The sequence below is a fragment of the Amblyomma americanum genome, chromosome 3 (genome assembly GCF_052857255.1).
Source record: "Amblyomma americanum isolate KBUSLIRL-KWMA chromosome 3, ASM5285725v1, whole genome shotgun sequence".
NCBI classification, from domain to species: Eukaryota; Metazoa; Arthropoda; class Arachnida; order Ixodida; family Ixodidae; genus Amblyomma; species Amblyomma americanum.
Window position 1 is genome coordinate 160088182 of NC_135499.1, and position 72089 is coordinate 160160270.

General features: G+C 45.0%; 1 protein-coding gene across 1 annotated transcript; it reads right to left on the reverse strand.

Moving 5' to 3' along the window:
* Positions 1 to 17974: 17974 nt before the first annotated feature.
* LOC144124196 (uncharacterized) lies at positions 17975 to 35157 on the reverse strand. The gene is made up of 8 exons (XM_077656847.1): positions 34997 to 35157; positions 28097 to 28222; positions 25888 to 26164; positions 24079 to 24274; positions 23505 to 23667; positions 20575 to 20851; positions 19227 to 19422; positions 17975 to 18237 (listed from the first exon to the last, which is right to left on the reverse strand). Exons 1-8 carry the CDS (start codon positions 35155 to 35157, stop codon positions 18143 to 18145), a joined length of 1491 nt encoding a protein of 496 aa, XP_077512973.1. The 3' UTR covers positions 17975 to 18142.
* Between the last annotated feature and the right edge of the window lie 36932 nt (positions 35158 to 72089).

Below are 72089 nucleotides of genomic sequence, written 5' to 3' on the forward strand. Positions count from 1 at the left end.
CGATTACGGGCGAATGCATCTATGCCAAATACAGATCCCACTATCGTGTTTGGCTCAGAATTCTCACCGCGCCTTTCTAACGAAGTGTACAGCTTGTAGTGGTTATTGTGATGGACCATAAATTTAATTCCCCGAATAGTATCAGATCAGAGCGTCATTACGATTTTTGCCGCTTCGTACAGAGACACAAACTATTAAAACCTGCATTGAACTGAAAAGCCGTTTACCTGGCAAAAATCACTTTTTTTACTGCTGAACCTGATTGCGCATGGTATTCAAGAGAGCTATGACTTTTTGTCGCTCATGGTCAAAGAGGTGCTATGAATGCGTTGGCCTCGGCGGCGTGATATTGCATGCATGTAGCTTCCCGCTCAAATAATGTCATAATTAGAGGACTGTCAACGCTATAGCATATGAAGCTGAATGGAAAACTGAATCCTGCACTGCAGCGGCCTTTAATCACAATTTTGATTCACTTATCAGAGGCTCTCCGTGAAGGTGGTACTTGAACGCACTTTGCTTTTAGTGTATGCGCAGCTGTTTCAGGGCACGTATCAGAAACCCAGCTACTGCAGCTTAGCTCGAAAATGTCTCAGTTCCTCAGTTTGCAGCCTTTTATATTACTCTCACAAAGAGCGTTGTTTCAAGTAACATTGCAAGGACAGTAGGTATACTAACACACACACAGAACAAGTGCAACAGACTGCGATGCAGTGAAGGAGCTTATATACAAATATATATGCTTCCTAACGTAATCATTTATACAGAAAACAAAACCGCTCTGGCTCAACTCGACTGAGCCAGGTTATACGGAGCGAAATCTCGATTAAGCATGCTTAAACACTGTTTAGCTTATCGTTAGAAGCAGCCCGGGCCTCCAATGCTAGGTCGAAAAACTCGTCTCGGTGACCAGTTCTGGCTCAATGTCTCTGCGGTGTCTAAGCGGCGAGTGCTGGCCTTTATTCAGCAAGAACGAATCACGTGGTTAGTCATGGGACCCACATTGGCCAGAGCGAGCGGTCGAAGCGTGGCCGGCGCAGCGTCGGAACGAGCGGTAGCAGCTGCGACAAATCACGCCGGATGGCGTCACAGCCACACCTGCGGCGAGGTTCCAGTTAGAGGTCAAATTCAAGCGTCGTATGACCTTTAGCCTTGCATGCGAGAAGTGGAGCTTTAGCTCTAAAAAAGCAATTCTAAAGACGAAAGACCAGAACAAAGGAAGTATTATGTCGAAAAGAGATTATAGGCATGTGCATACTCACTACCTGCGGCGGGGCCGTTAATGAAGGTGAAGCGAGTACCGTGTGACAACAAATCTGACAAAGATCAGCTGTTCATCGGCTGAAGCCTGGACGAAAGTCATGGTCTACACTGAAAACAGGCGGCGCACATGGACGCCTATGCCTGACATGAGAAGCAATATATGTATAGCAGGAACGGAAGCTGTTTTGCTAGCGCACAAGAGTAAGATTGTAGCTGTTCTCCCCTGCTTTTTCTTTCCCTCCATTGTGTGATGCACCTTGGTACTGACAATTTTTCTTCGTGCCTCTGAACATCTTCTAATGACTGCTTTCAGCGACCACGCTGTATTCTCCTGTGGTACGAAACGAGAGGGGAGCATAATGTATCTCACAGATTGTATTCTAATCCTCTGTCTACCGCCGATGACTCGCTTTCAGCGCGCTCTCTCTAAGTATCGAGTTCACGTTTCACGAAGTACGTCTAGCCCACGCCATACTCTATTTCCTATAAAGTGGCATCCTATTTCCATACTTCAGTTTTTATACGTCTTCTTTTATCTCCATCCAGCTGCTCGGTCTCGCCCTACGTGTCGAGGTTCTCAGCCTCGTGTCAACTATTTTGTTGCTTCATAATTCGTGTTTTTTTTCCTTACTTTTACTTTCCTTCGTCGTGCAGCGGCAGTCAGCAACTTTCATTTTTTTCGCTGACTGCGCGCAGCGTAAAAAAGAGCAGCCAATTTCAAAGGCGTGGATAAACTTCCATTGTACACTTGAAGTATCACTTTATTCATGCAGGGCGAGCTCACGCAGAGTCAGCAGCCGTAAGGAAGCAAACTAAGTACAGTGCGGAGCCTTTTACTCTGACAGGCATTTTTATTACTCGTTTCCTGGCGACACAGGGCGTTTAATGGCAGTAACAAAGTTTTCCCAAAATGGAATAGGTTTGCTTTCGAAGCGTTGCTCAGCAGGAGTTTGGGCTTTTCGCCCTCGAACAACGGCTTTGTTGCGCTTTACAAATGGTTTTTTATACGTCTAATGTGAAGAATGATAACTTTCATTTCTCACTTTCTCTGGCCGCATGTGGTCCTCCGCTAAGTTGGTGCCATACATTCCAACGAACTGCAGCCGACCCTTGCAAGAACTGTACGTGAATTAACGGCACCAAAACGTTAGCGATAGGCTCACTCTTTCATTGAAACTTTAGTCAGTCAACACCAAGTAAAGGGCTCTTCCGAGTAAAGAACATTGGGTTTTCGCTGTTAAACAAATCGCAGTTTTAACGATGTAAAAGTCGCGTAGACTTTTCTCATGACTTGTAGACGACTGCCTTCTGGTGAATCGATGCACTTGGATAGATTTTAAAGATCACTGTTCTAGAGCACGTCAAATCAGCGAAACTTGTTATCGCCACTTTTATATTAATTTATTGATGAGTGCGGTGCAAGAAAAGATTGGACTCGCTTTTCTCAGTGTAAACTAAATCCTGTCCTCTCGACTGTCAAACTGCACTTGACTATATTTGATGCACTGCCCGTATCAATGAGTGCTGTAACAAGGACCGCTTTTTCGAAAAAAAATAGTAGTGTCCACCTTAGCGTGTACTAATTTAATGCCATCATTTGGACTCGTGAGCGTTCTTAAATTCTTACAAACCTGTTTTTTTTTAACGAGATGAAAATTGTATAGTAGAAACAATGCAGGTCCATTAACAGACTCCTGGGGTACTCTTTATTGAATAGTTTTCTTCACCGATTCTTCTTTATTATTGTGAATTGTGATCTTGAAGTTAAATAGCACTTTATTAGAGCAAGTGCTGCACTTCGGATACTGTAATTGGGGAGTTTACGCAAAAGAAGTTCATGTTGTACGCAGTCAAATGCCTTTCGGTGGTCCAAAATTACACCTAGTGCCAGCAGTTTCTTTTTTATGTTATCAAGAGTTTCTTTAAATCCAAGAAGGGCTTTTTCCACCGACCTGTTTTTACAGAATCCGTACTGCTCCTTGGTTGTTAGGTTGCCTGTATGTAGAAAACTGGTTATCTTATTGCTAATGATGTGTTCTGTTAGACTGGAGATTACAGAGAGGATTGATATCGGCCTGTAGTAAGTTAAATCAACAAGAGATCCTCCTTGATGAATGGCAATAACTCTTCCTAACTTCATTTTGTTTGGAAACTCGCCTGTTGTCATGATAAGGTTAGAGATGTGTGCTAGTGGAACTGCTACAACACCACTCACTGCTTTTAATGGCTTTCGCTTTATATCGTAGTAGCCTGAAGCTGAACTATCCTTCATAGACATAATTACTCCATGCACTTCATTTTGGTCTGTAGGGCCAGAGAAAACAGTCGACGAACAGTTATTAGAAATATTATGTTCAAGAGAGACGTCAGAAGAGGAACCTACTATGAGAAAGTGTTTTTTGAAAAAGTTTGAGACCTCTATTTTAGAGGCACCACGTTTATGAAAGTTAATGTTTTTTGAGTTTGATTTTTGTTTACTAATTCTCTAAAGGACTCCCACATAAGTCTCGAATTGCCGGCAGTACTAAGAAATATATTTATATAGTATTCAGATTTTACTGTTTTTGTGTCTAATTCAGTTTATTGCATGTTTTTTTTTATAATCACGAGGATCACTTGTGTTTAAAAATCTTTGGAAGAGGTTGCCACGAAATTTTATCCTCTCGAATAGTTCCATGGTTAGCCACGGTTTCCGCAATTTCCTGCCCTTTGTTCTAGCTTGAGTAGGAAACACTGCTCGTAAAGGGACATAAACGATGATATGAAGACATTGTAGTATTTATTAGATTCAGTTTGTTCTAATACGTCATTCCCATAAAAAATTGACACAAGCTCAACAAAATTCTCCACGTTCCGCTCAGAGTTTATTCTTTGCAAGGTTTCTTCATTTGATCGAGTTGGTGGGTTGCCAGGCAGAAAACCAAATATAGGGGAATGGTTACTTATGTCTGATTTGAAAGCGCCCGCTTTGACATCCTTAAAATCAAAACTCGTCACACAGAAGTGTCGTTTCCGTGGTCAGTGTTACTATTTTTGGTACACCGATTACATTGGCGCACATATATGCGCTTAGTCTTCTTGAAATCTTCGTACATTGGTTTGTCAGAGGTTAATTTATGCTGAGATCACCTACCATAACAGTTTGAAGAGTCAGTTTAGAACCTTTTTCTAGCAAGCTTTCTATAGAGGATAAGAAATCTTTGGAACAAGCACACGGCGGTCTGTGTACAACAGAAAACAATACATCTGAGCACTCTATGGGTATACATTCATGACTCTCATCTATTGCCTTAAATTCTGGAATTATTTTATCCTGCAAATCAGAGCGGCCATAGATGCACACCTCCGCCCCGTTTTCCTGAACGAAATGTCAAGACATAGTCGAATCCATCAAGTGGCAGATATTCCTCCTCGGATCAGAACCAGGTTTCGGTAAAACAAATCAAATAAAAAGATTGGTTCATGGTAGACTGAAGTATCTGTACTTCATCAAACTTCTTACGTGAACTTGTCGCATTTTGGTGAAACACTGCCAGTTTATAGTTCTTATTTAACTGCGGAACAACATGAGAAAAATTTGAAATTGAAAGCAACATTTCAAATTGGAATAGCCAAGGATTGTTTGCACTGCATCCCGCTATTGCATCATGTGAGGCGGTAAAGGTCTTCCTTCTCGCGGACAACATACGCGCTTTCACAGCTTGCGCGCCTCACTAGGATTTTGCTATTGACACGCCATACAACCTTGTAGCCTGATACGGCTGCCCATTCTTTTGCTGTGGTAAGGAGGTTGCAGGAGTGCCTAGTCATATTCCCGCAGATATATATGTTATCAGTTTCGTCATTCACCTCCTTCCTGACTCACAGCCAGTTATCGCGCATTTCTTGGGACTTAAACCGCACAATTACGCCGGGCGTCTTGCCTGCTTTCGCACGTAGTTTGTGTACATTTGTGATGTTTCGGGCCACCTGCGGCAATTTAAGATTCAGTGCTATTTCGTTCACTTTCTTCAAAAGATGTTCGCTTTCGCTAGCGAGGATTCCATGTATTACAAGAATCAGGCGCCCGGTGCGGAATTCGAGATTATCTATCTCTTGTTTGATGTGAGTCAAGTCTTTACTAGGGCACTGTTTTTCGAGTTCATTCACTCTTTTCGTCAGATATCTTTTGTCAGTATTTTGTTCAGTAAGCAGCCTTGTCTGGAATTCGTCAAACTTATCTGACAGCATCTGCACTCAACTTTCCGAACCTTCCACTTTGCTAAGCAATGCTAGGAGTGCATCCATTTTGCGTTCCAGTGAGATTAGGTGTTCCGCTACAGTTTTTTTTTTCAATTTTTACCCTTCAGCACCTAACTCTGAAATTTCACTTTTAGCTTTAGCACCTTCGCAAGTGCAACATTTTTATTTTCATGGCTTTTAAATTTTTTTCGGGTTGTATATTTCTTCAGTTACACCGGTGCATTCATCTAAGAGAAAGAGAAATTTGCACTCACAGCAGCCGAGTTGAGTTCATCCTCGTCAAATTCTCGTCGGCACACACAACAATGCAACAGGGACATGGCTATCCACAACAGCAGCCGTTTAACATATGGACAACTTGTGGCAGCAGCGGCAGTGAGCAAGGCACAGGGGTGAGCAGGCCTGTCCAGAGCGCGCCGACGGTGCTCTTTGGAGCAAGTCAGCGCCATCTAACGTTAGGCTCTGGGTTTGAGCTATGCGCCCCGTGCGCACGCGTGGAAAAAACAGAGGAATGCCTTTTCATCGTTTCTTTGTCCAGCCCCCACTTTTCGAGTTCGTTTCGTGCCGTTAGGGCCGCGCTGCCTGCATTTGTGCTGCTGTGACGATGACCAGGGCGTCGCCATGCCACCGTGTTCCACGAGTGTAACGAGACGGCCAGGCAAGCAAGCGCGAGTGATAACGGATGATCGCGCGTTTCTGCATACAAGTTGCTACATCTGTACGGATACCAAATGCGGTGTCCCTTGAAGCTGAAAACACACCGCAAAGACACGCTATCAAAATATGCGCCTGCAAAGCATGGTGCGTGGTGGAAGCGCGCTAACCCTATGGGGAACCTGCGCTGCCAAGGTGGCACTGCAATTGTTCCATTCGGTGACTCAAAACTGCTTTTGTCAGCCGCTTGGGCCACTTAAAACGCGAGAACACATTCTGCGCGATTAGACACCCGCGTTTGGCGGACCGCATTCATTGCCTAGCTTCTCTCGGCTTAGCCCAGATAGCTGACGCACGGCACGTGCGCCTTCGACAGAGCGCGGAGGCTCATGCCAATAAGCGCCTGAAGGTGACGCGGAAAAGTGCTAATAGTACTACCCAAAACTGCTTCCTCTTCTTGCTAGGCAGTGTGTTATGGCGCTGCAATCGGCACCGCGAACTTCAGCGCAAGTTCCCCATACAGACAAGACGAAAACAGACACCAAACAACCGCCTCGGCCCAGTTCTCGCACCCTTAACCTAGTGCGTATTTGAAGTGCGGCGTCACCCGCTGTCACTTGCACTTGCTTGCTTAGCCGCCTTGTGATTCGCGTGAAAGGCGTTGGTTTTCCTGTCGCTGTTACCTGTTACATATCATAAAGCGCGGCCCTGACGGCGTGAAGCGCGAGCACTGAGCGGACTTGGGACCGAGAACCCACGGGCAAGAACCATTCAATTTTGGCCGCGCATGCGCACGGGACGCATAACTCAAACCCAGAGCCTAACGTTAGATGGCACTGCCTTACTCCGCAGAGCACCGTCGGCGCGCTCTAGACAGGGCTGCTCACCACTGTGCTTAAAAGCAAAGAAAGCCACAAACCTGCAAAATTGACAACAAAGCTTAGTTGTGTCCGTAGCGCGCTGCCGCTGCTGCCTAATGACGGGCTACGCCCCTCGTTGATTATCAGTTGCCAGTGGCGTCGCTTGTAAAAAGGTGAGTCGCTCCGAATTTGGATGTGGCCTTCTCTTGTGACTGGTTGTAAAAGGAGCGGAATGGCGGTCCAGATTTTACTCCAGTTAAGCGGGAATGGTTTCTTGTACGGTCCTTGTGATTTCTTGAGGGAGGCTGCAAAATTGTGAGCACAGCTCAGTTGCTTCCGTAGTGCACTGCCACTTCTGCCAATGTGTGCCAATGTAAGCAGTACTTAGGACGATCGCATTCATTCATGTAATTGCATATATGCCAGGGTAAATAAAAAAAAAATATGCACTTGTCATTCCACAGTTTTTTTACAAAAAGGTGGCTACCCGACATGTGCTTTATTTTTATACATTATCAGCTCCCTTTTCAGTGCACTTCGTCTATCGGGGCGCAAGCTTGTGTATTCCTTCAAAGAAGAAGGTTTTCGGTTGATCGTGAAGCCACTACACAAACAACAGGTGCTCTAGGTCTCGTAACGGATATACAGAGAAACACCAAGTTGGGAATAGAAAAAAAGGGTTACAATATGCCCACCTGTGGTTCTAAGCAAACAGGTGGTTAGATACTGAAAAATCGCTCCATGTTGACATGGGATCGCTGCCAGCGACGCGTACTTCATTTGGAGTGTTGAATATTCAGGAAGCAGGCAAGGAAACCTAGGCCACGCAGACATAGCTGATGCGAAACACACTGTAAAATTCTACTCCTGAGATGAATTTTAAATTCAAATAAGCCAACGGTTTAACAGAAAGCAGCCGTTCTGCAATTAAAGGTGAAAAAGAAATATTCAGTATGAAGTGTATCTTTCCGCATCGTGTAACCTCACATTTTACTTATCTTCACTAGCTGCTAACAGGGCTAATAGCAAGTATTAGCATCGACAACAAAAGCAGTGCAGGCTATCAACTGTATAAGCACAGAAGAAAAAAAAAACAAGCATATTCTGAACAGAAAGAGAAGACGCCTATATGCCGTCGTAGAGCGCTCATGGCTTGGCCATTATTCAGCGCAGCGTGTGAATAATTGAAGAAGCGGAGCGCTTCTTCAGCCCGATGCCACACCGCTGGTTCCACGCCGATGGTAACTTGAATTCAATTACCACAGGTGATAACGGATAGACCTGGCAATGATTGCTGAACTGGGTTAAACGTTGGCCCCGCATTAGTAAACAATGATCCTGAGTGAATGAGATTTTGAATGCGATTTTCGGCCCCAGGTGCAAGCGTTGCGAGGGTATAGCAGACATTATTCATATGATATGAATGTGTCCTAGCTTTGGAGAACCTGACAGAACATATGAGTCCTGGGAGACACTGCTTCTCGAACAGGAAGAAGAGAGACAACGTGAAGTCATCCGTCTCGTCCTGGCTGCTACGGAGATCCAGGAGATCCCGGTCGATGGCTGAAGGGGAGGACATGGCTGGGACCGAGCTTGCCTCGTATCCGCGTCAACCTTTTGAAGGGTGCTAATAAATGTTATTTCTCTCTCTCTCTCTGTCTCAGGGCCAATGCTTTGCGAGTGAGCTATTGTGTGTTCTCACAATAAGAAAGCAGGGCACATCATGTCTTTCTTTGTACTGATGGTTTGACGTTTATAGAAATGAAAATTTCGTACTGAAACTTACGCTTACAGGCAATACATGTAAGATTGCTGAAACATTCGTTTTCCTTTTGTAGAGTGATCTCAAGCTTTACTTCGTAACCAAAAAAAAAGAGCCTCTGCATTGTCGTTGCCACATGCGCTCGTATATATTTTTGAAATTTGGATCAGGAAATCTTTCTTCATTATCAATAACCTGCCCTATGTTGCGGAGCATCCGCTGCTCATTCCACCATGCAAGCTTTTTCTCGCATCTTCACAACTAAAGGTGCACTTCGTACCTCTGCCCTAAACAAGAAGAAAAACAGGAGGTGCAAGAAAGAAGTTCAAAAAGGTGCATTGCTTTTTCTTTCAGCACCTTGAGAGCAGCTGTGGCGTGATCTAGGATAATTCTCTTATCCTCGACAAATGCCCTGCTTCATCAAATTGTCAAGAGGATTTCACGGGGAACTGAAATAAAAAAATAAATCTAGACACCCTGTGCCGAAGAGGCGAGGCGGTAGCTGAGCTTTTTCGGAAGAAAAATCTGGAGGCAAAGAAACGAAGAAGACATAGGCAGAGCGGGTCAACAAAAAGGCAAAAAAGAGCGTCGCACCTTTCCTTGCCGTTCCCACGAGGTATGTAGGTATAGGGGACAAAATTGATCTAGAGGAGGTTACAGGAAGAAAAATATGGAAAGCTGAAGTTAATCGGATAGCAAGGGCGCTGCAAGCCAAAAAGGGGGAATGAAGAGACTTCGATGGGGCAAATAAATCGCGAGGCGTAGAATCCTCTCCTTTTCTTCCTCACATTTCCACTCCCCTTCGCATGATCCGGTTATTCTCTCTCTGTCTGTCAGCGGTCGATACAAGCTGGGCATTTTATTTTTACTTGAGTTCGGGAGCCCACTATATTCTATGTCTTCCTGCAGCGCCGCAGTTAAGTCCAGACGCTTATCACAAGGGCAGCGCAGCGTTGACTCCGACATGCCGAGAGAGCACACGGGCATTGCCGACGAATGACACAGGCGTGGGCGCCGGCACCCTAAAACGAGCGCTGACTGTCATAATTTTCACGTCCCTACCCTCTGCTTTTGTATCTTTATGGCAGAAAGTTGGGAAAAACAACGGGTATGTCTGCCCGGGTGACGTTCGTTAGACGTTTACGCAGAGCTAAAGGCTGCTGCGTAGCATGAGAATTTGAGTCGGATTTGATCATGACAATAAAAGATGTGAACATCAGTTTTCCACTCATTGACGGAGAGGAATGCGGGCTGCTCAAAATGTAAGTAAAGACTGATGCTACTTCAGTTCTATTGGTAAGAAGAGTATAGCCGCCTCAAAGGCACAGATGCTGTGGCATTCCGGTGCTGAGCTGGAGGCTAGGGTTTTGACAAGTTTCAATCTCTGAGCGTGCAGAGTGGACATAAAAAAAAAGACTCGCATGTGCATATTTTGAAGAATTTCAAAGAAGTTCAAGTGACCTCTTTAATAAAAATTCTCTTTTTGGCCCACTTTACTTCTTTTTTGTCTTCGGTAAACGCCGCTTTTGAACCAATAGTCGTGGATATAGCGGTATGCTCGACGGTTGTCGAAACACGAAAGCTCCTGACATTAAGGGGTACACTGTGCGGGACGCGCAGGGACCTGCAGGGCCCAGCCTTCAATTCGGAACTACATGCTCAGACTGCGAAAGAAAACCACCTTTTTTGTGGCTTCCCATTCTGAAATTTTTGAGATTGTACATTGCTTGCTAGACTTTAGCCTTGTCACCACAGGTGTTGCCAAGCTTACTTAATAAACTAGCCAAACTAGCTTGCTTAATTCGCGTAACCCTTCCCACTTCACGCCCTCCTCCCTCTCACCGTGTGTTCCTCCTCGGAGTGAAAGCGCTATATAAACCCCTCCAGTTATGAACGCTTTGCCCACAGGAAGACAAGGCCTCTTGTCGAAACGTTGACATGTGCCGTGAAGCTCCCCCCCCCCCCCTGTTTACTTTGAGTTTATCAGGAAACAATCTGTCTGCCTTCACTCTACAAATCGCTTAACATTCTGTAATTTGTGCCGCTTCATTATTATTTATGCTTTATTCTGCATTCACATTTGAGGAGCGGAAAACTTTATATGCTGACCTCCCCTAGGTGGTCAAATTTTAGAGGAATTTCCCAGGGATCATTTTGACGTAATTTTAAAGAATTTGTTGAAACGATACTGAAAGGCGATATTTGAAAAGCCAACAAATATACTGATTCTCTGCAAGCGAATTGTGTCTATTGCGCACCTGAAAAAAACCATCCTAAGGCACGTGCACGAACAGAATCAAGGCGTGCTGTTTTTCGGGAATTGCCAGGGCGTGCTCATGGAGCCGATTGATTCAATTTCTTCATTCGCAGATAAAACGAGCGTCCTCAATAGCTCTTGCGTTCTGCATGAGAAAATATGGCGGGTACCAGAATATTAAGAAGAATGGTTCCCGTCCATCAGGTTCACTTTTCTTCTTATTTCGTACGTTTCGGCAGCTCTTTATGAATAGCACGAGCGCCCTTACGATTTCAGAGAAGCCCAGTTTGCCACGTAATGGAAGAATATGCACTGCCACACAAAATAAAATCGTCTATAAAGCAAATACGCTGATTTTAAACTAAAAACGAAAAGAGGGTGACTATATTTTCTTTCTTTGGCGTCCCCAGAAGGAGAAAAAGTCATTTAAAAACTATTTGCTGAATTCTACTCGAAGGTGCGTGCCCTCCACAGAACTATATGTATGTTTTACTTGCCAGCCAATTTAATCGTGGGGTGCACAAAACGAAAGAAAATACGGAAGTGATTGATTTCTTTTATTTCGCAATGTATTCTTGTTTAGGCTGCCCACATGGTTTTTTATAGTTTGTTTTTACCAGCCATCAAATCTAAAAAGGTATGCCCGAAAGGAGGGAGGCACAAAAACGGGGCAGAGCTGCTGGTGCTGGGAGGGGGGAAGGCAAAGAGTCAAGGGCCTGCGGCACGCAGTATCTATATAGAGCCAGAAAATAAAATTTTCTATTGGTTAGAACTGAGCGTATATCGCGAACTCTTCTGTCTATCGCATGAGCTGGTTTACACTGTAGAAATTTTGTGACGTAAATTTGTAACGCCAGTTAGTTTTTTTTTTTGTCCGCAGAGCAGCTGGCCGCTGCTGGCCCTTCCATTTCCCTCTTCCTCCCGACTGCAAACAGCGACAATGGACACCTCTTTCGGGACACTTTCTCTGCTGGCAAGCTGTTTCATACTGCTAGTTCCCTCTCGTGGAGAAGTAGAACAGCCCTGCTTTCACTAGAACCACATTGTCGAAGCAGGAGCTGGGGAGCAGCGCGGTTGATGAAGCGAGCTCTATTTCTGCTGCTATTTCGCAAACAATGTTACTTGCCCAAAGCATGCGCATATCAAGCAAGGCAGCGTATGAATTTTGGCCGGAAAGGAAAAAGTTCTGACTTCGGCTGACGCAGACAGAGGCCTGGCAACTTCTGCTTTCGCTCTTCTCTTATCGATAGTTCGCTTCATTGCGGGCCGCTGGATTTTATCTTCCTATTGCAGCAATGTAAAAGTCGTAAATTTTAACTTTGGCTCCTTGTTGAAGCTTATTGTGCCCCGTCTCTCATTCCTAAAGATAGAAATAAGTTGATATTTTTTTACGGTTATCGAGGTGCACACAAAGGTCTGTCCGTCTGCAATAAGTGATGTCGTTTGATTTGCTCCAAAAATTATCAGCATAAATATATAACATGTCCTTCCATAGTCATACAAAAAGAAGTCCAAGCGCGCGCACACATACGCACACGCACACACGCAAACACGCACGCCCCCCCCCCCCCCCCACACACACACACGCGCGCGCACGTACGCACACACGCACGCGCGTGCGCATTTATTTCATTTAATTAAAAAGACATTCATCCGACGTACTTCTGGCTGAGCAATGATTGTCGCTAAATTGTTTCCTTCTTATGCAGACAAGGCAACAAAAAGTGATCATGATTACTCTTAATGGCTGCAGTTAATTAGAATTACGGCATTAAAGATGTCTGTTCAAGTAGAAAGCTGTAAAGAAAAGTTACACATCAATTTGGATACTGCAGATGGAGCCAACGTAGCAAGGCGACATAAGGATAATGAACAAACGTTTACTAGGCACAAGGATAATGAACAAAGATTTATTCAGCAGGCCTTTTGTTCAGTGAGGTAATTTCTCATGGGTGTAATATACCTGCTTTATTCCAAACAAAAATCCACCAGTGGACGCCCCCCACTACAGTTTTCCCTATACTGCATCTGCGATTACACCAGACGCCAGTGCTCAGATCTTCTGATATCCTTTTTAAAAGACCTGATCCTGCACTACATTCATTTTGCTTTCAATTTATTTTGACTATTCATTTCGCTATTCTTCGACGCTGTATGATGGGCTTTACATTTATCTTGCGCCTGGTGATATGTGAAAAATTCTTCTATTACATCCAAATGTACGCTTTACTTGTGGGTGATCCCCTTTAGAAGGCCATGTTGGCTTAGAGGAGACGTATGTGATAACGTCCGCGCTTAGACTCCAACAAGCTACTGCTAGTTACACGAAGAGACGCTGAGCTTCCAGCCGTTAAAATTTTTCGAGAATTTCTCACTAAATTGCTGTGTTTAACACGGTCCTCGTTGTTGCACACCGCCTTTCTGTCGCTGTTGGAGTGCACAAGACACAGAGCCCATAAATATACTGAGCTCTTTAAGAGGCATGCATCAGAGACTTCACCGGTGCAAAAAAAAAAAAGGCTACACCTTCAAAGCAAACACCGACTGTGGCGCCGGCAGTTGCGGCACTCTTACAAGTGAGAGCGCGGGTCTACCAAAACTTGGAACGCCTCCAAACTCGCATTATAAATAATGTGCAACTAGGATTTCTTTAATACTACATCAAGGTTTTAGTGCGTTGGTAGGACCTTTTTCACGCGCTTCTAATGTCGGAGCTTCTTTCCGCTCCTTAATTTTATGGCGCGTTAGCGCGCGCCCTGTCGACTGCAGATACGATTTTCGGTCCTCAGGCTTCGCTCTATGTTGTGCAAGTAGAAGGTAGTGGAGCTGCACTCTGCTGGTTATGCAAGAAGTTCCGCCACTTACCGTCATCGAAAAGTTGCGCAATAAAACACACGCTTAGTTCATTGCACACGATCGGCGCAGCCAACGGTTCTGCGTGGGTGGACTTCGTCGTGTGTTCGTAGAGCGAGTTTAAAAAGGCGAACTCAAAAAACGAAGTAGGGAACATGCTGGTTGAGTAAACTTTGGCAAGGACGAAGCTGGATGATAGTCAATTTTCAATGCCTTAACTATATGAACTCTATGGAAGCTGCTCTATACTGGTTCGCAAATGTTTATTTTCATGGCCACGATGAAATCTATCAATTTTTTTTCTTTGAAAGTTCGTGGAAGATACGACAATGTGGTTTACGCAGCTGGCTTTTAGGGCAAGCCGGACCATATGTGCATACTAGGGGACGGTTAAAAGCCGATTATTTAAGTCATAATTAACAGATAAAACTTCTTAATTTTTGGTTTTAGGGCATAATATTGCCTTGTGGAATCAGAGACTTTCTACATCAAAAATTTGCTGAATCAATAAATCAATAAATTAATCAGTCAATCAGTCAATCAATCAATCAATCAATCAACCAATCAATCAATCAATCAATCAATCAATCAATCAATCAATCAATCATGTTTATTTTTCAACATATTGTAATGTTGATGGCCCCTTTGAACAAAAAGTTGTGAGAACAGCCTGACGAGGGCCACGGAGCCGCTTTCTGAGCAGAAGACACTGCATATAAGGATACTGGACAAACTGCCTGACAAATTATATGCTATAAAGAACACACCGAGGAGGGTTTAAAATATCTTAATACTGCATGATGTTTTATCGAAACATAGCAAGAAATATTTTTAGCGAACATACCTTTTAAAAACACGAAAAGGACATTGTGGTTGAGAATATGGAACGTGGAATTCAGCTCGCGCCGACAGGGCCAATACCGAAAGTCACGCTCGACGTGCGCTAAAAGCAGTGTAGCCGCACTTCCCGCCGCAGAGACGCGAATCACGGCCACGCCAGCGAGAGCTGCGTTTGTCAGTGGTGTTGTCCCACCTTGTTCATCATACTATGCACACCAGGCTTTATAGGAGGATCTGTGGAGGTTTGGACGCCGTCCCAGCGACGTTGGCCAGAAGACGGCGGTCAGTGTCGCTTGGCAATCAGATGAAAGCTCGAAGATTTAAATCGCAATTTGGTCAGCAGTGCGTAACGTCCGCTGCCCTACCACCTCATGGCTCTTGCCACTACCCACCTTTAATATCGGCCTTTGAAGCTCACGTTGGATTTCTTTTGGTTTTCGTAAGCCGGTTAATGCTCATCTTTGTAATTTTACTTCCAAAATTTGATTGCTAACGACAAACTGAAACACCCAATGTTATTAAAGCTGATATGATTTGCTAAGTGAACAATTATCTCCGTGGCTTCTGGATTTTTTAGTATATTTGACATGACACACTGTGTTTGAAATGGTTTAAACGGATCCGACCGCACAGATTTCTTTAAGCTCTCCTGTCGGCGCAGCTGGTTTCGTTGAAATTTTAGCATTCGAGTGAAGGCATTGGGACGTTGAAACGGTTTTACTTCCGTAAGCAGCGTCGCAAAATATTTTTTACAGCTAATGCTCTTCATGCGAACCGCTCTCAAAGCTCTTTTATAAATGAACAAACCTGAGACACTCTCTGACAGTCTTCATTTGTTGCTAATAACATTTGCCGACTGGCTATGTCCTTTCCCTGTGTTAAAAAGCGCAAGCTCCGTGCTCTTGACAAAGCCAAATAGTTATTTACTAGTGCAATGTCTGACACATGTCTCAAGAACATTTTCTGTTTAAAGCTTGAAAGAAAGCGACAAGCAATAAAATGGTAAAATGTTCTATTAGACAAAAACAGCTCGCCTAATCCCTTTTTTATTCACGGTAGCCAGTGACCGCATTTTCTGAGACCACCGGTCCGAAAAAGCCGCATGATGAGGCCGTGGTTTAGCGATTCACTTGAATAAAAGCTTTTATACAGGAGCCATACGAGCACTTTGTCTTGTATTTTATGAAGGTACCTTTTATAAGCGGGTAAAAATAAAGCACAGCCACGCTGACTCGAGGACCCTCATAGTACAGTCAAGAAACTGAAGTTTCATTTGCGCCTCTTGTGAACTATGGCTGTTGTAGTTTGCTTCTTCAAAAGAAACGAATGTGTCAACTGATGCATTCGACGCTGCCAGTGCTGATAACCCCATCGGCCAGCGTAAGTTTCTGCAAGTTCCTGAACAAGAAGGTCAGAGGCTTCCCTTTCACTGACAACCACCGCAACTTAAATAGGGGTGAAGAAGCGTTCCTACCATACTGGTGAGCATGTCTCCTACTCCCTTCTGCCACTGAGTGTACAGAAGAGCAACATATACATTCGCTATCTGCCAAACAATGAAAGTAATAGGAAAGAAGAGTGACCGGGCCAGCGGCATTGAGATTCACTCTTCCTAATCTTTTCCTTTTTTCCGGTGTGCTACCGACTCAGTGAGCCAGTCCAATGTCTCACTAAGAGCAGCCTCGAAATCGTCGGAAAGTTTTTTTTTTGTTTTTTTTTTTTGGGGGGGGGGGGAGGAGGAGGGTAGGGGGCTTTGGGTATCGTTAAAATACGCGATCAAAAAGTATTGAAAGATAGTAGCGAGGATACATTTATATTTCATACCGGCCATGCGTCGTTTCCCGCCGATGAGAAAGCTCTGGTGAATGTGTCCTTTGGGGCGACGGTACCGATATGGGCTTTGCGTAAGGTTTATCTGCGGGTAGATGCATGTGTAGGGGCAAAACATCCATAGTCACTTCGCTGCCCCGCTAGGCAGCGCAATTTCTGAGTTCATGCGCTGCAGCCTTTCCTTCCCGCGTACACAACTTGGGCATTGAACATTCAGGTCATGTTAGGTCGAAAGCACGAAGCCCAATGAAACTATTTACGAACAACGTCTCTAAAGACTTTCCTTCCGTGCTCTACTAAACCGAAATCCCGGCCCAGAGTTATGATAAGCTGCTTTTAACTTTCATCCAATTCATCTTTTTGCCAGTTAACTGTGATACGCAGTGTACCACTCATTCTATGTTCGCTGCATTAGGTAGACCAGCGCGCCAGTAAGGCATCACAAATTTCTTTGTTACGTTGTGGGCACCACAAGAAACTTTCCATACCTTCAAACGCGATAAACATGCCAAATAGAACACTTTCTCTTTACAAATGTGTCAACTTCAACGCGCGTTTTCACCGAGATGAAAACGCAATTTATTCACCGCGATTTCTTCTTTTTCATCCTCAGGCGGCGTGCACCGGCGACACGCTTGACCTTCGCTAATAGCATGACCGGGGTCCGGCGAGGTCCAGCATTCAGCCTCACTCGAACTCTTTCGACAGCGTGGAAGAGAAGCACGAGCGGCCGCTGGTTCGAATCAAGCGGGCCGTCCGCGTTCTGTTTTCTGAACAGGGCGGCCTGCAACCGGAAGCAGTGTCACGCCGCGCCGAACACGACCTGTGCGTCACTCGTCAAAGCCGATGGACGCCAAGCGCGGCCGTTTAGTTTCGGCGATAAATCTCCGCGGAACGCAGTCCATGACTATGCCAATAATCGCGTCCGCAGTCATGATACTCATCGTCCAGAGAGCAACGACCGCCGACCTGCACAAGGTCGTACCTGCGTAAAGCAGGGTAGACTGCCTGTAGTTTTCAATGTAGACATGGTAGGCCCATTGAAACGTAGGCACAGGCGAGCCTAGCATTCGAGTTAATTCGATTATTTAGGAAGTGCCCGTATGCTTCAACACTTCATAGGCGAAACGAGAGCCATATGAAAAAAAAATATTCAGTTTAGTCCAAGAAGTTCAAGGCGTAAAGCTGCAAATAAGTGCGAGGCCTCAAATCCTTCGCCAATTTGCATGGCTGCATCCTTGCATTGAATGCGCTACATGCGCGGTCTTAACCCATGTCAGACCACTGAGCTGGCTCACCTGTGACCTTCGCAGAAAAGGCGGGAGCCTACTTCCATACTCCAGGCATAAGCCGTCATCTTGGAGTTTGTTTTCAATAAGGCCTGTTGTCCGGTGAATTTCACAGTCCCTCGAGATTAAGTTCTGCGTGCAATTAACAGCTCACTTCGCCTTCATCGTTTGTGCTATTACATCCGTTGACAAAACCACCAATATTCACCGATGTCGTGGGCCTACAGCAGCAGTTCCTGGCGGATTTAGTAATCAGTGGAGGGCGCCAAAGGCTGCAGTCCTCGGCATATACCTACCGAAAAGATGGCTGCTCGAGCACGTGCTGTGCCGTGCAGAGTTTCGGTAGCTGTGTCCCGAACTTGAGCCATCGCCTGGTGCACACGGCGCCTGCAGCGAGTGGTCGGGAATCGCGAGTGACTACACCAGTTCCCGCGGTGATGCGTGGAAGTTACAGCTTAAGAACAGGGGCCGGCTCGCAGGGGTTGAGATCTTTCATTGGTTTTAGACACCCATAGGAGAATTCCGGCTAAGCCTGGACCTGCAGAATACCACTTTCACATATTAAAGCGGTTGGTTTTAGACAAAACTTATATTTTATTAACAAGGAAAGAGAGAGATAGGAAAATGAATTACAGGCGTCGCCAACGCCACCTGTTTCTATAACCGCACAGAAGAGACGTCGGGCGACGTTTTTTGTCCAATAAAGCCGAAAACAATAATTACGCACTCGAATATTTCGAGAGAATTTGCATCTCTGCCGCTCATTCACTTTTATAGGAATGAAAACACAAATTTACAGAGACACCCATTTAGCTTATGTGTGCCACCATTAGACATCTTGATGCGTTTCTCATAAGTGACGCCACTTTCTGCCTGGTGACGTCACTTACGACCAGCCAACGGGAATTATCCGGCCTTGTGACCCCAAAGGGCCAATTTTATGACCGTCGACATAGTTTTGCCCATGAGGGTTTAAATGCTCTCGCATTCAAAACGATACCCGAACGCGAAAAGTAAAAAGAAACCCATGATGCCCCACGTGATCATAACATAACTATTTTGATTCGCAGTTCCACACCGAGAACAGGATTCGCACGTTAGAAAACCGCACGGTGCTTTGCATATAGCGAGGCAATGGTTAAAGAGAAACGAACAGGAGACTTTTCCGCTGGCCGTAAATCACAAAGCTTTTGAATGTTCATCAAGGAATAAATATGAAATCAGCGCGAGGAGAAAGTCGATGAAAGTGCGTAGTCATTGACACCCTCGAGAACAGTCTCTGCAATGAAGATTGCAGCATCGACTTGATCTATGCTAAGGCTTGAATAAGTTTCAGCATCATGTTTTAGCACACAGCGGCTGAAAGTGTGACCTACCGTTATTTCTTGCGCCGTTTAGATATATGGCGACTTGGAAGAGTTGGTTCGATGCATCGCGGGGGGCATTAGCTGCAGGTGGGATGGGATGGGCCTCATGAGCGATCTTATCGTTAACGTCTCGGAGCCATGGGGATGATGTTCCAGGTCCTGGGTAAATGCTCCTCATCTGGCCGTTCATGGCTGATTTTTCGGTCTGGAAAAAGTACGAGATTTAACCGAAACCTTCAAGTCTAGCATGCATAAGATTTTAACTCTAACGACTTCGCTTCGAGGTCAATCTTATAGATAGAGATGGAAATCGGCAGCCTTTGCGAGCTACACCTGCTGGGTAAGTAATATGCGGCAAGCACTTGATAAGATTATTGCGATGAGCACTTCCTTTATTGCCTCTTTGCGAAAAAAGTCTAGCATTAGCCTTGGTGGCTATGTATCTATAGTAAAATTTGACCAATTCACTGTTAATTCGACCGTTTGCTAAAACATCGAAACTTTCTTTTAGTGCCTTTGGTCGTCCCGCCATATTGTATGTGTGGAAGAACAGCAGATTTGGCGAATTGGTAATACATAACGAGCTGACCAACTAACACGACCAAACTGCTCTTCTTCTACTGTTTACTTTTTGGAATTGAACTTCTTTCTTGTCAGCGCCGCGTTTGTGTCTTGGTTTTTTTTTTCCTGCCTTCAAGCGCTGTGAAATACAGCTCGTTATAGTGTATTTGTCCGTTCCTTGAATGTTGCACTTGTGCTAGTCTTTCAGGTGCCACATATTAGTTCATTTTAATACCATATTTCCCCCTATATAGTGTATTTAGCATACAAGAAAGCCAATTCATTACTTTTTCAAAGAAAAATGTCAAGAGGAAAGAGTGCCACAATAGCTTCATCTTACGACATCTAAATGCCAGGATTTGTTAAATAAAGACCCGAGGGATAGTGAAATCATTTTGTTTCGAAAATGTACATGACGCTATATATTTTGTAAAGAATCGATATTATTACCGGTGGCTAAATCTGGCACGGAAATGGCGGACGACATGCCACCAAGATCGCAGTTTTGCGATATATTATTTACTGCATTCGGTAGATAGCACTAAAGGTAACCCTATTAGTGCATGATGGGAGATAAATTTACCGCAACTAAAGAAATCGCTGATAGGTGCAGGCCACTCTCAGAAAAATATGCGAGTCCGCTTGTTCACAATTATGTTCAAAGCCGCTGTAAAGTGTCATAGAATAAGCTAGCTGGAATGCCAAATGGCAAATATGTGCTGGCAGCAATCGACTCGAAGCCATTAGTGCGGCTGCGTCATGTACGAGGAAAGCCTTAAGAGTGCGTTGCACACACCTGTGTGGAGGCGTCAGCGGTGCCGGGCCGTGAGCAGGGACAGAACAGTGTGGCGTGGGCATCTGGGACCTGGTGGCGGCTGCACGGATCCACGGACTTGACTATCGAGAAGGGCACCTTTCTCGGCCCTTCATGTGCCAAGGAGGATTGCTGTTCAACCGGGTGACCGTAGGGGGAGTCCGCGATATTGACCTCCAGCATGGCGGCGGGGCGCGACAACAGCTCCCTGATGAGACACTCACGGAAGACGGCTGCCTCCCGATCCGAGTACGTGGCGCTGGTTAAGGGGAAATGCGAGAGCTAATATATACAGAAAGGAGACGTTGGATAATCACAAATATAGGGTAAGGGTGGGGACTGGTTGGTGACTCATGACGAAGAACTGCAGCACAACAGGAAAAAAAACGACACACAGACACAAGTTGACGCAATTCAGTTGACACAGTTCAGTTGACACGGTTCAACTACGCTTTTGTGTCAATTTGGCTCTGTGTGCGGTTTTTTCTATGTTGCACAGCAATTTTTCGTCATATATTAAACGGTATACAAGAATGATGCCCCGCAAAACAACTTGTTTTTAATTCAATCGCTTAAGGCTCGATATAAATTATGCACTTCCGTGCTGTCTCCGAATGCAAGAGTGCACAAGACGAGGCGGAAGTATTCACGAAAAAGGAACGGAAAAGATGAACTTTTGAAGAACGCCCCAAGTCTGGAATGCTAGATTTAAAGGGCGCGTGGAGGCAGAAAGAGTATCAGGCGTTCTAGCCAGGGAAGCGGGAAGGAGGGGCAGAGTTAAGGCTTGGCGACGTGTTTACGAACACCCGACGCTTGTCTAAATTGAAGAAACTATGAAGAAAAGCAGGACGGAGTTTGAGTATGGGTGGACGACACGGAATAAGTGAAGGTTAGTCAGTTAAAACTGCCTGTTCCTCTGGCACTTTATTATATGACATTTTAAAACTCCAGTATGCTGAAAGCTTGATTGTGTAAAAGCTGTGAAAATTATCATTATTAAAGAGCGAGTTGTTAATATATTTATGTTTGTCTGTCCCCCGGTAAAGCGCGCATACCCTTGGTTGAGGTGGCATAACCGTTAATACACATAGCCCTCCCGTTATAAGCTTGATTCGTTCCGCGCAACACATGGTGAATGCATATTCTGTATTGCATGATTGCATAAACTGCTACTACGCCTACAGTTTAGTAAATACTACATACTGTTCTATCATTTAAACGAATATCTGCTCGCAGCAGCTGCCTTTAGTTGCGAGGACCGCAGGAACAACGTCTGGTACTGGTGAGTGAAAGCCGGACTATAGGAAGGTAGCTTAATGCGTTTGCATAATTTAAGGGAAACGTCACGTTACTCGGGACAGCGACGCACTTGCACTACGAATAGGCGTGACCTTAGTTAGGGTCATGGTTACAAATCTCCACTCAGTTAAATGTAAACAAATGCTACTTCAGTAGAGCTTATGAGAAATCTGGTTCGTCAATCTCAATATTTAAGCCCACCTGTCCAGGCGCCTTGTATGGAACAATAATCAGCTACGTATTCCACTAACTCTGTTTGTACTGCATGGAAATCAGTCCCGAATGTCCGCGCTTACCATTTCTCTGGTGGATTTCCTATGTACGGTGGGCCTTACAGAGACGTTACAAAGAAAAAAAAGGGCGCATCGTACCGAGGAACCTATCCGCGGAATCGATTCGGCCTGTTAGTTGGACATGGTTGTTTTCGACTATCGCTAAAACAGCAGCCGACAGAATGTGAACGCACTGTTGTGGCGTTCCTGGCCACTCTCTCTTCCGTAGTGAACACTTGTAGAAAATCGAATCTACAGACGTTACAGACATTTCAGATTTCAGACCTGGAGCTCCCGCAGGCCTATTCACAACCTCTGGCTGGCACATCGCACGACCATGTTTGGCTACGCACGACCATGTTTCACCACACAACCATGTTTGGCTACGCATTGGAGCAATGAAAGTTGGTTTTGCAGCCAAGGCCTTTGATTTCATGCCTTTCTTCCTGCTTTGATGAACATTTACAATGTGATTACAAGATACTGAAAATGCAGGCAGTTATTCAGCTTTACGCGTTCTCTCGTAGATCACGCTGGAGCTTGGACCTAAGACTCCCGTGAATCAGGAATTCTTGCACCTGCAAAACCACTACGCTGAAGGCCGAACTATTAAAGTGAGCTTGCTACATAGCTACTTTGAAGATTGCAAGAAGGCCACGAAGTTTAACACCGCGGGCCTCTGTATTCAGAGTGAGAGCACGGATTCGATACATCAGGCAACAAGAAGTTTTCAGTTATGCCAATTCTGAGGCAGAAGATAAGTCGAGGCGTCGCGTCATTGCCGATGTATAGCTCAAAATTAGATAATTAAACGCACACCGGCGACCTTCGCCAAACATTTCCGAGCCTAATTTCATGTCACGGATACAATGATGCGTTACCGTTTATTTTTATAATGGGGATTTCCCCGTGAGTATTATAACATCATGCGACTCCCCGCTGTACCTTTCCTGCTGTCAAGCGGTGCATCGGCAACATTTGACGCTCCATTCATATATCTTTACTTAGCTATGGTGCGTGGATAGCAGCGCCGCCAGTTCGGGGCAGTGACGCCCTTTGGCACTTAGTTTTCACCAAACCAAATTTGGATCACAAATAATGCTTAACGCTCTGCTATACAGACAGAGTTTTTGAACTCCTACTTGATTTAAGACTGGTACGGCTGTCAGCAGTAGTGAACTGTCTTATGGCGGAAGAAACCGAAAATTACCCCATTTAAGATATCTATGGCGCCAGCGCAACATAGAATATCTGCCCGAAAATAGCCCGGAAGTCTCCACTCTCAAAAGAGGCTCTGGGCAGTCAAGCACCCAAAAGATCGCCGCTCTCGAGCTCGCTCACCGAAACTGGCGAAGAGTGTGAGTGGTCTGAGGAGCGTGCCGACGGCTTCCGGATGTTTTGGCGGACACCGACCGAAGAAGTGGCCGCCCGAGCATGCGGTGTGCAGTGCACGGTTTCGAGCGGCTCCTCCCGCACTTAAAGCACCGCCTTGGGCACACAGCGCCTATGGGGAGATGGCGAGAGCTGCTGCGGGTCCTGCTCGTTTCCGTTACACTACGGGAGGCTGCGGTGGTTCCTGCGGTTATTTTCAGCCACTTATTAAATGGGTCTGTTGCTCTGCACATTTGCAACTTCGTGCGTATTCTATAATGAGCACAAAAATCTTGAGTGATGAAGCTGTAGCTGTACCTCAAATATCTTAATATCTCGATAGATACCAACGAGGAGCGTGTGTTAGAGTGAAGAGTAAGCTGGTTGCCAGAACTCGAATGTTTTATATGATGCGCAATATTTTAAAAAATTGTCCCTTCTTCACGAGTAGGTGTCCATCCCACGATGTTGACCTGCTCCACGAGTACCGAGGAAAAAAAACAGTGAATTATATTTACCACTAAGCTACTCGACAATAGCTTACCGCTGTCTTCAGAGCCACTTGGATCCATGGGGTCCTTGCAGCCATTAGTGGAGGCTGCGCTTGCAGCGAAAGCCGCCGGCTGGGCAAAACGAATGGAATGCTGGCCCTGGTCGTTGATCTCCTGAAGCCATTTTGGTGGGAATGTTCCGCTTCCTAGCAAGCAGTCCCGCTGAAGGACCGCGGCTGCTTGATCAGGCTGCAATAATAAACGCGTACATGAACTGGAGAGTGCTGCATACATAAAGAGCTAAGCTATATCGACTCAGTTTTTAAGTTAATTGCAGCTGTCGAAAGTGTTAATCGTCCACCACTCATGGCAGTGGTCGTTGCTCGCAGGTACCGTGCAAAAGCCACAAAGATCGTTATCTGGACTCACGTCCTCCTCCTATAGGTCTAAACGAGGAGAATTTTCACATATGAGGGCAGTATTAATGGGAACACTCTGTTCTCACTGATATAACACTTGCCGTGGCATTCAGTGCCTTTGGCTTTGGGCGGCAGATCCCAAGGTCGCGAAATTGAATCCCAGCCATCGCACTCGCATTTTGGTAGAGGATAAAAGCAAATGCAAATGAAGCGTTTGCTGAGCGTTGTCAGCACTCGTTGAAGAACCTTAGGCAGACTAAATTAATCCGGACTCCTCTACTACAGCGTCCCTCACATCCCATGTGTCTCTTCAGGAAGTGAAACTGCGCGATTCACAGAAAGCATAAAACATTTCTTATCCTAAGATGCAAACCAGTTGCAAAAGAAAATTACAGATTTTCCTCTTAATATTCGATAGTTTACGCGAAAACTAGATACTTAAAAACACTTCTTTTCTTATTGCTTTGGCCTGGAAGTTATCAATGAATCCTGAACACGTAGCGGCGGCTACCGAAATGAAACAGTCCAAAAAAGCAGATGAGGGCGACGTGTGAAATTCTGGTATGCGCTTAGTTGGTGTAAACTGCATGCGATGCTTGAATGCTTGACGGTTCTTTTTTTGTAGTAAATTTTTATGACAGAAGCCATTTATTTAAGAGCTCTAATGAATAAAACTTTTCAAGGGTTTCACAACAACTGCTGTCATTTTTTCGCCAGGGGACAAGGTGAGACGTGTGGCACTTTTTGTAACTTTTTGCAACTTTTTGTAACTTCTGTCGCTGATGAGAAAGATATGCACATGGGCCGACGCGGTAAGGGGCATTTAGGTTCAGTTTAAGCACCGCCTAGCCGGTGTCCTGATCATGTGGTTACGTGAAAGCGGTCGAAAAAGAAATGTGCGGTTTTGAGTTAGGAGCGGTGCAGATAGCCCTATCATTCGTTCAGACATGCAGAGGCCGATATTCCAGATAAGGTTGGTCATACGGTTCCACACAGCACAAATACTAAGTGAACTGATGCACCGCATGTGCTACTATGCATTCTACCAAACGCTGCATCCTGAACGCTCTCGCTAACATAGCAGATAATTGTGCATCAAAGAAGCCGACAGGCCGTGCTTGATCCATTACCTGACGGCACGAAGTGTGGAGGTTATGAAAAATATTAATTTTTATGCATACATTTAAAGTGCAGTCATTGGCTATTTCGTACGCGTTGCTTTCCATATATTAATAGTATCATCGTTGCAAGGCACAGCGTTACACAAAATGCCAGAAAATTAGGTACCTACACACGCATTACATTCCGTCCTCACAGTGCTTCTCCGGGTCGAATAGTCTCCTAGATGTCTCACAATCAATTCATGGCGGGTTTGACGAGTTTTATCCTGTACGCGTCCCAGCAGTCAGTCAGCAGGATAACGTCGGTGCGTGTGTGACATACCTGTGGCGTGACGTCATCTGTGCTGTGTAGCGAACAGGGAAATAATCTGGCGTGCACATCCGGGAGCTGGTGGTGGCTGCACGGAGCTACGGACAAAAGCGACGTGGGAGCCTGTGTCTTCCGCACCTTGGCCGTCCTGGAGTTAGATTCCAGCCGATCCAAGTCGTCGCGGGCATAGTTCCCGCACTGGATGCCGAGAACATTAAGCGGGCGAGGCACCAGCTTTCTTATGAGCTGCTCACAGGAAGCGGCTGCCCCCCGAAGCAAGTTCATGGCTCTGCGTCATTGTAAACAGACAAGAGGATCCAAGAGAGATACACGTCCGATGCACAGTTCAATAACATTAAGCAAAATTTGAACTGTAGTGCGCTGAGGCTAGCTGGCAAAAACTTTAAAATAAGACATAGTATAGCAGTCAAGAAGCGTAAGCCAGAGGTCAAGCTATTTTAAAGTTATAATGAAATAGAGAAATATACGGGGGGGGGGGGGGGGGGGGGGGCACTTTTTCTTTTCTTCTGCACTTTTTTTTTCGTCCTTGTTTACGGTGCTGAACCATTCCTCGATGACGCACCTACTATTTCGGCAACCAAACCTTTTGCAGTTTAATAGAATGTGGGCTTATTTACCGAGACTACACGAGACACGGAATATCTCCTGCGAAATTTATAAGGGTGGGTCGTGACAACGCTGAGTATCTATTATCTGTTTAGCGGTGACTAAAGATGGTGTGTTGTATTTTGAACACACCGCGAAGCTGCCTAGGGGCCACAGATGCTTGGTCAGGCAGGAGGTAGCTTCTATAGTATCTAGATGGCGGCTGCAGGGTGCCCAATAACCTTTCTACGAAATAACAGATGCGTTGTATGTAATGGTCGCCCATTTGAAGGAGTAAAATAGCTCTGCTAGCATACAGAAAAACGTTGACCTTCGGTAGTTCTTAGCCACAAGTATTCAGGTCGACTGGTCATATTCCTCGTCACGTAGTGTCTCATTAGCTTGCTTCGTTATTTAGCTAGTTGCAGAATGCGCGTGCCACCTTTACCACTTCAGCTATCTAGTAGTGACAAATTTAGAAGCAGATTATGTCAAAAGAGGCTATCGTTACCTGGAGTTGAATAAGGTAGAGCGTTGAATATTGCGCTCATATCGCTCGAGTCACAAACAGAACGGAGAGTATCGTGGTCTAAATGCAAGGCTACTGCTATACGGCAGCACTAATGCAGCAGTGAAACGTTCACTCACGCAAAGCATAATCGTTAAACTGCAGACGGTGCTACCTGCACACATATTTATGAAACCACCACGTTTCCGTTACTTCTGATCGAAATTGGACACTTTACAACAAGAACGGTGGGGCGTATATAGCCATCTTTCGGGGACGACAGCACACCACAACGACAAGAATTAACTTATATGATAAGAGCTCCTCATCTTCCACAGCTTATCGAGAGATGCCAGAAAGGTCTCTCTTTGGCGTAAGTGGGAAAAAAATTGGCGGTGGTTTAGCCCTGGTTAAACCTGGAGTGACGCGATAGCTACAGCTGGCCTAGTGGAACTTGCTCAGGTGACCAACCACGTGATGAACCACATGATCAGTCACGGCGCCGCGCCGCCGGCAGCTGCTCCGCACCACGTAACCAACCAGGTGACAGCGTGGCGGCGCAGCCACAGGGTGGCGGAACCGCCAAGCTGAAGGCTGGAAATGATACCGTAATGTAGCTATCGCTACAAAGCGCGTACGATCTTTATGCTGAGCCACCACAATCAGAAAGGGCATTTAGCCCGTCTACTCGAGGAAGAGCTCCAGCCGTTGAAAGGCGTCTTCGGTTTAGTGTGCCAGATAGAAAGAACTGAATCTCACGCGTAGCAGCGGCTCAAGCGAATTGACGCGCCTATATTGAGCATTAACTTCACGGGATGAGAAAGCGCCGCTCTAGCTTACCATTGCTGCCATTATTGTCGAACAAGATGCCAGAAGAAGTTAGAAAGGTGCTACGCACTGGCCATCACCACATTGTTGAGAAGAAAAAAATTCCCGGACCACTGAGTGACCCTACCCGCGTAAGCACGTAACCGCCCACCAGCATGAGGTTTGAGGCTGTCCGACGAGATAATTCTTCGGAGCGCATCATCCCATTAGGATGCGCTCAAGTGCTGTATGAAATGGTCCCCTAAACGGGAAATAAGGCTGTTAATGGGCGGTCCTTACCTTTTGGAGGTCGTCTTGTAGCTACCGTAGCTCACGGAACTCAGGCAGCTGGGCACGAGTGGAACGCACGAGGGACGTGCTGTCGGGCCCGTGGCGAAAGCGATCTTCGAGCCATCAGTGGAACGCCTGGCGGAGAAAAGAGAAGGACAGAAATAATTCGCAAAAGATGACGTTGCGTGTGCGCGTCTAACCACGATCATAATGAGAATCGTAAATATCATCAACGCCCTATTCATTTTAAACTTCCGTGCACACACAGGACTCGTATGCTTATGCGCACTTTAGGGAGCACTTTGGCGCGGCTTGTCAAACTGCAGAAGTTGAACAAAACCTGCACACGAGTGGCTACTGTCAGTCGAGGTACTCCTGTCTATAAATAAATTTTAAAGCAGCATTGAAGCTAAACATACATTGATCACCCCGTTATATTCGCCGACGACCACTAAATAATTTTTAAAATGAAATTCTTCCTGTCGCCGTTTCGGTTTCAGTTTCACCCACGGAACGATTGTGGTGACATTAAGTTGACCGAATCAGGTCCTCTAAGACTCGAAAAAAGCACCAATATAACTACCGATATGTTTGTTCTCATTGCAGTCCTTGAAGCAAGTTGGTCTACGCGTTGTAGTCAATTAAAACTACGTATCCGAGTTTATGTTGTAGGCTTTTCGTGCCGCACGTGGCTTAAAAGTCAACTACACGTCAAGCCACAGTTCGCATGATGAAATGAAAGCCAAATTAGCATGAGAGGAGAAATTCAATTATGAATTTTGTAGCGGCCGTAGGTGAATACCACGTGGTGATCCATGTATTCTAATGTCTAACGCATCATTTCAAAGAGAAAATAATGCAAGTAACATTAGGTGCATATTGTCATTTAAAGAGAAGCAAGGGAATTGAGCAAAAAAAAAACACAATAACATATAGGCAAAATATTTTCCTAATATTCTCCTCGCAAATTTTCAGAAGCTCAGTTGCTGCTTGCTTCTGTCTAATGCAGTGTAAGGTTGCAGGTGAAGCAGGTTTCTTTCTTAACGACATTAACTACATTGCATTTACCTACTGGTCACATTGCCTTGCAATGTTAATTCCACGCGTAAGAAATGCAGAAAAATGTTCTGGGCACTGATGCGCTGTTGTTCGAAAATTAAGTTGCCGTAAGAATATTTGCTCGACTTGGAAAGAAAGATAAGTTAAGAGAGATAACAAGAGGTTGGCCGGAAAGATGTTTATCTTTTCTGCTGCTCTGCACTGGAGAAAGAGAAGAGGAAAAGAAAGAGGGTCGCAATGGGTGGCGATGTGATGTGAACACAGATAATAATTACACGCACATTAGAGGCATCACAGCGGCGAGCCGAGTCCCGTGTCGATCAAAAAGCGTGAAAAAGCCCGCATTGCTTGGACTGCTTTCCAAATCTACAGCCAAGCGCCTAGCAGTAAGTCCTCCGAGAGTGGCTTCTGTCTAAACGCTTCAAGGAAACTAGTAACGTCAGTATTCGGTTCGCATGCACTGGAAGCACCACTAATAAATGCTCCACATTCACGGGTATGCCACAAGTGGAACAGTCCGGCGAAGTCTGCGAGTCCAATTCAATATAAGTACTTGACAAACGCGTAAGCTTGTCAAACTTAGGGTGACAAGACAGGGATCGGACACTGTGCATGTCGAATACCAGCACTATTAAGACAGGCCTAGTAAGGGCTTTGTCCGTGTTTGTTCTTCGTTCGGCCTGTCCACTCTTGCCCCTTGTATCCTCGAGCCATGCATCAACTGGCCCAACAGTCACTTCTTCTGGACTCCTTCTTTTAGCTTTGGATACCTACAAGCATAATATTTTCTACCAAGTAGCAAGGCCGTTATCAAGGCATCCAGCGTACGACTCCCGTCAATTACATCATCCAGCCAGTTACGCCTTCCTCGAAAAACCACCGTGTTGGTCGTGAAGTTGCCCATGTGCGTCGTCTAAACGAGACTACTATCCTCTGGTGGTCTCGTCGCCGTGATATGCCGGAAAGGCTATACTCTAAACACAAATACACCTATATGGGAGTAAAAAGGGAGTAAACTGTCCTCCAGGGCACACCATTTTATAAAGGGTTTTGCGCTAGAGGACAGTTTTACTCCCTTTTTACTCCTTTTGTTTAGAGTGTAGTAGTAGTAGTTGTTGTCGTTAGTCGTTAGTCGTTAGTCGTTAGTCGTTTGTCGTTGTTGTTGTCGTTGTCGTTGTCGTTGTCGTTGTCGTTGTCGTTGTCGTTGTCGTTGTCGTTGTCGTTGTCGTTGTCGTTGTCGTTGTCGTTGTTGTTGTTGTTGTTGTTGTTGTTGTTGTTGTTGTTGTTGTTGTTGTTGTTGTTGTTGTTGTTGTTGTTGTTGTTGTTGTTGTTGTTGTTGTTGTTGTTGTTGTTGTTGTTGTTGTTGTTGTTGTTGTTGTTGTTGTTGTTGTTGTTGTTGTTGTTGTTGTTGTTGTTGTTGTTGTTGTTGTTGTTGTTGTTGTTGTTGTTGTTGTTGTTGTTGTTGTTGTTGTTGTTGTTGTTGTTGTTGTTGTTGTTGTTGTTGTTGTTGTTGTTGTTGTTGTTGTTGTTGTTGTTGTTGTTGTTGTTGTTGTTGTTGTTGTTGTTGTTGTTGTTGTTGTTGTTGTTGTTGTTGTTGTTGTTGTTGTTGTTGTTGTTGTTGTTGTTGTTGTTGTTGTTGTTGTTGTTGTTGTTGTTGTTGTTGTTGTTGTTGTTGTTGTTGTTGTTGTTGTTGTTGTTGTTGTTGTTGTTGTTGTTGTTGTTGTTGTTGTTGTTGTTGTTGTTGTTGTTGTTGTTGTTGTTGTTGTTGTTGTTGTTGTTGTTGTTGTTGTTGTTGTTGTTGTTGTTGTTGTTGTTGTTGTTGTTGTTGTTGTTGTTGTTGTTGTCATACAGGGGCACGTGCCCACACAGGGGAGACGGCCAAGATTTGGGGATCGCAGAGAGTTTTTGCGATGAATTTTTTCCACGCACGAAAATAGAAAGAATGCTGGAGAAGAGAGAAGTAAACAAAAAGAAACACTGAAATAAATCGGGAAGTGCATAACGTACGCAGATGGACACCGTAGGATTTCTAGCCGAGCTTTCCGCCGGGGCCATTGTTGAGAAGGCGACGAACACCAAGCGGCTGTGCCGCGCTTCTTCGTCATCGCTTCTCGCCCGTGAATGAGGTTCAAGCTGGTTCTGTTGGCAGTGGTAAGTGGCTTCTGGCCGAAAAAAATGCGAAACGTTTGATTGTTCAAAAACGGCATATGAGTATTCAATGTACTCTTAACTATCTACCTACGAAGTTGCAAGGCATCATTCTACCTCCAAGTACTACAAAATGGATATATTTAAAGCCTACGAAGCGCTAAAACGGGGAGTTCGGAGCAAAATGCGGACGAACTTTGCACTCGTCACGCACCTCAACGGCGTCGAAAGCTGGCGCTCTAACCTACATATTGGTTTCGCTTTCCTTGTGAAATGCGCTTAGAACATGCTCATTCTACCGTTTTCCAAGGCCTCTACAACAGCCTCCGAATGCATGGCGAGCCCTCTTCGAATGATATTTTCTCAAATTTGCTTTTTTTGGCAACATGACTAGCCTTACGGAAGTTTTTGCTAAATTTTTATGGTGCAATTTCAATTAACGTTACACTGTTGAATAGAGAAGGAACGGAAATATTGAGCTATGCTATTTTTTTATGTCGTAGTCGAATATATAGAATTTCCTCTAATTATTCCATTGGTATGGTGCTTTGACATAACTGAGAATTTTTACATAATGATGCAGCTGACTATTATTATAATTAGTATAGCTCTGCGTGGCAGGCCCTTCACTAAAATTTCATTTCAGTCGAAACCGAAAACTTTTAAGGAAAGTGTCTTAATTACCCAAAAGAAATTACGTAATTAAGCTTGATTTATTCTTATTGAGATATACTGACACAAATTACATATTTCAAGACAAGAAGAAATACATATATACACCTAATTTAATTATAATATCTATAATAATAAAAATTTATATTTGAAGACCGGCGTCTCCCCTTAACTGCAGTGTGTGCATGTCGCCTCTTCCTTGGACAAAAATTATTGTGGGACGATAAATAGAACGAAAAAGAAAATGTCCCTGCCCGTGCCACTAAGTATAACGGGCTAGACTGTAAATCTATTCTTAATTTGGGCTTTTCTCGGCAAAATGGCATGGTTTGCACTTTGTCCGCGAAGCTCTATATTTGTATCCCGTGCTGTATTTATGTATTGATTCAATTAATGGCGTAACATTCTGCACATTTATGCATCCTTTTTCAGTGATACACCGGCATTATCCGCGTGTTAATTTAATCATAGCCTATGTTTGTCTTATCTATGTAAAATCGTAATTCGTTCATTGTTTACGCTTCACTACCTTGCCTTCTCGAAATGATAATGTTGCTCCTGCTGTGTACGCCACATTCCTTCCAGTCAGTGGCTTATTAGGGCTGACCCCTGTTGCCGGTGAGATGCCGGGATTTATCTGCTTTTGCACATCGGTTGTAGTAGTTTGCCGCTCGACCCACTCCAGACTTATGGAGAGTGCTGCGGTGGGCAGATCGGTCCAGTAATTATGGCAGTTTCTATACTACCGGGAGCCGGAGAACATCATGATTGAGATTCTCCCGGTACATCTCCTCTGATTGGCCGCGTAAAGCACTGTAAGAAAAACTTTTTCGCACTTCTCATGGCCCCTATTGTCCAGGCACAGTTCATTTTGCCGTGGCCGAAAGTACCAGGCTGACCCTCCTCTTACCAGTGATCGGCTGCAGGATATGATCACAGACCCAATGGTATTTCTCGTGGCGAAAGCGGACATAGAATCTGAAAAAAACATACACACAAAAAAATCGTAGGGCATTACTGAAAACCGCAGGTAGAGAAAATGACAAAAACGTGCGAAAAACGGTAAAAAGTGCTGGCGATTCTTGCGCAGTAGATGCACTTTCGCCGAAGGCGTTGAAACAAAGCCGACGCGGCGATATACCGGGTGATTGTCACAGCTAATCCCAATTGGCGATCTCGTTTTTCAAGTGACGCATTGACAAACTGAGGCAGACAGACCCATTAATGCCGTGGAGCCAAGCTCCAGTCCCCGCGGCGCCTAGATCTTTTCATCAACTAACCAGTAATTTATATATTTTTCTTCCATTTTATTTTTCTCCAGCTACCCGCCTTCTCTTTTTTTCCGACGGCTCAGCAACCGTGAAAGTCCACCTCTTCTTTCTCGGCCAAGTGAGACGCATCGCTAATGGCGCCTGCTCCTGATTGGCTTTGGGTCGAACGCCGAGTGCTCTTGCTAATAGTGTTTGCGCCTCGTTGCTAACGACCTGAAGCTGCCTTTGGCAGGAAAGATTCGGGTCATGGAGTCAGTCTTGCTTTTGTTATAGCATAGCTGGCCTATGAGGAGAGACGCTGCCGAGAGATTTATAGTAGCAGGCCTTTCGAGCACAATGACCTGACGGACGTCAAAAGAAGAAATTGCTGAGGAGGAAAACAGCGCTGTTTCTCCAAATCAGCGATGCCGGGCAGAAAAAGAAAATTAAAGAGCTTTGTCAGTGTCTTGCACTACGACGTAACACTCTATAGAGCAAGCTTCATTATTGCTTTAATGAATGAAAAATACATAAATCTGCGCTTTCGCTGTTTAAAGACATCATTCGCGAGTTAACAAGGACGACATGTGCATGGCTTTTAGTTCTTTTCATGGTTAATGTTCCTTTTCTCAAAAATGTATTTTGTTCATTTCTTTTCCGGTAGCCTTCAGAGGAAAGTTTCAGCCGATATCTTGCTTTCGGGGTAGCATTGGGGCCTGCTAAATGCACCAAAAACCAGTTGATAGATTTTCGGTAGAAAGGCCTGAAGTCGAAGACTTTAAGCAAAGAGAGTTTAACGTGGAAAGCAGAAAGTATATAGTGCACTACGTTAAGCCTTGCCAGTCAGAAACTTTTTGAAATTCGGGGCGCTCATTGTGCACGCTCTTTTTTTTTCATTCCCTGTAAAGCGGCAGGTATTGAGGTCCGTGGTCATTCTCACGGCTCCTGCGCAGTTTACTTTCTTCTATTCACGGCCATTGATTTTCCTTTTATGTCAATGTGCCCGGACATAACCAAAGGTATTTTCCTCGTCACAATTAAAAATTAATTCCGGATCACGCGCAAAGATCTAATTTCTCATCTGACACGTCAGTGTGTACTCAATGCGCAAAAGCATTGAGGTTTCTAATTTATTTTCTAAAGTAGCTGAAGTGGCGAGCGTGCAATTATGCATGGTCTAGAGCACATACCTCAGAGGGATTGCTTGCGTCTTCGAAGCTGGAACCGAGAGAGCTGGAGTAACTCGAGCCGAAAGGAAAATGCCCGAAGGAAAAGTACGCCCGAGCAACCTTGTCCTCTTCACTCTTCTCAAACCATATAAGAAGAAAAAAAAGGACGGAGAGAGAAAGGAAGCGGAAAAGGCAGCGGGAAAGGAAGATCATCGACAACGTAAGGCGCAGATGGCAGCGTCATTCTGCACGCCAACTGTCACCGCGCAAAGTCATCCAGCCTTGGCCGGGCTGTGTAATCGGCGTTATTCGCAGCGGACTATCGCTTTTCCGAATGGGGAGATGGGGCCACGTTTCCACATGCACCCAGAGAATCTGCCCCGATTCCATTCCGTGGCCACCTCCTGTCGCCATCCGCTCGAGTTCCACGCCGCTCTTTTACCAGGGCTCCTTGCGTCTTTCGGAGACGTGGGTCTAATTTTGTTCTTTCATATGCTATGCTTGGCGACACTACTTCCTTTCCCAAGGGCGAGTAAGCAACGTTAGACTTCACACCCTTTCCTGCAGCCTCCATTCTTCTGTTGCCTTCAGCGTCCCTGGTCATTGCCTACCCTCCACTGACCGCTTGTATACGAAGTGAAGGCGGAAGGATGTTCGTCACCGGCGAGGATTCGGTGAAAACCACTGTGGTGGCCATTGGTGCTGAGAGCGGGTCGTTCCACTGATCGCTCTGAGGGCCGCCACAATAGAGCACAGGCTCGGTGCCTTTCATTATTATGCCCCACGTTTTACGGCAAGCGTGGTGATGTAGCAGCTGTTTTTTTTTTGCAGCAGAAGGGACGCTCCAGAGCTGTTAGTGCCACACCCTAAGCCGAAGCTAGAACAATGATGAGTTCTTCAACGTTCCTTTACATTTCAAGGCACATGTCAGACGAGCGAATTCAACTTCCGTTTTCTTGGTTCGCTGCGAAAGGCAGACTATAGTAGCAGACAGCAGGAAAATCATTTTTTGGTTGAGAGCGCCATTTACGTGTCGGCGCGAGCCTAGGAAATGGTTATTTGTGTTATTGTATTACACAAATGTACTGAATAAAGCGCATATAATAGGTTAAACATATATTCATAAGGCGGAGAAGCATCAGTGTGCAAAATGTAAAGCCTTGCACTGATACAACCTTTTATTGGTGTAACGAGTGCAAAACGATAACTCCAATTTCCTTGACCACGCACTATCACAATGAAAATACTTAACGTACGAGCGCGAGAACAGCTCATATTTTTTGCCTTTGACGCATGTTTCACTCGTCTTTAATGAGATTGACGCTCACAATTTAAACAGTGCGCGAGTATCTTTAATGGCGTTAAGACAGGTGTAAAAACTTTACCGGCGACCTCTTCCACATTGTCTTAATTGATAATATTAATTAATATTAATTAATTAATATTGCGGCAGGAAGGAAGAGGAGAAACGTGGCCGCATTTAAACCTTGTTCCGTTTGTCGCCTGGTGGGGGCAAACGGAAGCACGTAGTATCATAAAATGTGTGATGTGGCTGCGTTATTGTAGATCGTTACAAACAAACCATGCACAGCGATTATAATTAGTTTAAACTGCCGTTCGCCCACCTTACAATCCCTCTCCCTACTTCAGCCCACCTCGTTCACACATCCTTCGTAAAGTCCAGGCAAATATGCTCACAACCCTTGTGCCTTTCCAGCAGCATTTGATCCGCTCATATACATTATGCCTCATGTGCCACTGTTCTTGCACTAATTTCGAATATTAAGTCTCTCATCCTACCCCTTCGCTGATCAATGCGCCTTTTGCCTATCGCTTCCCTATCCTCTCTGAGTGCTTGGTTTGAATCGCTCTCGTGAGACGAATTACTAAACCGATGTTTGTGTTACCGGCATCAACTTTTCTTCCTTCATTACTTGTGCCAGTAGGCTTCTACTATTACTAACCTCTTTTCCAAGGAAACATGCTTCCATATAAAATAATTTGTGCAGACAAACAGCTTGCTTAGTTTTAAACTGAGGGGTGCAGGCGAAATAAGGATGGAATGAGGCAAGGAGATAGCAGTGAAAGAAACCGTTGAGCTACATTGAAAATTCCTGCATGCATCATGTACAAATACCCCATGTGACAACTCCCGGCGATTTCGACGGGCTTCGAAAGTGAGACAGTGGTACGAGGCACCTACTTGGCGCTGAAGTGTCTGTAAACCTCGATACTGCAATAGTCAAGCCCGTTTTGAGGGTAGCTGGCCCAGGTGGAACGAGGTCAATTCAAGACGTAGCTGCTGGAGGGCTCAACCCCCCATATCTCAACTATAGAGCGCTGGCTTGCAGTTTTGTAGCGTAGCTACATTACGGTAGTATTTCGAGCCTTCAGCGTGGCGGCGCCGCAACCCTGTGGCTGCGACGCCGCGCTGTCACATGGTTGGTCACGTGGTGCGGAGCAGCTGCTGGCGGCGCGGCGTCATGGCTGATCCCGTGCTTCGTCAACTGGTTGGTCACGTGACTAGCCACGTGGTGCGGAGCAGCTGCTGCTGCCGGTGGCGCGGCGTGCCGGCGAAACCGAGCTGCCAGAGCTGTACGCATGCGCCGTGTCAAGTGGGACGAAGATGAAGAAAGAACGTTCAGCGAAACGGAGCGGCGAAAGTCTGACTGCAATTCAACTGAGCAAGTTCCACTCGGCCAGCTGTAGCTATCGCGTTACTCCAGGTTTAACCAGAGCTAAACAACCGCCAATTTTTTCTCAGCTCCTAAAACTGTGGCCCACCGGCGCATATATACCTATAGGTCTTAGTCTGACCTTAATGAAGCATTTTACAGCATAATTAAGAAGTATGAGTGCAATTACGCGAGAATTTTAGCGTGTGCCTCTGCGCAGCCGGCGAATGAGGCCTCCTGGGCCTGCAGTGACCTCGGCGTGAAAATTGCCTCTTGACGAGAGGCAAGGGAAAATCTGCATCAGCGGAGACGAGAAGGCCAGCTCAGCGAGGGCCCCAAGTGAGGAGGGAGTGGGGAGAGAGGGAAAGTGGCGCCGAAAGTGAGCACGCTTCAGTGGATCAAGTCAGCGAGGGTGTGCCATCGGCTGTTGGGCGAAATATGTATAAGGAAACACATGCAACCGCATATGGATTTATTAGCACAAAGCCCGCCAAAGTGAAAAGCAAGTCGAAATGCAGCAGCAGTACAGCATAAAATTATTAACGAGCAAATAATGGCCAACCCAAGTAATGCGAAATTGATTCGTGCAACTTTCAAGCAATGCGAAGCGTCAAAAGGTTACAGCACCAAATTGAAAAGCACCACCTTGAAAGGGTGTTCTACTTACACAGTTCATCGCATCACACCATCTGAGTATTTCAGCTTTTTCCGGCTCTCTTTATACTTCGTGGCTTACTGGAATTACCTACCAGTAATCAATACTAAAGCAATAAATATGCAGCCTACACTCATGGAACCTTTTTTTACTAGAGTGACAGTGTTTCACGCTAGTGACGATACGTTATTTCTGCCATTGAACGTGACAGGCCCGAATACTACCAAACACGTTCTTCACACGCAATAAGAAAGTCATATAGCTCGTGTGTAGTCATGTATAAAAATACAGTAATAAGACGACTGCTGGGCGTACAAATGAATGCGTCTTATGATTACGTCTAGTATTCACGCACAGTGATAGTTTTACATGCTGCAATTTCAATCTGGTCGTGCTTTGTTTGTACTCGTTACAAGCAGACAACAAAAATGCCAGTAATCTTTTGAAGTGGTTTGAAGAGTTCTCTGGTATCATGTATCGCTGAGCTTGTTCCTAGCCGTTCTCTTTTCAGAACTGATTTGAAGTAAGGAGCAAGGCTGCTCGAGCCGTGCCTCGAAACTCCCTCTACCTTTTCAGGCTGCTTGATACAATTTAGGTTAGAAAAGGGAATAAAAAAAGAAAACACACAATTCGAGTCCTTCAACCTGCCCGTTGTGTACTGTCAGCTTTCTTATTGAGATAAATCGGAACACCGCCTTAGCAGACTTCAACCTGAAAGTAACTCTGTTCTTATAATCTGTCTATTTCTTTCGCTGGTACCTTTTCGAGACCGGGACGTGAGGTCAACGCGCTTGTCGTTTCTTTTTTTTTAAATGTGTGAACTATTTTTCTTTGGACCCACTGGGTATTTTTGAAAGACCTATTGCTTTCTTCGTATGGCATTGCATAACAGTGGTCCCCACCTCGTTAAGTTAGCAAGGTTCTTCTTTTTCAACTCTGATAACGAGTTTGGTATAGAACAGACAGCCCCCCTGTACAACCCTGCGTCTTGTGGAATTCGATTATGATTTCTCTGCTGGGCTGTAGCTAATACGCACGAAGTGCCATTTCTCTGACTGAATGCAGTGCCCAGCAATTAAAAAATTAGCAGGAAAGCATCAGTTTAATTAGAAGATGGTAAAATCAGGCGAGACTATTATGTACTGCTCGATAGAAAGATTGAGTAATCTTATTAAGGTATCATTATTTGAAGTTGCCTGATGATGGTCTTCACGTGCACGTTAGGTCGACATCACGGCGCTGCCGAGCGACGCTACTCATAATGGTTAGCCTCAAGGCAGCGAGAGAAAAAGCTGCCTCGATGCTTGTCGAGCCTAATTGGGGATTTTCTTAAGGTCGCGAGTGTAGTTCAAGGAAGAATGCGGGTACGACAGTCCACATCAAAAAAGAACCGCTTCAATCTTGGAATGTTGCATTTCGTTTAGTATTATCACATTCGCGATGTTTTTCTTGCTCATTATCCTTCACAATTTTTTCACTATTCTGTGTGTTGCGGGCAGCTGAGAAATTATCAATTTGAGTAACAACATTAACACAATATAATTTTATTTATCAAAACGTAGCCTAAGACGCCAAAAAGAGGTATTCGGATCTTAGTGTATCTCGGAACTCAAAGCATACGAGGTAGCACTATGTTAATGCAGCACAAGAGCGACCGAACGTTGGATAGCCAGGTGTAGACAATCGATGAATTTCACCACGCTTCTTGCGCATGTGCGGAGCTTTCACTGCGGGCACGTTGCATACAGCTGACACAGGTCTGCTCGGGCCCATATGCTTAAGTGCCAGGATGTGGAGGGGTTTAATGTACGAACACTGAACACCCGCTACGAGGGAAGTTCTTAACCTTAAGACAAATTAATAGCTAATGTCGAAGAGTTTTGTCGGTTCGTGTTTTTTTCCTAGCTCGCTCAATTCGTATCAAATCGAAAGAGTACGTATTAAGAAATAACGCTGCATATTTTAAATGTGCTACTTTTTGCAGGCGATATATGAGATATGATGTCAGATATAATTTCTTTTCTTGAAATTTTAAGCTACTTCGGAAATGATTTTGTCCTTCCAAACCAAATGGCTGGGGGGAAAAGAATCGCACCTCAAAACTGTACGTTTCGGACCCTAAGTATACAGACGCAGAGTTTCATGGTGTCCGTTTCTTGCCTTCAAGGAGGCCTACGGACTTACTAATCATGAAAATGAGCTCAAACTACGAGTTTTTAGCGTTAATAAATAATTAAGAGCGGTTTTCTACCAGCAGATCTGGTCTCGGTCGTTGCGGATCCAAAGTGCAGCTTGACATTCAAAATCTTATTAAAATATGTTCCACTGAAAGCCCGCATTTAAACTTTATAGAAGGCATCCCCTTGCACCTATGAAACAAATCATATCATTTATTCGCGTTCAAAATTTTGTGTCTGTAGACCTTTTAAATACATCGCTCTTTCATTTCCGGTGCGCTTACTCTCATTGCAGCGGCAGCTTGAAAATACACGCACGGATACCACAACCACACGCACTGGCATCACAAGAAAGTCACTCACACATGTAAGCCAGCAAGAGGCCTGTCATACAACTTCCGAGGTGCCAGAGACCTACGTGCAAGCAGTGCAACAAAGTCACATCTTCTACTAAGAAGTAGCTATCGCTATGACCTTAAAATCGTTCTTTTCGCCATCGACAGGAAACGCGGAAAGCATCTAACTAGCAAACTGTTGCACCAGTATAGATGAAAGTTTTTGCGTTTTTGTAGTGATAGCTACATTACGCCAGCACTTCGAGACTTCAGCGTAGCACCCCTTGATTTGCGTGGCCGCCCTTCAGCTCCGTGGCGGCGCCGTGGCTGGTCACGTGGTTCGTCACGTGGCGCGGAGCAGCTGCCGGTGGCGCGGCTCGCCGGTGAAACCGAATGGGGGGGGGGGGGGGGTGGAGAGGGGGAGAGGGGGGAGAGAGTGAATCCACATCTAGGGACGAAGATGAAGGAACGCCCAGCAAAACGAAGTGGCCAAAGACTGACTTTGCAATTCGACTGAGCAAGTTCCACTCGGCCAGCTGTAGCTATCGCGTCACTCCACGTTTAAGCAGAGCTAAACCACAGCCAATTTTAATTTCAAGGTTCGAAATCAAGTGCTTGCATGACGCAGGGTTCGGTTTTATGCACGCAGTATCAGCCTGAAATTCCTAGAAGTTACAGTTTGCTATATTAAGAAGAAATTTGTTTCCATGGTACAGAAACAAATAGAACTTTGCTAACACACTTGTCTTAGAGCAACTACAGCCAAGACTAATTACGTGATAAATCGCGCTAGAGTAACCGTTTTGACCTTTCAAGCCATATTCTTTTTACCTGTTTTCACGAAGTAATTACCCCACACCGAACACACTTTACGGCGCTAGTTTTTATCACGTCGCATAATTTGCATGCTGTTCAAAAGATTGTTACGAATGGCTTTGCTACAGAGCCACGCAGTTCTAAAAATTATTTTGTAAATTATCCAGAATTTAAATTTTGCAGCATATATACACGAGCGGGACGTCATCACATAGCAGCTGATTCAGCATACAAGTACACGCCAAGGCGATCTTTCTACTACCTATGCTGTTAACACAGCCTAAAACCAAACAGTAGTTCTATGCAGAAACATCCAATTCAATGCGTGTTGCATTTTTGCTAACTTGTTACAAGGAATCTGTGCCAGTCGCCTTTCCTTTGTCTTAAACAACCCGGTGGTTGGAAAATGGGGAAATTTCTGAAAATTGACGGGACATAGCTTAGTCCTTCCTCCCTATGTGGCGGTCGTTTCTTTCCAACGGCAGCGTTCTACTGTTTTGTCCCTAGAGTTGGCTTTTCCTCAAAGAGGCCACGGCCCAGACACGTTCTCTGCGTGTTCTCCAGCACTTCTCCGTACTCATTTCATCCTTCCCGGCGGTACGCAGGACAAACACAGGCTGTCTGGTGGAACAGTTTTGGTTCGACATTATTTCAGTTTTCGTACCTACTGAGTCGCTGTACCACTCACCTCACGCATAGATGGCGGCCCGAAAAACTATTTCTTTTACAGACTTTGTGTCTTTAGCTGTTAAAGGCTGTTTTATCTTCACGTTACGCAGGTGCCCACGCAGGAGTGAAAAGATGTACTAGATGTACGCTCGTCTATCTCTCACAATAAAACCTTCCAATGACACTCGCAGCTCTCTCCATTCTGCAGAATTTAAGGATTGCTATTTATCCGTAGGCTTCATGCAAACCATTTCGGTGACATTGCTCGTTGTTCTATACGCGAAAGTCAAATAGTTAACGGTGTTTGTTCTAGTGCGACTGTATAGACTACGTGGAGTCTAGAGTTGTGAACGAAATTTCACCTCGCACATGAGCACAGAGGCGTTGTCGGCAACCCTGTCGGATAAACCAAAGTTCCCGAACGTACGTCTCGACAAGCGAGCGTCATGGCGATAGTAATGCAGCTTAGCTCGAAGCCGCCATAGTTAATAGCACCCCCTGATCTTGCTTTTTAAGAGTTGCACCGACGGCCAAACAATAAAGCAAGTTTGCTGACCATAGGCCTGAATGTTTGGTGATCGCGTAGGTGCCACGACTTATGCATTAGTAGGATGTACCTTAATCCGGCGCCGTTAATTACGATCCATTTTAAAAATGTAAATTAAAAGTGCCCGAATGTAATGGTGGCGCTTTCTCCGTGAGCCCTGGGAACGAAAACACTCTGTGTAGGGCAGGGTGTTCAAACACTGTGGCACATCACGTGGACGAGACAGCCTAAGAGTCACTTCCTTATTTCAAGCCCTGCTGTAATTTTATACCTTCGAGTCAGAGGTGCGCCGATCGAGAGAAATGGTTTGTCTCCTCGTCTAAGGTTGTTTTTCTGCTGAATATGGCCACGAAATTTCGTATGTCACGACTCCAGCAGAAAAGAATGACTTTAGATGCTTCAAGCTGACATTATTACTGACCTTTTCTTCTTTCCAACCACTGAAAAAGGTTCATTCATTAAAAAAAAGTTATGAACAACATACACCAGCCGTCCTGCTTGGATTCATTTCCTCGATACAAATTACCATGTGGTCTGAGCAAGAATGGAGACCGTGGAATATTTCTTTCAGGATATCCACTCCGACGAGGGACACTTTATTTGACTCAGATAAGAGTACAATTCAGCTGGGTACTTGTAGTACTGCCAGTGCAATATGAAGAGGATATGTTATCGTCATTTGTTAAACCGGACAAAAGCGTCCCTTCTGAGAACGTCTATTGTCCGGCGGATTAGGTCGGCTTCCAGACTAAATTGGTTCGACCTCATTTCCTGGGGCTCACGGTGTCTTGGCTGATTGTCCGCAGAGCGCCGAGTATATTGCTTTGTCAAAGAGCGTAGTATCCTAAATTATAAAATCACAAGCACACACAAACACGGACCGGTATCAGACTTGCAAAGTTCCATCAAGTTAATGAAGTCAATGTGACAACGATTGTTTCCGTGAATGAAGCTTTCTCCAAGCTAGTTTATTAGTACAATGCTTTTACACAATCAAGAAAGGTGTACTTCATTTCAAATGAAGGAATAATTAAAATTACAGTCGTTCTCTGAGAAGGCAGGAGCTGTACAATAGCGAAGATTCCAGAAAGAGCTATAGTAATCATCGGCAGCCGCACGGCTTCGCTCTGATGGAGGTAAACTGCAATTATATTTCACAGTGACACATATATAAGAAAAAACTGGAAAGCGAAAATATTTCGCGGTTCAGATAGATCCGTACACTCAACTTTCGTAGTAACATGAATGTGGAACCATGTGGAATTGCCTTCGAGAGGATCCACATCTTTTGAAACTATAGCCATTAAAGTGTGCGTGATTGTAATAAAAGGAAACCCCCTTTCCCCTCCCTCCTTCTGCTAATAGCACTGAGTGAAGTGGAGAACTCAGAAAAAGAGGAACCAGTGCGTTAACTCAACATATTTTATGCAATAAATTGTTGTTTCTGGCCATTTCTAAACGAAACAGCTCCCTGCCAGCTTTCAACAGCGCTTTCTGACCCTTCAAGAAAAATTCTATTGTGAGAAGTTTTACTCTGATGAATCCAAATGCGCTGATTCTCTTATGTCGGCGATTGCTGAAAGCATGTTCTCGGCAACCCAAGCTAAAAATAAGGACACGACTATCTTTTCTGTTCAAGCAGTTGCGATTCTCGTGGCTGTAAATATGATTCTAGGAACAGAATAAGGAATTTCGTCATATAAGCGGACTTATTTCGCTGTTCATTGCACCTGACTAATTACTTCTACTGTCAAATACGCTCAACTTTTTAAAGGAAGTTGGTTTTATACAAACCGTTTGTTTTAAGTGATCAGTTGACACGAGCCTTGAATTGAACGCATATACACAGCGCACTATTTTGAATTTTTTCCTTCGCACACGCAATTTATGCCTCCATTTATTACACAACAAAGGGGCTAAGCAATAATGTATGTCTATCATCCTGAGATAATCCCAATGTCATTTTCTGGTGCTCTTTTCCATCTTAAGACACCGTTGCGCGAACAAATACTGTTAGTCATCTCGGAGAGAAAGTGTGTAGTTTTATAAGGTTGACTTCTCCAAGGTAGGTACGCTCGATACCTTGCAGGTCAGCGTGCGAGGTATCTGTATTTGTATGCGAGTTATCTTTGTCTCGTAGGTCAGATTGCGAGATTCAACTAGGACAGGCGGGGATTGGTGCATAGGTGGCACAGCCCACGTGTGCTCGGGCATGGTGGGTGGCAGCATTCGAGCAGCTTGCCTATTATATTCCACTGAGCCGTGCAGTCTCAACGGATTACTATACCGCGTTCTGGAATGTTCGCTGTTGTACTGATTCTGGTCATCTGCTTCTCAAAGCACGACTGTAATTTTGTTATTCCTTCACTTAAATTAACATACACCTTACGTGGTTATCTAAAAGCATTTGACTAATAAACTAGCTTGGATAAAGCTGTATTCACAGAAACAGTTATTGGCAAGGAAATTTGATCATCGTGATGAAACATCGCAAGTCTCATACCTTTCTGTGCTTGGGTATGCACTTGATTTTATATCCTGGGATACTTCGCACTTTGACAAAACAATATACTCGGCACAATGCTCACAATGAGGCTAGGTACTGTGTGCCCCAATAGATGACGTCGAGTCAATCTGGTCTGGAACTCTGCCTAATCCGGCTGACAATGGATGATCTTCGAACAGGCGTTTTGGTTCAATCGGCCATTCCACCAATTCTTCACTCCAATCATTTCCTTTTCGAGCGCAGTATCAAAGGCGTCCAGGAGCAAAGGTTCTGCACTCTGCTTGCGTTGTTGAAGAGGACAGGTCCATATCAATTCGTCACATGGGCACAACGACATTTGAAAATAAAGTAACTTAGCAGTGCTTAGAACTATGCTATGACGTTAAGGAGGTTAAAAGATATTGCTATGTTCCAACTTTATCTCGTCTCTGCTCTCTTAATGGGGCTGCTTCCAAACTAATTTTCGTGTTATTTCACTTTTGTTTTTTAGTGCTATTTTTGTCCAGTAACGTCATTACTGCGCTCCGTGTGGCCTTCGAGTAGTATCTGGTTGCATTCTATATCATGTGAACAAAATTGTGACAGGTGCAAATACATGCTGACTACAACGATGCCCCTGTGTCTAATGCTTGTAGTGTCCACAGTTTTCCTTGTATAGCAGGTATATTCACCCCAAATATTCTGTCCAGTTCACAGTTTTCCGATCAAGGTTTGCAGCATTCAAATAATGTGTGCTTAGAGATTTACGTTAGTTAAAATAGAGGCTAATACTCCGCCTTTCTGTCTTTACATTAGAAGACTAAAGATTTTTTGAGCTCAGCAGACAGAAAGACGAAGTGTCATTAAAAGAATAATAGTTCGGAGGCTTCATTAGAACGTAATAACAAGGCACTCAGCATATAGTGCATTGCTTCGGTTGAAAGAGGAACGAGTGGACTGTTGTCAGGTCATAAATCTAATCCACAAAGACCCCACTGTGCTTTTACCGAACCCGGAGTGAGCGCTCACATTCCACCAACAGCACACGCTCGCCGAGAGCTCGAAAGTCGAGAGTGAAAGCAGCGTATATTCTAGAAACAGTAGCTGATTGTTGTTGTTGTTGTTGACCTCTCTGCTTCCGCGCAGCCTCATTTTTCTCTTTGTCTGCCCCATTCCTCATCCCTGCCGCCTTTACAGCGCCAGGTCTTTGTGAATAAAGCTTCGTGTGGAGGAGCGGATCATGGGGGAGAATATAGAGCTGTCGACGATAATGTTCGATGACGTCAGACGGCAGAAGAGAGGCACTAATGCTTTTCTAGGGTTCTTTACAGACTGCGTCGATCTCGGTTGTTTCCATTTTGAGTGATATCGTTCGAAGCATTAGGTTCACATTTCAGAGGCAGTTTCGCCGTGCTCCCAGTCTAGACGCTCTCAATTTCGCTCTCTCGTTAACAGTGCTTTTTAGTTTTGTGCGCTTTCTTCTAGCTTGGTGCCCCCGTCTTGTCTCGTGTATCCTGTTCCGAATTTCCGGGTCAACGACTATTTCCGTCCTTTTATTAGTTTACTCGGTTTGTTTCAAACGTTTTGCTGCAGTCAGCAGTTTTAGGTTTTCCTCTTCCTGCAGACAACTGTAATTCTTTCTTGACTGCACATGCGCGCATCTTGGACAATTGTATTGTTATCTTATGTAAATAGTCTATATATGACCACTCCCCGTACCCTTTCTTACTGTCCCCTCACCTCTTTCATTTCACTTCTTCAAACTGCCTGCAATCCTTTATTTCCGCTGTCCCAGCGCAGGTGCCGCCGCCGCAGTGATGGCAGATGCCGGGGTTAGCGAAAATCTTTTACCTTCTTTTTGTTATTATTTTTGAATTAAACACTTACTACTACAACTGTAAAGGAAGGTTTTCGTTGTGACAGAGATTTTCTTTACTTCTTTACACATTGTTCGTTTTATTATTCGCGTAGGCAAAGAAGGGTGGCGGTGCTCCCGTTACTCTGTGCAGTTTTCCGAATATAGTGCGCGTAGGGCATCGTTCGAAACTTGTAGCTATTCAAAGCAACAACGTCTTAGGACTTCGTTTGCGTGATTATGAACAACGCAAGAAACTATCAGGACGTAGAAACAACAAGAGGACAGACACAGCGCTAACTGACAACTGATTCAGTCACAGAAATGGCGATGAATATATATGTGGCTTGACGGGTGGCAGGTGGAAACAGGTGGGATGCGCAAGTTGGAAACCAAAGCTGTAGTTTATTTCCCTACGTCCTGCCATGTAGGCCAGCTCTTTATCCGATAACTCCTGGGAAGGGGTGCTGACGTAGTGGTCTCGAAGATCTAAGATTATTCGTTCATCAGTGATCTCTCTCGCGTTACGGTCCTTGTGGGTGCTGCATTTATCAAACAAAGGTTTGCATTATTTTTTGTTCCATGGTGCATTCTAGCCAGTGATGTGGCAGGTTGCTGTCCTTAGAATTAGCTACATCGATTTTATGGCTTCTTTATATTTCATTCAAGCATTTGATTAGGAGAACATAAGCGATGTAGCGCTAAAGTTTGCAGGACGTTTGATACTCGTCTAGTAGTTTTTTTAGCGTGTAATATGAGGCTTGCATGCAGTCACGCTTTCTCTAAGACCAGTGTAAGGCTTCTGTAGAGGTCACTCATGCACCAACACACCAACCTACAAATACAAACACAGTTTCAGTGCAGACCTGGATGAACGTCTTTCAGCGAAAATGTGTGGATTTGAAGAGTTGGCACGAAAAAGGTATTAATGCCTGTGTGCTACCAAACTAACCGCTTTCGTACGGCTGGTAACGTCATGTTTGCACTTCCTGGACACAGCCTCCATGAATTTTTGCCGTGTCTTTCATTGCTGAAGCCAATATTTTTGTGTATTGACTGACGTATGACACCCTGTGCTTTCGGGAAGCGGGGTAATTCAATGTAATTCACATCTGAACACTGCGGCTTTCTTCTTGCTTTGTGAAGGGGAGAAAAGCAATATTTACCTGTATTAAGACTGTCATGTCATCATAGGCTGGTATTAGCATAGTAGATAACAATTAAGATCGAGGGCGTGCGCCAGAGATTATCACTCGTAAAAATTGCCCAAAACCTGAATTTGCTAAAAACCCACACATTAAGAGCGAACCACTATACATCGTCCAGCTCAGAGAAGGCGGTAATGTCGTTTGAACTTAAACTCACACATCACAACGCTCCCCCTAGTTGCGATACCGCAGGTATGTATTTCAATGCTGCGCACTTCAAGATGCTAAGTAGTTTTGCCATTAGAACAAATGCCGAGGCAGCACAGTTTTCCCCATGGATGTGTGTTTTACTTATTACTCTAACGTACATTAGTAATCCATACATTTGTTGACTAACAAAAAGCCGTCGGTGACGGCATCAGTAGAACAGCAGCTGATATCCTCCTTTTATACCATCGCCTGCTTGGACATCGCATCACATTGCAGAAAAACAGCTGTTTTTGTGGAAATACTCACCACTGGCGCCTACTTGCTTATGGTGGCCACTTCCGATAAATATATAGTAACTATAGACGACGTATAAATGCTCAATCGAACCACTAATATAGCGGAGGCAACGCTTCCCAAACTCACTACAGCATGGTAGGCTTCACTGATTTGGCATGCGCTATTCTTAACCTTTCGCTTCGCCTGCATGGCACACTCTTACACCTTCGAGCATTAGATACCGGATATCACGAATGCATCCTCGGAACCGAAACAAATTACCACAAAAGGCTCCTTCTCGATTCCTGGCACATCCAAACCACCCCGAACAATATCAACCGCACAAAAGGAAACCTGCCCCCAGTAAATGCCCAGGGACTTCGCTCTGCAACTCAACAAAAAAAAGTCGTCATTGACCGTTTCCCCATAGTGCCACAACGTGACTCACAGCCTAACCCCTCTTCCTCCCCCACGCCTTTCGCATCACAGCTATAGTTCCTTTGACCTCCTCATACCCTCCATACTTAAAGACGCTAGCTACTGCCCCCAGTCACCCCTGATTAAGGAGCCGAGGCGGCTCCGAAAAATAAAAAGGGGAATTTACTGACGTAGTTGTCTTCTTGGCGTACGGACCCCAGTGATACAAATACATGCAAACAAATGCATGATGACTCCCATCATGAGTAGCTAAGGACCGCATACGAATCTGTTGGTTTTGTTCCCATCGATTTCGAGAAAAAAACGCTATTCTCGTGCCGGCATAAATGCCTCGTTTTGGGCTCGTTGGTGCATACTTGAGTTGCCGAAAAAACAGCACCTAACCATGCACACCACAAGAAAAAACGAAAACGAGACACAAGCGCTTGCGTCTAGTCTTCGTTCTTTCTTGTGGTGTGCATGGTTTGGCGCTGTTTTTTATTCGTGCGACGGTGCAGCCACTAAAGAGCCAGCCTCGTTTCAGGTGGAGCAAAAGAGCCCAAAGGAGCCCATCAAACAAGGTTCGATGGTTCTTGTTAGTGTACGTCTTAGGCCATAAATAAAGTATCACGAACACTCACCTCGCGCAGTACTTATTGAGCAGCTCAACAAGAAATCAAGTTGCCGGTTTCGGCACCCAATGTTGGCACAGCAGGTCGAGTAATTACTGACCGAGGCCTGTACTTCCCTTTTACGAGCGCAGCAAAGGTCGAGGAAATGAGAAAAAGGGAAGTCTGCAGGGTGCAATCGAGTATATGCGGTTTCTTTCTTTTGTTTATTGATTTTTATCTATTCAGTGCGTCGACCCCACGATGCCCTGCAGAAATTGCCATACTAAAGGTTGCACTGTACCGGTTCTCCTGCTTAATACATTGCGTTATTAGCGGTAACAGAAAAAAATAACAAAGAAAAAGAAAACTTGCACGCCGCAGAATAAGCGTGATGAAAAAGTAGATGATCACATGCACACAATTTGCTTTCGGAGAATATAAACACACCTTTAATGTAATGAGCTGTTTTTTGTGTTAGTGAGCGAGAAAGTACATCATGTATAATATTCGAGCAGGAACGAAAACAGGGAAGGTGATCGCATGCTAAAACTAATCACAAAAAAAAATTCTTGTTCTTAGGCCCCTTGATACGCATGTAAAATCCCAGACAATTGCAAACTTAGTCGGCGTCTGCACCCTATAAACTTAAGACAAAGATTACGAAGGTGGTTTTGACGCACAGTTTTTTTTTTCGGCCCAAAAGTAGCAACCTTTAGACGCAGCACATGATGAGCCCATTAAAAAGGAGTTTAACTGAGTTGTAGAAATGATAGCTATCACCATCTGTAGAGAGAACTGCACGGCAACTTTATCCCTTTGAGAACTTTCGGATAAGTGGCGAAGCCAGCCACTTTACAGAATGATATACTAGCGGTCACAAGGCACATTTCAATGCAAACATTTTTGGAATGAATGCAGGCCGCTCAGCCAAACTGCGCTTTCCAGCTGCCGCCAAGACCTGTTATCCATGATGGTTCAACGCGCTTAATTTTTTACAGAAGAGACAAAACAACGCCAACATAGAGCGCGAAATTACACGTTTTAATGGAAAAAACAGGCGATTTTCTTATACACAAGACGTGAGCGGTAACAATGGCAAACAAACAAATAAACAAACGAAATCGTTATCGGTATGGGCAATCGCAATCAGATCCACGCAACACACTCATCGCGATAGCCTAAGCATGTCAAGTTCTTTCTCAGACAACGACAAAGGCAAGTTGCTGATACACCTTTCGGCTCCAGAGGATTTGATTTCAAAAGCTTCTGCGATCTCTCTTTCTGTTTTGTTATTGGAATGCCAAATAATCGTTGCTCTTTCGAACAGAGGCTTGCATTTTTTGCAGCGATGACAATGAGTCGCCAGCTTTCCCGAATGCGTGATGGAGTTACAGTTGTTAGCGTGCTTGCTTAGCCTTTTGTTTATGCAACGGTCCTTTGGCCAACGCACTTCCTTCCACCGCTAAAACCAGTTGTAAGTTCGCACTATGTGTTGATGTCGTTGTTTTGTCTATTGTTGTGTAAAACGTTAAGCGCGTTGAACCATCATAAACAACCTACTAGGCCAAATTCTCACTATTTTACCTGTTATTCATTTTTTACTATGGTAGATAGAATCATAAAGAGTGGATTCTTTAGAACCCTCAATGAAATAAAGGGCGCGAGAAAAGCCTTAGTCCTCAGACGAACTTTTCGACACGAGAACTTGTGTTCGTCTGGGCAAATTTGGTCACGATTTAGAATGATTTAATAGGTGGTTCACTCCAACAATGAGGGAATGGGGGAGAGGGAGGGGGAAGTTTTACGTGATAATGACGGGAAAGTGGTCCACATCGACTTGAATAAGCTCTCGTTCGTCTGGCGAGGTGCGCGAGGAGTGGGGGTGCCGCGTCGAAAATCTCGCATCAAATCTGTGCAGCCTCTGTCGGGCGAAGTAAAGAGTGTAATACAATATAACTTTTTTTCTTCAACGCCTTCATTATTCATTCTATGCAGTATCTGTTTTAACTTTTAATCGAATAAAGAAAAAAAAAAGCTTGACCACACTGCCTCGTTTTAAAAAGATTGCAAGAGTGAGGACCATTTTTTGCCATCGTTTTCAATTTGAGGATTTCGCGCTGAATGAGCGGAGTTCTATTCTTTTAAGCTATAATGTTGGCTATGAAAGGCGCTGTGTGCCACGTTCGCAAAATTTCTGCGCTGCTTGTAGCTTTGGCGATATTTAGGGCATCCAAAGAAACTGCGTACTAGTTACTTGGGTGCCTTAATCAGTGAACACAGTTCACACAGCTTTAGGGCTGTCGGAACTACTTGAAGCCGCTACTCTACAGTAGTGCCCGTTTGTGATAAAATGTACAAGCTCCGCGATGAGCAGCTTCATCATGAGATTTCCTGTCCTAAGGAGTTTAGCGCTGACTTTCACGCAGGAAATAAGCCATATTTTAAAGAAAGACCAGATAAGTGGATGGGAGTAGACAGGAAGCGTAAAGCGGCAACTCCAAGGGCCCTTCCTGGGTGTACGCGCTCAGCGTCGGCGCTCTTGGTGTACGCCAAAACCGGTCTGCGCATGCACACTGCAGGAGACGCCAGCGAGCCTCGGTTAGGCGCCGATATCTGTCCGTGCTAGATATCGGCGTCAGCGCACGGGCGCTCGCGTACGCGTCGGAAGCGGGGTCCGGTTTATAACAATGGGAGGATCGCGGGGCTCTCGGTGACTCTTTTCTTAGTGGCTTGAAGCTCTTCCAGGCTCCCCCAACCTTTCTTCGCGGTTTAAGTTGTCCTTTCATCGCCTCCCCAACCCCTTCTCTCCACGGCTTGAAATTCTCTACGTCGGCTCGAGAGGGGAAGGGAGCCAGCACCAGGAGCATGGGATGCATGCGCCTTTTCCGACGCCCGTTCCGGCGTAGGCCAAGAGCGCCGGCGCTGAGCGCGTACGCCCAGGTAGGGCCCTTGGAGTTGGTGCTTAAGGTAGACAGCGAGCGTACTTCAAATACCATTTCAGTCGAAACTACAATACTGCAGCCCTATCGCAGCTACGTTAGTCTGCGCGAGGAATTTTTGGGAGCAGTCAATCGAGCAATACAACGTAGAAAAGGAGAGCCCATTCTGGCCTAAAAGCCTTATCCGGAAACGCGGCGCTGTCGCAGTGTATGTGCACCGGCATGCTGTGGGCTGGGAAAAGTTGCTCAGCGGCAAGTTATTGTTGTCTTTATATCTGATTTTCTGTTAGTGCATCCATTAAAACTGTTTTATCGCCTTAGGGCTTTCTTTTAGGCATGGTTTTGTTTTTCAATAAACCATTGAGGAAAGAGCGCAAATGAATTTTCAGCAAGCTTGTAAAATGCAGAATTTCGCCTAAATTTATTATTTTGCTCCGAAACGCTGGGATAATAACTCGTGCACAGCGATTATATAATTGGTTCTCACTTCTTCGGAGCATTAATGACAGAATAATAGGACACTGCATGTTTCAGCTGTATTCAGCGTTGGCTGCGCTGTTCTGCGATTACGCTACGCGTGCAGCATAGTGCATAGCATAAACGCGACTACATAACATGACATGGTATGTTCGCGTGTACCTTTTCAGGACACTTCTCAAACAAACCTGGCGCTGAATCCAAGAAAAAACGAAAGGCGATTCAACGTGCCTAGCTGGATGCACTTTTAAAATTTAATAGCTGTCGACGGGATATATCATTGCAGTTATCCGTCTTTTTTATTGTTGAGAAGTGCGATGATTTGATATTGGTGTCGCGATAACAGGTTGTAACTATTTTTCTTCACACGTTCCAGTTATCCGCTGTAGTCCGCAGCCTCACGAGCAGCAGTTATTCACAGATACTTCAGGAAAGGCATCAAACACACAAAACATTAGCACTTCCTTCAACCACAAACCATGCGTTTTTGTGTGAACAAATTTCAGGCGAGAACAAAGGGAGCCTGATTACTTATCTTTAGTCTAAGGTGTGCTCGAAGCACACGTTCTAAGCGTCTCGTCTTCCCTAAGAGTAGTGTAAGAGGAGGCAGGGGCTTCACTTCCCTCCAGAAACGCCCCTGTACTGTGTCTAAGTGTCAGTTGCAGATTTCTGGGGGACAACAGTTTTTCCTGGCCTTTTCAGAGGCAACACATACACGACAAAAGCACTCCGAAAAAAAAAGAAAGAAACCTTTGAATGCGTGTTGACGAGCCCGGCTTTTCTCGAAACAATACGCACCATGACATCCGCGCCTACAATACCCCGACAGTGTCGCAGCTCTATTTCATCGGCTCTCGCCGTCGAACACTGTTAGCAGGCACCCAGGACTTCCAGCGAAGTAACCAAGAGCAGAAGGTATTAGCCAGTCATCTCCCGTAAGACAGACGGAAGCAAAGCTCTATTGCTGCAGCACAGTCCTAGACGCCTAGGGGAAAATGTGGTACAGAACAGGAAAAATTGCGTGCTGGAAAAGAAGTAAAAGTTAATGAAAGGGTGAGAAAAAATGGGAGATGAGCAGGGCGGGTGAGTGGAAGTTAACAGCGAAGTGCTTTCTTTTGTTGCACTGTCACAGTCTTGCCTAAGCTTTTGCGTGCTGCTTTTGAGAGACCTCACTCTCCCCTGGGAATTAACAGCGACGAAATCGCAGAATGGCCGTGGTAGCTATGTTGTAGAGCTCGAGAACATTGTGTAGGGCACTAACAGAGAGTGATTCTGCTGCTTCTACTTTCTTATGACAGTTTAAACTACACTACCCTCTCGCACTTTATGATTGATTATTTTCTCCCAATAGTTTGGAAAGTTTTATTTTTGCTTTATATTCAAAAGACCTAAACTCTGTAGCGTAAGGGGTATTATACAACACGCAAATGCATTACTGAACTTCGGCTTATCTGAACATTATTGTTTGCGGTGAACCATGCGGTATTACTGAAGAGGAGGAGCGCGGTTCGCGAATCTACCTGGACTGTTACTGAAGCTTGATATCAAGGGTGTAAAAACCAAGCTTACTTGGAGCAAACGACTACCCATAAAGGTGATTGTATTGATAATCTAGCATAGTCTTTAGTATATTTAAAATGGGAGTTTTACTGCTAATTTGTTCTGCACAAATACACTAATAACAAAGAAGCACTTTAATTGCACAGCCACTGGGATGGCTGTCATGAAATTTCTGGGATTTAAAAGTGCACTGTGGTTATAATCCAGCCTTGCCAACCCACGTAGTCGGCAGTGCCGCCTTGGCAAGAGGTACCTCGACTGTAAGTCAAAGAAATGGGATGCTTTGAACAGGCCTTTAGCAAACGCTGCACCGATAATACTTTTTTCATCGCTTTGCACGTTCACATATGAGAGTGTACAAAGCTGTCAGTCTATGCGTTGATCGATTTCCGGCGAAATATAGTGGGCGTGATCGCACTGCGTCATGAAGTGCAGTCTTTCTTTTAATCCACTAATTGGGAGATGTTATTATGAAGAGCTATCAGAGTTGGACATAATTTTACATTTAGTTATTCAAGCCCGAAAAGTACAAGCTGAAGATGATAAAGCAATCACGTGCTTACTCGAAGCGCACTCGTACTCCCCAAATACCCAATATGTCTTAGCACTAATTTCTCTTTTTTCTGTTACATTCATTCCACATCAAATGCCGCTCACTGTTTCTCGTATTATGTTGTACAGAGCGCTTTCTTCCGACCTTGTGTTATTTATTAGAGGCATGACTCAGAAGTTCTAAATACTCATTGAAGAACGCAGGGCTCTTCTCCACAAAAGCTGGAAAAAGATATAATTCATGCGAGCGCATACTGCCAAAGATGCTGTAATTATTCTTTTTTTCTTTTACATTTATATTCTCCTAACAGCGGGGCTGAATTATTCAGCAGAAGAGCGTCGACTCTTCGGGTGCCACGCGCCATGTGCGCACTGGTATTGGCGCAAAGGGAAAGACTACGCTGTCGAATAAACCAACGTATAGCTGCTAACGCGGCGGGTGTCACAACAGAGGAGGCTAAAAGCCGCGTAATAAGAAACATGGAATGTTTAAAGAATGTTTCGAGCATACAGATGTGGCACTCACTTAGCTGTAAAAAGGCGCACAGCTTCGAACGCTTACGTGCGTCTCCCGCTTGCAAGCCACGCACTGAGGGTGTTTGTGATCTCGACAGAGAAGCCTGTAGAGGCTGTGCTGAGCAGGCATTGGCAATTTGGTTCCAAAAATTTATAGGCTCCTGCACTCTAGTGGCAACGGGAATTCTTATTTCAATGTATCACCATCGATCCCTTTCTGCACCCTTTCTTTTCCTGGTATAGAAGATGAAGCGAATGCGTGGGGTACCAGTTCCGCGTCTGTCACGGCCTGCGTCACTGACTTTGCGCTACGTATGCGATAACTAAATTTTAATTTCTTTCATCGGTTCTTTTCTTTTCCTAGCGAAATGCAGCCAATAAGAACTTTCGTTTGGTCAACCTCAAAGGTTTTCGTTTTGTCTGTATCTCTATTCCGAAAAACAAATAATGAACGGAGGAGAGCCATCCTGGTTCAAAAAGTCATGCGAGTCGAGTGGTCACGCGAGGCTGAAGACACATTGGTAGGTTTGCAATTGTTTTCATTTGTAAAAGCTAAGTAAAGAAAGGTCGCTTAATTATTAGGGACGCTCCCCGAGACTCGTGTGCTGTCCTTAAATACGGTACGCCTTTCCTGCAGTGCACATGTTTACATCTACTCGCTACGACGATATAGTATGTGAATTTTTCAATCCGCGAAAGTAGATATTCAGCAAACCGCTTAAAACAAATTTGTTTGGAGCAAACCTTTGCAAAGCACGCTCGGCATTTCTGTGCGGAAAATTTGTGAAAAAATGAATGGTAAAAATGAGCAAAAGAACAGCATATAAAAAAGAAGCAAGAAAGAGAAGGCAAGAAAGAGAAGGCAAGAAATAAATATGACTAAAATAAGTCAACTATGAGCAGGAATACATGCACCGCATGTGCGTGAAGTTTATTTTCTACGCTCGGCAGTCCTGTGTCTCATGAACGCCTTTCCGACTTTCCGACTCAAATGCAAAGCGCGAAGTCAGGTTTTTCCCCATTGAAAAAAGTTGGCTTCTCTGAGGAGACGGTAACAAAATGGTCACGCTGACGTCGCTGAATCTAGGGGCAAGCCCGCGAAACCAAAAGGATAAGTACTTTGACTATAACATGAGGTTGGAAATGGCCCACACACGCCCTGTTTCGATTGTGAACATGGTTGAGCTTGGATTAAATGTGAAGCGTGGTGATGCTTTCTCGAATTCGCAGCTCTGCCTTCAGTTAGGATGAAAAAAGTTAGCTCAAAAGTGCGAAAAGGCGGATCGACGTGCAATGTTATCTCTGAAGGCGCATGGTTTGGCATCCACCCCTTAAAGGTTTGTGCACATACGATGAACGCACTGCATAGTAGCGAAACCAAGAAAGAAACATGACCAGAGGAAAATAAAATGCAATTGACAAAAAAAGTTCTGCTAGGCTGTATGTCTATGGGCTGAAGATTTTGGTTCAAACCGAAAAACATCGATAAATGTCTGCCGAAATCAATTTTCTGAATTCGGTTTTAAGGGGAAATGGTCGGCGTTCATTGCATCCACGCCACAGCTAGCCAGGTATTCAGTAGAAGTTGCACTCGGTCGAAGAAGAAAATTAGCAGGGCCCGCAAGCAAGTGACCTAGCGAGACAATGACCCCGATAAACTGTGTCGAAATCATACGTTTTGAGGAATTACTTCGCTATCTTACAGGCCTCTGGAGAAAGGAAGGCTGAATCTCCTCGCCAGACGTGGTCTGCTAGCATAGCCCTGCTCACTGTCATCCGTCACCTGATGCAGTTAGCTAGTTAAGTAACTTTTTTCACAACCTGTCAGGACACACGGACGCGAAAAAATGCATACTTCTCAAGAAAAACGTCATGTTCTGGCGGCCGCGATGATTTAGCGGCAGGTTAGTCAATGCACCCACAAAATGAACCGTTTCTTTTCTCCACACAGCGCAAAAATTAAGCAATAAGACGGCAACCGAGCTTTCACAATTCAAGTCCCATTCAGTTTGTTTCTGTTGGTTCTGTCAATTACCGGCCTTATTTTTGTTATTGGGGACCGCATTTCTTTACACAAGAATAGGTCTAACTGCGACCTATAACATGTTAATTACTTCCTCATGGAATGCTCCGTTAGCAAAAAAGGCCCAAATTAACCTCATGGAACATTTTACCGGACTGGAACACCGCATTATATTACCGAAAACAAATCGGTAATTTATCAGTGAAAAAAAATAAACGCTAAAGAAAAACCAACGAAAATATCACTGTGAAACAAACATCGAAACATGTCTGGCGAATTTACAGAAAACAAACACGGAAAATCAAACATCTATGTATCACAAAGATATATATTATTCAGTATTGCTAAGATTTTATCAATGCGCACAATTATTAATGCACTTTTGAAATCATGACAAGTTGGGAATAGGGACACATTTTGAAGCGAAAGCTTCACTACGCTAGGTTTTCAAGAGGGCAGCGTCAGTGCAGTCACGTGACAGGTGTCACGTGGCAGGTCATGTGACCTACTGACGTCATCAAAATCTGCCCATTGTGGCAGGTGGCAACTGCCCCACCGGGTAACGGTCATTTCCTCGACGCTTTACAGATAATCTGTTCTGCAGTGTGTGTGGCGTTTGTGAACGTAACCATGTAATACCACCGAGTTTACTTAGCATGTACGTCAATTCTATCAGTGCAGCACCAGAGGCCGACCAGATCGTGTTCCGACTAGCTTTTTCCAATGTAGGTACTCGCGATTGTTGACGCAGACCACGGCTGAGTAGAAAACGATGTTTGGCGAGGGGAATACTTTCAGAGAAAGCTTCTGTAGTTTTGTTTGCATCTTTAACTCGAAATTCCTTAACTTATCGCAGTGACTGCGATACAGTTTGCGAATACATTAAAAAAACATTTAGAGAAAAGTCACGAGTTTCTAACACGAATGACCCAATGTAAGCTAGCTTGTGATCACAAAAAAAATTCACACATATTACACCATAATTATTTAATAACGTGAATGCTCTAGCCACTTGGTCACCGCCAGGTAGGCGCTCGGAGGCTGGCTGTACGGGCGACACGAATGCAACGTCTTTGAGCACTGTACCAATAATATTTGCCGCTGTAAAACTTTGAGGGATAGAATTTCCTATAAAACACAGATAAAATGCACTCTTTTCAACTTCGTTGTACTTCACTCGAGAGGCAATTCAAGTTATCTAACTAAAGCTGACCTTGAGAAATAAGTACCACACTGCTTCACATGAAGGATATATCAGAGATATTTTGCGCTGTTAAGGACGTTTCTCTCATTGTTGGTATAGAAGCTCGTGTCTTGAAATTCAGTAACTCCACTCCTCTGTGGCCCTGTTAGACCATACCTATGTCGTCGCTAGCGTTGCCCTCACCGCCCCCACACCCACAGGCCCACCGCATGCAATGGTGTAGTCATTGTCACTCCGTATTGGCGTAAGGGGAGAGAGAAGTGGGTGACACTTTTTTCGTCTGTTCACGGCTGTGAACGAAACCACTCCTCCGATTTTACACTCGGACACCTAACAAAAATTGCCACCAAACGAGTTAGTGGGCCGCAGTGTTTCCTGGAATGAATTGTTCAAAAGCGATTCCTCCCAGGCACGAGTGGTACTCAGTACTAAGATGCTAGGGAGGGTGGCCTGTTTTGATTAGAATAAAAAAAAGGAGCGATAAAGGGCGCTCGCTGCGTACAGAAAGGGTTTCCCTCTTCGTCGAGTATAGCACAATATCAGCAGTGGTAGCGCCAGAAGAAGACAAGCAAAAAGGCATTGCAAGGCAAATAGCTTCGGGGCGATTTTCCCCCGCTCGGTGGCGTCGTTAATTTCGTCGAATGGACCCGGGCAGAGGAAAGAGCCGCCCAGCGCCCGCCAGCTACCGGAACTGCGCGTAAGTTAAAGGTATGGATGAAAAAAAAGGAGGTGTCGGAAGTCGGAGGCAAACCGGGCCGCCGCTGCTTTTCCGTCTCCCGATCTCCTCTGTTCACGCACAATCGACCCCGGTCCAGTGTGCACACAAACGGGTGAGAAGGGAGGAAGAGCTCAGCCGCAGCGCTCCGGCTGTGTATAGCAGTCGGCAAGCAGAGCGAAATGTTTGGCGATAGGTGACGACAGGAAAGTTTTTTTTATTATTCTTTGTTTAAAGAGGGATGGCTCCTTGGGCAGGAGTTGGAACTCGGGTATCCGCTAACGCAGGCTGGCAAGGACATGTGAAGGTGAGGCAGCAGTCCTGTCTTCAGTTTTTATTTTTGGCCTTAGTCTGTCGTAGTGCGTAGCTTGCTCTTTTCACATAGGCGGAGCCGACCGTCTACTGATTCCTTTTTTCTTAGTCTTTCTTTTCCTTTCCTTTACGCTTGATTAGCAATGCATTTATCTAAAGAGTTGGCCGCTAGGGTATTCACGGGTCTACTGCCGAAGTAAAATGCAGAATTTCTGATTTTGTAAAATGAGAGTATTTTTATCGAAGCCTTATAACAAGCTTGCAATCTTGGGCAATTTGTTTCCCATCGTACAAAATCAGAAAACTTAGTGTGCATTTCCTCCCAAAGTCCTCTTATGCCTTGTTCTCAAAATAAAGCAATTTAATTTAATCAATTTCTGATATGTCTTTCGAAAGGCACTACGGGGCTTACGGCCCTTCTTTCCTTTCATTGTAACCACTGATCGTACAAAGCCTTCCTGGATGAAAATGCTGAAAACACATGTTAGATAAGAGGAGCAGACGCTGCCACATTGTCAAAATGTCTATCTAATTGCCGCCATGTAGGCATAGATAATTTCAATGCATATCAGAGTTGAAGCTTTGCCATGTCTTTTTACCTGAAGAAATCCGTACGATAATCACAAAGAAGTCAATACGTTCTTGTATACGAGCCTTAACATTCGGGAACTGTATAGAAGGCTGAAGTCTTCTGGTATCATAGACAACACGACGAAATTTTGTTTAGTGTTCGGTTTCTTTTTAGAGAGCTCGGCGACCTAAATCGAATACGCCTAGTGCCAGGTCAGAAGTAGAAATGTTTTACTGTCATAGAATTGCAGTTCCCGTCATGAACAAAATGCGCCGTCCGGTGTCACGAAATTTTCTGATTGCTGGGGACAGATACGACAACAAAAATGTGCAAACTAATGCTATCGCATTCCGCTCTTAAGGTGACTCAAGTGTAGCCACAGTTTTTAGTAAATGAATTCAGAAACGAGGGGATTTTTAAGGCAGCGAGACGAATGGAGGACTGTGGTGAAAGATGGGTTACGAGAAATCTTCCGCCAGAAATCACTCATTATCTACAGCGACCTTTCGCATCCACCCACAGTAGTACATTCGCTTTTGGCACTTCACGTTGCTTAGTTTCTCTCGAAGCTTTACTAATCACAGTCACATCGTAAGAGGCAACTTTATGCTTTAGAAACGTCGCAGTCATTGTGTTCTTCCGCTAATAAAGTTTTCGGTCCAGTCCGGTGTCCGGTGCAAATTCTCTGTCTGTGCGTCTCCCGTTTAGCCCGAGTTGTTTGCTGTCATGTGGTGTTGGTCGACGCCGCACTCTGGGACCCAAACATGACATTGAGTTTTTTGCTTAGGTTGCAGGACACTGAGAATATTCAAGCGTTCTAGACGCACTAATGCAGATTAATGTAAATGAGAGTTGACCCGTTGTTGCTTGCCGTAAGATGAATGCCTAAGTATTTGTTTGTTAATGCCCGAGCCACTGTAGCTTTGTTTGGTAGATGCGTAAAGGTAGTGTGAGCTGGCCTAAGGCTCAATGAACCTATTTGAGATATCGGCGCATTTAACGGCATAAATTTGTTGCACCATGTAGTAATATCCTTAAGGTCCCTTCGAAAAGGGAGGTTGTCAACTCGAGTCAAGACGGAGTGCTACAGAATGCCTGCAAAAAGCCTGATGCTCGATGATATGTTATTATGGTTATCATTGATAAGATTATAAACGTAAGAGGTCTAGAACACAGCCTAGTGGTATGCCCGATGTAACATGGCTAAGCGACGATGAAACGTTGTTGACAGCATTTAAATTCTGGCGAAGGAACAAAATGTTGCACAGCCTTGATAACGGGATGGAATCTCATCGAAATGCAGAGTCTAGAAATTAGGCGAAACTAGGTGATAATAGAAGTTTGCATTTCAAAATTTTCGAATGCTAGAAAAGTTTAGAGATGTTTTCAAAAATATCGAAAGGTGCAATCAGATTGAAGGTTATCGTTTATATTAAAATGTAGATCCGTATTAAATTCTAGTGGGTGTGGTTCAAATCAGAAGCCTTTGCAGGAAACAAGGCGATAACAATGATTTTGTTATTACAGTCGAAATGAAAGTAAATGCAAGAAGCATTTGTGTGTTCAAGCAGTTTACAGCATATACAAGTTAATGAAATAGAAGAGTAGCTTTCAGGCCAGTACCTGTAACCTGTTCTGCGTACCCGAACTACCTAGGCACTCTTCCAGTCAGCTGACAGACGCACGGAAGATAATGACTGCTGAAAAATGACACATCGGATCCGAGTAGAACTGGAGAGAGCACAGGTTAAGCATTTTAGTGTGAATATTATCTCGGCCCGAAGTGACTGGCGTGTCTTTAACAACTGGGAATACACAGAGTAGACTTTAAAAGTACGACTAAAAGCGTCGCAATGCGAGTGATTTCTAGCATTGAGGCTTCAGCAATTGCGCGTGCAGTTTCTGGGCGCTGGAAAAAAGATATTAGGTAATGAGCGCTGCCGTAAAAAAACACCTACCTATCGGGAACTGGTCCCAGTCGGGCTCGGTAAGCGACCAGCTTGCTCCTTCGCTACATGTGCCAATATCGAGACGCCACGGCAAAGCTTTCATCTGATATAAAAGGTGAAAAGGAAAAAAAACATGACAATATGATTCCTTGCTTGCCGCAAACAGGAAGCTCGCGTTACATTTCAGTAGCAAGACCACAGGCACCATGACGAAGACGGCCACTAAGTCAATGCCCTCTTGCAATGCATCTCGATACATTCCACGATCAATGAACACTACACGCAGACTCTATATATGACCGAGCATTTTCCCTCGCGTGCTCGAGCTTTAGAAAATCGACGTGAACATATGCAGCGCTGGCGCAGGAGGAAGAACTTTCTCCGTGCACCGATGATTGAGTCAGGCTCGCTCTGCGTCGCATATTCGACGCACGTAGCGAATGAATGCTCGTCGTGATTCTTCGAGAAACCCAGCGCGATGCTTGGGCAAAATTGGAAGCCCGTGTGCCGAGCTGCTCCGGGTCCAGGACGTGCTTCCGAACGTGCGCCGGTATGAAATGCTACACGCGACGTTTCGACGGCGTGCACGCTGTCAGTCGGGGCTAGGAGAGAATGGTGCACTCTCTCTTACGGGAGATGCGCGTCTTCTCGAGCGTACATGCCCTCCGTACATAAACTACGCAGCACTTGATTCCTGTGTGATCATGACATTGCATTTTTGCCGGCAGCAGCGCGCACACGCGATCGAGGAAAAACAGTTTCAACGTGCACCGGCGGGTCGTTGTGGTCGCGGTGAATAGAGCAGTGGTTGAGCGCGAGCTTTTGTTTATCAAATTGGCCGCACTCATGTGCATATTAATAGAGAGGAGGCGAAAAACTTGGCCTCTTGGAATCGAACCCTCTTTTCGGTCCCTAGTTTGCAAATGCATTCACCATGCTTTTTCGCGCGTCGTTTTCTAGCGTGCCCGATTTGTAAATTTTGGCACTTGGGCATTTTATGTCTTCTTAGATTCCGTAAGGGTGAATATAATGAGAAGAAATATGTACAGAATCACTCCTGATGTCGAGAAATAAGGATCAGAACAGTTTTCTTTGAAAGCGAGATCGATGCGCTGTGAGGCGATGATACTACGAGCCAATACACGACAACCTCCTGACGTGGCTTTCTCTTACGTAATAAGAATACTTGTTAAGGAAACACCTCTCCTTTCGACTCGTTTGTGATTGCACCTAATTGTATGATGCGTGCGGGACAATTCACACACTACTTAACACAGCGCTCAGCAACAAGAAAAGAAAAAAGCACCACGCCTATTAGTTGCATGCTGTTTTAACAGCCTGCAATTACTTTCTTTATGCTAGATAAGCTTCAAACTTGGAAAATAAGAGTAGTTTTGGAAATGAAAGAAAATAAACAACAGGTGGGTACATCATTAAATTTTGTTTCGAGCAGGTACCAGCTTTTATTTTCTGGGTTTGCTCGAAAGAACGCCCGAGATTGCCTGTTTTAAAAATGCGAGGAGCTGCTCTAAATGCTACAAAGATTGCTTCCTATTTTTGTGGATTTACAAAGCACCGAAGTAAGGGCGCGCGATTCATATGTCTACACAGGATAACTGAGGCAGTAAACCCCTGACATGGTTTGATGGTGATATGTTGATGATGATGAATTTTTATGGCGCAAGGGCATCTGCGGCCGGAGAGCGCCATGGCACAAGATATTTTCGATTTCTCAAAGTGGGGTCATGGACCCATTTCCGAAGCATTTCACCCTAAACAAGCCGAGCACCAGGCCAGGGGTAGCTTGTACCCATTGTACCACCGGTGGGTACCCGGCGGCAGTGGGGATCGAACCCCGCACCTCCCGCATGCGAGGCGGATGCTGAACCACTAGGCCAACGCTGCGGTTGATTGTGACATGTGTTGTTTAACCAATGCAAGGAAAAGTAAAGACGGATCACTGGAAATAAAATTTGTAAAAAAAACAACGGTGCACCTACTATATACCCCGACTGCCACTATTGAAATGGGCTAAGAGCTTAGTGTATTGCTGGCTATTAAAGTGGTTGCATATTTGTACATGGAGTTTAGATTTAACAGTGATGCTACCAAAGGGGAGTAGAGAAATTGTGTGTAGTCCTCACTGCGAACTCCACGCTTATCCGGCTTTGTGTATCAAGGAGTACTTTGGGTGAGAGAGCAGTTCTTCATTATCAAGCGTCATTTTCAAGTGGTTTCGTTGGCTGTGCTTTGAATCCGTACATCGAGGGAGTCCTACTTCTAATTAAACATTTTCGAGGGTGCTGTACGTTTCTTGAAAAGTAATGTTACGTCAGCAGCTCCATAAGTTGTCCAGACTCGAGAATCAGAGAGACATGTCTGTCCGCATACTTCGGCTTTGTTGGAAAATGCGTTTAGATGCAACTTTCGCAGGCATCGTCAACCAAAAAACTAGTCTATCCGTGAAATTTGATACTTTCTGCGTAGCACGTCGATTGGTATATTACCAGGATAGAGCTTGCCTAGTGTGATACAACACAGGTCTGCAAAGCCTGCGCTGCAGGTGATATCATCCCTGAATTTGTGATAGACAGCCGTCTTGGGCGAGGCTTTGGGCCTTGAGGCACCACTTAAGAACTGATTTCAATATCTCGCCGGCATACAAAGGAGAATACACGGTCAGAAATACAGGTATTGAATGCCGCAGTACAGTAAACCAAGAATAAAAATAACGCCGGGCATGTTTGGCTATCTTCTCTGATGCACTATTATGGCGCCAGATTCGCACTGGAGACAAGATTTAGTGTCGCAAAAAACATTAGGTCGTTACAAAGTGCGATGACGCTAAGGAAATTATGGAAAGTGTAAAAAAATGAGGAAATAAATATTTTTTTTATCTGAGAAACTGCTATAAAACTCACATTATTTCATAAGTAGCTTCATTTTCCAGCCGTTAAAACTTGTCTAGTTTGATGTGGTCTCTTCCCAGCGTTTTTCTTTGAGTAGCTGAATTCATGAATATTAAGTTGAAGACAAATGTATAACGCGTTTAGCCTCTCAACCTTCACTTCGCCCAGGTCGAAAACAAATACACTTTTTGTGTTTGTGTGCGTGTTGGTGGTGGTGCTGGTGGGGAGAATAACTATTCGTGAGGTTGAGGGAGACTTCGGTCTGAAAGTGGAGCACATATTTCAGGGCCCTAACGGCCACCGCAGCCCAGGCGACAAGCTGGCTCTTATCAATCAGGTCGGGCGACTGATTGTAGGCATCACGCGTGCAGTTGAGAGCTTGTGCACTTTGCAGCTGATGAAGCGAATCTCCACAAGCATAGCGCAGCGAATCAACAAGGCGTGTGCGATTCGAACGGTCCTGAAACAACTAGTAAGAAGTGACAAATGATTCTCCGTGAATATTTTCCTAAGCACGCGTGCCATATTTCCGCTTATTATTTCTTTCAATCGCATCTCGCGTGTTGCAAACTTGAAATCTTCACATAGGCGCTTACACTTCTGTCATCAATCACATCTACATGTACATGGGCATTTATTGTTACCAACAAGCAAAACCTATATTACATGAAAAACAGGTTTCACTATCATTGCTGCATACGCAAACATCGCGATGACCTTGTATAATAAAATTATTAGATCACTCCTTTTCTTTCATATGTATCTCAGACATATGGTTATCACGCAATGACAAAAATTTATATCGGCTGTAAAACTCTGTTTCACTATTCTTTAATCGTGACACTTCTCGTGGTGGTGTATCAGCCACATTAATCAAATGTGATTTGAGCTACGCCTGTCGCAGCGATATCTCATTTAGCCAACTTAATGCGAATTCGTTTGGCTTGAATTTATTCAAGCGGTGCTACCATTGAGCAACCGCAACGCAACAGCTGCCTGCGTTTGCCGTTTACAGTCATCTTATATAGAGTTTTGCTCCCAGTAACAAAAATGTCTTAATACACTGGCAATTGAAAGCAACAACATTTTAATATGTGTTGACCTAAATATTAATAGTCTTAACCCTAGCAGATCATGCTCTTCTGAATAAGTACAATCTATGCGGAACTTCGATATTTCTTCTCTAAATCTTTTTCCTACTCTGCTGGCAAAGCTGGCTTGAGCACAGCAATTGATCACATATTGATAATTAACTGATCATGTATATTGATAGTGCAAGGACGGTCATTAAAGTTATACCACCGGCTTCAGTGCAACTCATGACGAATACACTAGCCGGTTACGAACCTGTGCAAGAAAGAGTGAGAGAGTGAAAGAAGGGAAAGTGACGCTCTTACTTTGTTAAGTGACAGCATGCACACGAAGAAGCAACAGACTACAAGAAAGTTCAGTGTGGGTCAGGAAGTTTTTGCCTTCCCTGCCGGCATAATGGATCACGATGTCCTAGTTTCTGTTCTCCTACTTCGCTTGAGGGTTTTATGGTGAAGATAATTTAAAAAAAGAAAGGTCGGATGTAATCCCCGAAGAAAATACGCTGAAATGACATATTCCAAGGTTCAGCAGTTTCTCCCGTATTTATGGGCAAGCGTTTTAAAACCATAGTGCGGAAACGCGAAGTGTTTGAAAGTCAACTTGGTGATCCCCATTTTAGAGGCAATAAAACACTCCTCGCTTCCATCTTTTGTAGCTTCTTAAAGCCCTTGCTTAACACACGCTGCAAGAGCCAAACAGTAAACTGCATCTTGCGCAAGGAAGTGTTGGCCATGAACTGTGCTGTTTATTTCTGCACCACATTCAAGTGCTTTCTACTATTTGTTCAGTGTTTTCGGGGTATTTCCTCTACAATCGGTGCCTGAATACATACGGAGCCGAAAGTGTTCCCAAGAGGCGCCACAAAAGATAGAAGTTGCCAATCAACAAATCTGATTTCCGCTTTGACGTGCATTGCGTACGTGTTCGTATACATGAGCAAAAAACCGTTTCAAACTAGCTCTTAAAAATAAATCCGCGGTGAAAAAGCACACGAAGAGGAGTTTCAAAGGCAATTTGATGAAGGTGAGACAAAAATACGCCCGCTTGCTGTGCAATGTCAGCGGATTTTTCTTTTTTCCCCTCCTACACATCCTCCTTTATCGCTTCTCTCTCGAGCCCAGCCGCCGATGCCGCGTCTTATGCAGGCGAAACGCAAGACGAACCTTTCTGCTGTGCAAATTCAGTGAACGTTAACAACTTAGCCAAAGGTTTAATCCAGCTAAACCTAAGCAACCGAAGCGAAAGCTTGAAATTTAAGCCGGGTAAATCTTGGCTAGACTTGGTTGTTACTTGCTGGTGATGACTAACGTTTAGAAAAGGTTTACCACGCTTAACTTAACCTTAAAGCTTTCGCTATCTAGACAGGCTATCCCTTTATTTTCGTCAAATAAATTTTTTCTCACGGTGATGTTTACGGGCCTACTGAGAGTGTGACAATTACGAAACCCTTCCTTTCCTCATAAAACACTTGCATTCGTTTTATTCTGTCAGCAATTTTCACTGCTACTGCTCACTTAAAGGACCCATGACCACCCTCTGGTCGAAAATTCGCTATATTCAGGCGTTGCCTTGCGCAATCTCTGAAACGGGCGGCAGAAAAATATTTGAGGTAACTCCTCAACAGCAGAGTTACAGCTGTCGTAGTAATTTTGAATAGTAATTTGTTGTTTTTGAGGAAAAGAAATGGCGCAGTAAGTGTCTCGCTTTTCGGTGGACACCTCAACTGCGCCGTGAGGGAAAAGAGGAAGGCGAGAATGAAAGAAGAAAGAAAGAGTTACCGTATGGAGAGCTCCTAATTAATTTCGAGCACCAGGATTCTTTAACATGCACTGCCATCGCACAGCACACGGGCACCTTTTGCCTTTCGCCTGCATTGAAACGTGGCCGCTGTGGCCGAGTTCTAACCCGCGTACTGCGGTACTCGCGGAGGCCTTTCCATGTGCTTGTCGTTGCGAACCAGTGGCCTCGAGGCAGTGCATCATGAAGTGTCGAAGTATGTGTTAAAACAAGATTATCAGTACTGGAAGACGAGGGCATGGAAAGGTACGAGAAGCTCTTTGCCGAAACGGTGCGCCCGCGTGCACTATGCAGTATGAAAAATGAACGAAGTTCATCAAAACGAATGGTAGGTGCGCCCATACAGCGCAGACAAAACTAGATCAGATCAGAAAACTTGTATATATATCTACATATTTTTGTGCCAAACAGAACGGTGCGATAAAAAAGAGAGATAAAATAGCTGACGACGAGACATAACCAGATATTTGCCCGTAAGTCGAAACGATCTACCATGCATTGAAATGCACATTAATGTGTCGTCACAGCGAAACATGGGGTTCCAACAGAGTGGACGACGATAGTGGGTTTGTTGAAAGAGAGTGCAGGCGGCATTAATTTCTAGTTTCGTAACCTCGTAGAGCGATCAGGGCTATATTCCGGAAAGATGATCATAATGGCACAATACAGGCAGTGGGTTTGTTTACTTGAAATGTTCACACCATATCAAGTGCCCTTTAAAACCCGCAGCCGGATATTTAACCTAGTTTAATACATCGCCACCCCTTGATAGCAACCCAATATGCATAGCTGCACCGAGAAACGGTTGCCGTATGCAGGGCTGGTGTACTAATACGTGCGAGACGCTGTTGGGACGCGCAAGGCAGCAGACAGCTCGAGAGATGAAGACGAGAAAACATCTAGCCACGAAATGGCTCAAGGCTTGCCAACTGCCAGGTAATAGAGTTTAGCCACGATACGGCGCCACTATAGAAGGTAGTAGTGTGGCATTACTCCCCCTCTCTAAAAACACCGACTCCGTGCGGCAGCAATGGGAGGCAGGACAACAAGGGTAGTCGCATGTGTCTGGCGTGCGTTGTAGACAAGCGCGAGGGTCTAGCGGGCGTGGTACGGCTTCATCCGGGCGACGTGGACAACTTCGGAGGTCGGCCGTCTAGAAGAGCGAACTGTTCCCTGGGGAATAACTTCATAGGTGAGTTGACTGAGCTGGCGGAGCACCTCGCAGGGGGCAAAGTATCGGCGTACAAGCTTCTCAGAGCGCCCTCGCATGCGGATTGGGTTCCACACCCAGACTTGTTTGCCGGACTGGTACGTGACCCGCCAAGAACGGTGGCCGACTTTGCCAAGGAGGCAACAAGCATGGAGTGTTCTCTGCAAGAACAGGGCGCGCACTACGGCCGTCAGGCTAGTGTAGCAGCCGCTCACCACTGTACGCCCACGTCGCTAGCCACTGAGAAGCTTCGAGAGCTTGTGAGGAGCCTGGTGCGCGAAGAACTCGAGAAATTTCGCTTCGAAGCTCCACAGGCCCCCGTAGCTGCCATATCGGACGTGGTCCGTGATGAAGTTCGCCGAGATGTTCAGTCGCCACCAGCTCCGCCGCCGGCGCCCTATGTGATGACATACAGTCAAGCACTACAAAGCCGTCCTGGCCCGGGCCAGTGAGGCAAGCCTTTTCCCCCGTCACTCCCGTGCCTTCACTGTGGTACCCAACTGCAGCTGTACCCGTCGTACCGCAGGACTCCCGGTCCACCATGAGCAAAGCGCACGTTTGGCGTACGCCAAACAATAGGCCCCTCTGCTACCACTGCGGGGAGCCCGGCCATATCCTCCACCACTGCCCCTACCGCAGAATGGGCTTAAGGGGTTTTTCACCTGACGCACCTCTACCACGCTACGGAGAACGGCCGCGGGACATCGAGCAGTACCTGTCCGATGACGTGCAGCCAACGACCTCGCAGAGACGCAAGTCCCGATCGCCATCCCCAAGGCGGTTTTCTTCGCCAGGCCGCCCGTCTTCTTCTGGCCAGTTCAGAGGCACGTCCACACATCGGGAAAACTGAATACTGCGTCCTCCGGGGGTAGAGCGGCCGCTATTGGATCAAGTCAAGAGCCTCCACCCGACGATCGGCGGCTACGATCCGACCGACGACTACTCAACATCGCGACCTCGACGACATCAATACGCTGTGACCGACTCAGTTCAGCCGAAATCGACGATTCACTGGTGCGATCCGGCCGACGACGACCTCAACGACAACAACGTGCTGTGACCGACTGGTGTCTGCCGAAATCCCAGTAATCGCTGATAATCGCGATGTGACCGCACTTGTCGATGTCAGCGCTGATTTTTCTGTAATGAGCAGTCGGTTAGCCACGGCCTTCAGAAAGGTGCTGACCCCTTGGTCTGGACCACAGATCCGCACTGCCGACTGCTGTGTGGTTACGCAGATTGGCGCCTGCACGTCACGGATGCAGATCCGTGGTGCTACTTTCCCTGGTTGCTTTGCTGTGCTTCCCGAGTGCTCCAAAGACCTAGTACTCGGTTTGAATTTTATTCGGGAGTACCGTGCTGTCATCAATCTTCAGGAGCTGGTCGTGTCATTTTCCACTCAACCCGCTGTTGACAGCGATCCCAAACCACGTGGGACTAGGTTACGCGTCTTTGGTGACCACGTATTGATTCCCTCAAGAGCTAGCATATTTTTTTACCGTAGATTACAATAATAGCACCTAAACTCGTGGCATCGCTGAAACCAACATGTCGCTGCTCCTTGGTCGGCAAGTCTGTGTTGCTGGCGGAATTGAGCTGTACAATGACCGAACCGAATTCTTGGTGACAAATTTTGGCTGTGAACCTCAGTGTTTGTCTGGCAGAACAAATATTGCGTATTTCGAAGAACTCAGCGAATTCGCGGGACAGCACGCTTTGTCCGAAGCCTCGGCATCCGTGGAGGTACCGACCACTCCGATAAAAACTGGCTTGGACCCGAACCTCCCGTCTAATCAGAAACGCTGCCTCAAAAGCGTTATCCAGTCTTTCTGCGACCGCTTTGCCTCAAGCTCTAAGGTTAGGCAGACACTGCTCACAAAGCACCGAATTATAGTTGACGCCAACCAGCGGCCGTTATGTCCGCCGCCTTGCAGGATTTCTTCGAAGGAGCGTGATGCCATTCGCCGCCGAGTCCAAGAAATGCACCAGGACGACGTGATATAGCCGTCGACGAGCTCGTGGGCGTCGCCTGTTGTTCTAGTAGCAAAGAAAGATGGAACCTTACGGTTCTGCTTTGATTACCGACGTTCAAACGAAGTCACAAAAAAGGATGTTTAATATTGATTGCTAACAAAGAACTAGGCCACTACAAGTTGTGACTCGTCTTAAAAGCACGCCTTTTGTATCAATACCCTTTTCATGACTCGCTGTGATTATTTCTTTCTATAGCCTTTCCTCCTTTGCATAGTAATCGTGAGAATTAATTTTGTTGCCCCTGAACTCTCAAATGATTTTACGCGCCTCACACAAACGTCTTCATCCGAATATCTGATGCGCTGCAAATTTTCTGGGAAGCACTAGGTGAAATTGAATACCGTCCATTCTGATTCTCATTAAAATCAAGAGTCATCCACAACAGCAACGCCTAGTTCACCTTTTCGTCATCGTTACGCATGCTGCAAGGAGGTGGGTAAAAATTTCCCACAATACGCACGGCACATTTTTTCTCTCACCTTGACCTCTAACGTTTAGTCACAATGTTCGAGGTTATTTTTAGTAAAATACCTTTGATAAAAGCTTAATAACTTAGGGCTTAAAATTGCAATTTTTTTAGTCGTTGTCCTCCACATAGGCACTCCACGGAGGCTGCTTATGGCCGTCCTGATTGATGCCTTGACGCAGATTCCGCCCTCTCGGACTATTTTCCCTCCAGAGGCTTTTATGTATGAAATAAATTTGTTATAAAAATGTCGACGTTGAAAGTGTTTCTTTACTTCGAATATAGATGTGCATATAGGAATGAATATAGGTATGTTTTTACCTCGCATATAGTTATGCAAGCTTATTACTTGCCGTACGATCTTACATTACGGCGAATGATCATATTTGCACGCATTGTAAAAGGGCGCACGCACCCTCAAAAAATAAACACTACCACTCTCTCACCTGCCTCTTTTCTTGCTTATGGACATAAGCATGCTGAAATCATGAGAACAGAAGTC

What these genes read in the sequence shown, in the direction of transcription:
- LOC144124196 (XM_077656847.1), bottom strand. Translation starts at nt 35,157, where the DNA reads ATGAAAGGCACCGAGCCTGTGCTCTATTGTGGCGGCCCTCAGAGCGAT. An exon ending in CACACTCTTCGCCAGTTTCG is followed by an intron (nt 20,852 to 23,504) that starts GTGAGCGAGCTC and finishes CCCCTTAACCAG; the next exon opens with CGCCACGTACTCGGATCGGG. An exon ending in AAACGGCGCAAGAAATAACG is followed by an intron (nt 18,238 to 19,226) that starts GTAGGTCACACT and finishes CACTCGCTGCAG; the next exon opens with GCGCCGTGTGCACCAGGCGA.